Source organism: Gracilinanus agilis, chromosome 5 (genome assembly GCF_016433145.1).
Source record: "Gracilinanus agilis isolate LMUSP501 chromosome 5, AgileGrace, whole genome shotgun sequence".
Classification (NCBI taxonomy): Eukaryota; Metazoa; Chordata; class Mammalia; order Didelphimorphia; family Didelphidae; genus Gracilinanus; species Gracilinanus agilis.
Genome location: NC_058134.1, coordinates 180,659,127 through 180,722,089, shown reverse-complemented (window position 1 = coordinate 180,722,089; position 62,963 = coordinate 180,659,127). Strand labels below are relative to the sequence as shown.

The 62,963-nt window shown below is 40.0% G+C and overlaps 1 protein-coding gene across 3 annotated transcripts; it reads left to right on the top strand.

Annotated features, from left to right (window-relative positions):
* The first annotated feature begins 11,169 nt into the window (after positions 1-11,169).
* PFKFB3 (6-phosphofructo-2-kinase/fructose-2,6-biphosphatase 3) lies at positions 11,170-57,803 on the top strand. 3 transcript variants are annotated; one of them, XM_044679748.1, is made up of 16 exons: positions 11,170-12,047; positions 26,007-26,132; positions 27,499-27,592; positions 31,433-31,499; positions 32,736-32,810; positions 33,253-33,309; positions 36,123-36,247; positions 43,383-43,590; positions 43,930-44,076; positions 44,313-44,417; positions 45,998-46,127; positions 46,566-46,628; positions 46,753-46,817; positions 49,291-49,452; positions 51,513-51,535; positions 55,226-57,803. In XM_044679748.1, the coding sequence occupies exons 1-16, from the start codon at positions 11,972-11,974 to the stop codon at positions 55,230-55,232; spliced, it is 1,530 nt and encodes a 509-aa protein (XP_044535683.1). In that variant the 5' UTR covers positions 11,170-11,971; the 3' UTR covers positions 55,233-57,803. The 3 variants fall into 3 exon arrangements, with proteins under 3 accessions (XP_044535683.1, XP_044535684.1, XP_044535685.1); XM_044679749.1 differs by lacking the exon at positions 51,513-51,535; XM_044679750.1 differs by lacking the exons at positions 11,170-12,047; positions 26,007-26,132; positions 27,499-27,592 and having other exon boundaries at positions 31,495-31,580.
* Positions 57,804-62,963: the final 5,160 nt, after the last annotated feature.

Sequence of the window (62,963 nt, the reverse complement as noted above, 5' to 3'; positions counted from 1 at the left end):
GGGGGGGGGGGTGCTGGGAGAGATGATTGACATTATACTGACCAGATATAATCAAGCTTGGGAAAGGAATCATAGCTAGAGGCTAGGGTGTAAGGGAAGGGACTGCTTACACAATGGATACTAAAGGATGGTCCCTGCCTAGGTGTGTCCTCCTGGGTAAGGGTCTCAGATACAATGGAGAAGACTACCCAAGACAAAAGGGTATTTAGCATTTACCCTGGGGTCCATTATTCAGTCTGCAACTACTAGTCAGAGATTCCCTTCATGGTGGATTCTCAAGGGTACAGGGAACAAGCACAAGCTTTGGGGTCTCCAACCTACAAGCTATTTCTAAAACTTGGGGTTCATCAGATCTCACCAAGCCACAAGTTGGGGGACTCCAGATTCCATGTCGACAACATGTAATAAAAAATTTCTACACAAGTTTTCTAAAGTTACATGACTCAAATTGTATCCCTCCCTCTTCCTGGAGATGGTAAACAATTTGATCTGGGTTATACATGTATTATGTAAAACATACTTCCATTTTGTTCATTGTTGTAAAAGAATACTTCTATATAAAACCCAAATCCCAAAATAAGAACACAAATAAACTAAAGTGAAAAATTGTATGATTTGATCTGCATTCCTAATCCAGCAGCTCTTTCTCTGGAGGTGGATATCTATTCTTTGTCCTAAGACTGTCAGAATTATCCTGAACCATTGTAGCAAAGTCTGTCACATTTGATTGTACCACAATATTGCAGTTACTATGTAGAAAGATCTCCTGGTTCTGCTTACTTCACTCTGTATCAGCTCATATAGTTCTTTCCAGCTTTTTCTGAAATCATCCTGCTCACCATTTCCTACAACACAATAGTATTCTATCACCATCACATACCACAATTTGCTCCACCATTTCCCAATTGATAAACATCCCCTCCATTTCCAATTCTTTGCCACCACAAAAAGAGCTGCTATAAATGTTTTTGTGTGAGTAGGTCCTCTCCCCTTTGTGTTCCCTGTTTTAATAAGCCCATAACAGTGTAAATATTTCTGGTTTGGAGACAAATCAAAGTTAAAAATAATGTGTCCTTGGCATTACTCTTTGTTATTCATCAGGAACACCCAAACCTTCTTTATAAGCTCCTTTCTACTCTATCAGACTCACTCTCTAATTCAATTTTTGGCTTCATATCATGTTGAATAGGTTGAGTGGGAGGAAACATATTCACCAGCCATAAAATTAACTGACTACTATGATGTTTGAAATTGAAGAATAATTCCCACCAAAGGCAGCTGCTTCAGGAAAAGGATCTTCTGGTCAAAGGTACATCCTTTTCTTGAGGTACTGAACATGTGATCTCCATGCAGGCTATGGGCACTTGGCATGAGAGATAAACAAGGCCTTGATATGATATGTACTAGGTGCTACCAGACCTTCTTGAAAAAGAGATAATGGAAAGAGGAAAACTTGGGCTATTGGGTGACTTACTGGCTAGCAGACAGAAGGGACATCTGGATCCTGATCAGGTTGATTTTTATATTTACAACATTTACTAGTAGCTTAAAAAAACAACAGCAACAAAGACCAAAACCAGGTCACTGTGCAGATTTGCCTAGAAGCTCTAATTTTCTGTCCCCTGCTGTCAGTTGTTCCCATTCATAAAACCATCATTGCTTCTCCATAGGGTCTGTGAACTTTGATGTAAAAATAATTACATTTTTATTTTCACTGACCTCAAACTAAAATTTTAGCATTTTCTTCAGTTATTTCAAAACATTATTCTGAGGAACAGCTAGATATCATATGGACAGAGGGCCAGGCCAGGAGACAGGAGGACTAAGATTCAAATTTGACCTCAGATACTTCTAAGCTTCATGACCCTGGTCATTTAAAAATCATTTAACCCGGATTGCTTAGTCCATCTGTCCTCCCTCCCTCCCTCCCTTCCTCCCTCCCTCACTCCTTCCCTTCCTCCTTCCTTCCAATTGATACTAAGACAGAAAGTAAGGATTTAAACAAAACAAAACATTATTCTGAAAAGGCTTCCAGACTACTGAAGGAATCTGTGACAGAAGAGGATTAAGAACTGTGCTCTGAGTCCTTTTCTTCAGGGCACCCTGGTATATCCTTGTGAAATCCCTCATCTAGACACTGTGTTGCCCAGGTGCCTTTGCAGTAGTTGCAAACTGACTCAATTAAAAGCCCTGTAAGGCTTGCTGCTGTAGATGATGAGGCAGTTACCCAGGATAAAGGCAGTTGAGCAATTCCGTGTCTGACCCCTCCCTATTCAAGTTCGTAGCATCTTCTTTCATGTTTGTGGAACTCTTGGACAGCAAGATGCTCTTCAGATCAAAATACTCTAGTTCAGGGCAGCTGGGTAGCTCAGTGGATTGAGAGCCAGGCCTAGAGAGGGAGGTCCTAGGTTCAAATCCGGCCTCAGACACTTCCCAGCTGTGTGACCCTGGGCAAGTCACTTGACCCCCATTGCCCACCCTTACCACTCTTCCACCTATAAGTCAATACACAGAAGTTAAGGGTTTAAAAAAAATAAAAAAAAGGTAAAAAAAAATACTCTAGTTCTCAGTATTCTCTGCTTTGCAGAATTTTGGGAGAAAGATTTGAATATAGCAAATAAATAAATAAACAAACAAACAAATATATGTGTGTGTGTATGTGTGTGTGTATATATATATATATATATATATATATATATATAATCCTTACCTCCTTCCATCTTGGAGTCAATACTGTATATTGGCTCCAAGGCAGAAGAGTGGCAAGGACTAGGCGATGGGGGTTAAGTGACTTGCCCAGGGTCACACAGCTAGGAAGTATCTGAGGCCAGATTTGAACCTAGGACCTCCTGTCTATAGACTGGCTCTCAGCTGCCCCAAGCACATAAATATTTTTATTTTATAGCCAACACATATACTTTTCTTGATGCAACAGGTGACAACTGCAATAGATCCAACTCAGACCTGACATATTCTTGGGGTTTCTAGAACTCTTGTGGAAAAAGGCACTGAACTATCTTTTGTATTTTAGAAACCCTTACCTTATATCTTAGAATACTAAATATTAGTTCCAAGGTAGAAGAGTGGTAATGGTTAGGCAATTGGAGTTAAGTGACTTGCCCAAGGTCACCTAGCTAGGAAATGTCTAAGGTTAGATTTGAACCCAGGGACCTCCCATCTCCAGGCTTGATGCTTTATCCACTGGGCCACCTAGCTGTCCCACTGACTTTCAAAAGAGACTCCAAAATCCCCCCCCCTATACCTGCTGTATTCATTACCAGAGCACCTTGAAAGTTTTTTCATCTATTCCCTATCTGTACCTTGTAGAAATAACAGTTTATGTGGGTTTGCATCTTTTTTCAGGAATACCATTTTCTCTCTAAAAATGTACTCTTTTCCAGGCGTGAGTAGACCATTAGACACCCACTCACCCTCCCACAAGTGAAGTGGAACAGGTGGGTTTTGGTCCTGTCTTCTTTCCAGTGGGGCTGAGGCGACGCTTACACTGAAGGACGTGCTGAGGGTTGTCTTACATTGTGGCTCCTTCCAGGGCAGAGATTTACCATAAAGGAATGAGATGATGCTCAGATAATTGATATTACATCATGGGCTGTGGATTGGTACATCCACGGGCACTCCAAGTGCCCATTCCTTGCCCTCTAATGTCCCGTGTAATGAAGCAGAGAGGCTTCTCTCCTCCTCCTACCCAACAGGTTTGCCTTACACCTGTTACAACACAAATGCATGCCTAAGCTTTACCCCAGTAATATCTTTGCCCGAACTAAAGTGGATGTTTTGGTTTTTTTTATGTTTTTTTTTTTAATATTTATTCTTCTGAAGGGTGTATTATATACATCTGCTATCATTGCCTATTCAAAAAGTGGCACCTTTAGGTAGGGGTAACCATGCATTTGGGGTAATGTATCTCTGTGAATCGATGCCAGGCTTTAGGGAATATGACAACGGCACAATGAAATTAAATTTGGTCTTAAGAAGAAATGCATCGCTGGGAAGTATTACAAGAACATTTTCATCTGTCTGCAGATAGATTTCAGCTCTAGACATGCCAGAGGTCATAGACTCAATCCAACTGCTACCATTTTATGCTGCTCCCACCACCTTTTGATTGGGAAGTCCTCTCTTGTCCTATCCACAACTGTTGATCTGGATGGGGTTTTTTCCTAGTCTGTTGACAGGATTCTTATTTCTTCTGTACTTCTTCTAAGTAAAAAGTGCCCACACTTTCTTTCCCAGTATAGTCTTTCAGCTTAACCACAAGACTGTTTACTGTTCCCTAATCATCACTTCTGCCTCCATAAACATGTCACCCAATGGAAATTGATTCCCTCCTCTTATCAAATTTCCCTTTTATCTTAGACACCTTTCAGTGGTCCCTTTTTTGCATACTCAGGGAGGGCTGTTGGTTTTTCTTTTGGGGTTTATTGTTGACAGTTTTCCAAACCTCTAAAGAATTTGTAGGAATGACATTTATAGGTTACTTATAGTATGTCTGTGCTAGGGAGGGTTGTAAATGCCTAAATGGTCGTTAAGTACATAGATGAAATATAGGTTAAGAGCTATAAATAATGCTCTATCTTTGTTTTTAAGCTAAGGATGAATTGCACAACTGCTAATACCTTCACCTCATAATTTGTGGAAAAAGTGGTATAGGAGTTTAAAAGTTTCCCAATAGTACTCTTAAAAAATTCTTTCCTCTCGTCTGTCTGGAGCTTTTGCGACACCCTGCCTGGGTTAAATATTGACTTAAAAGCATGGGGCATCTGACCTGATTTGTCTCCCCGATCTTGTTGATAGGACTCCAAAATCCTTCCACTCTATCCTTCTGTTTTTTACATAAAATTAGAGTTCTTCTAATTGGAAAGCTGACTCACTGGACCTACCTACCAAGAAAAAGCCACAACTTTTTGTTCTTCTAGAACAGTGGTCTCCAAAGTGTGTATTTGGGGAGGAGGAAGAGGTAGGAGAATACCACAAGAGGATCCACTGGACTGAAAGAAGAAAATATTAGAATTCCTACATGGATCCATTTTTAAATCTAAAACATAAGGAAGGAATTAAACTTTACCAATATTCAATATATAGATCAACCCTGGTACCTCCTGTGGTCTGAGTGTCCCCTGGTTGATCACAGGTCACATAGAGTATACAAGGATTCTGGAGAGGAAAAAAGTGACAGTTCTACAATGCAGAAGGATTGATAGTATCCCCACTACTCAGTATTTTCTTTTCTTTTCTTTTCTTTTTTTTTTTTTTAAACCCTTACCTTCTGGCTTAGAAGTGATACTAAGTATTGGTTCCAAGGCAGAATTATAGTAAGGGCTGGGTAATTAGGGTGAGTGACTTGCCCAGGGTCACACATCTACGAAGTGTCTGAGATCCGATTCACTGAGCCACCTAGTTGCCTCTTAGTATTTACTTTCTATGTATCTGGTTAAGTGGGGATTATATTACCTCATTTTAACTAGATTAACTCTCACAAAATAGACAAGTGTCTTAAACACATTCCTGAAAATTAACCAAGGAATGAAAGGTCGGAAGATGAATATAATCAAACGGGAAAATAACAGAGCCAATACTTCTGGTATGAGCTCTTATCTTCTCTATTAAGAAGTAAAAAGCCATGATGATCTAATCAGATTTGTGAAACTATTAAGATTATTTGAAATATGGGTTTTTGCTTTCCACTGTCATTAACAAGAAACCTCATTCTAAGTGTATACTTTTACCAAGTGTGACAAGATAATGATAGTATAAAGCCATCATGATTAACAAGATGTTTAAAACTAACATTCAGTATTCATTTATCAAATTCCTAATTCATGCCAGGGACTGTGCAGGATGTTGACAGAAATCTAGAGATGAATGATAATCAGTTTATTTATAATAAATAATGAACAATAATGAATACTATATCTGGTATTTAGCTATCACTTGAAGGTTTACAGAGGACTTTGCACATGCTATTTCATTTTGTTCCCCACAAAAACTCCATGAGATTATTGCTATTCTTAATCCCATTTTACAGAGGAAACAGAGGCACAGAAGATTCTGATTTGCTCAGCATCTTGGAGCTATTAAGTATCTGAGGCGAGAATTGAACTTGTCTCTCTCACTCCTGGTATGATATTCTATCTACTGTGCTACCTGGCTGACTGCCATTCAAGAACCTACAACTTCATAAGGTAGATAAGATTTGGATCAATACCTTAAGACAGGCACAAAGGCATTGATTCTTGTCAGTTGGCTGCTTGGCTGCAGAAGACTTCCCCAAGGAATTGGAAACTCAGCTGGACTTTGAACAATGGGCAGGATTTCAATAAGGGGGATAAAAGAGGAAAGGCACTCCAAGAATCTGGAATGCATACATCGTAGGCAAATTCATAGAGGCAGAAAAAGGCATTTAGAGAATGCAGAATAAGGCTGCTGGCTAGGGCAGTGGGAGCCATATTGTGCAATAATGTAGGTACCCAATTGAATATGGATTTTCTAGTAATTACTACCGGATGGAACGTTAGAGATTGTCTCTGACAGTGACTCAAACTCTTAAAAATTATAGAAGACCCCAAAGAGCTTTTGTTTATGGGAATCATATCTATTGACATATAGTATTAAAGATTAAAACTGATAAAATTGTAAACATTCATTTAAAAAATAATAAAATAAACCTGTTATGTGTTCATATAAATATTTTATGAAAAATAACTTTTCCAAAACAAAAAAATAGTGAGTAGTGACATTGTTTTATATATTTTTGCAATTCTTTTTATTATCTGACAAAGAAGACAACTGTATTATCTTATCTGCTTTCTGTATTCAAACTATTTCAACATGATATTTTGGTCAAAATTTATGGAGAAGTTTCAGTTGCACTTAGATATATTGTTGGAAAAGGGAGGAGTATTTTAATAAACAAATACTTTTTAATGTTATTGTGAAAATAGTTTTTATTTCTTATTGTTATTATGAAAATACTTTTTACCTCAAGGATCTCCCATAAAAGGATTCAAGATTCACTCTGTTGTTCAATCATATCTGGACTCTTTGTGATCCCATTTGGGTTTTTCTTGACAAAGATACTGGTGTGATTTGCTATTTATTTTTCTAGCTCATTTTGTACTTAAGAAATAGAGGCAAACAGTGTGACTCGCCCAGGGTCACACAAGTAGGAAGTCTAGTGTCTGAGGCCAGATTTGAACTCATGAAGATGAGTCTTCATGACTCCAGGTCTTTGCTCTATCCATTTAGCCACCCAAGCTGATCTTTGGCAAATCAAAAACAGGTTCCTTTAAGGTTGCTTCCAGTTCTACAAATATGACCTTCCTTCCCTTTGTGGGCCTCAGTTTCCTCATTTGTAAAATGAGAATTGAATCAGATGATATCAGAGATTTTTTCCAGCTCGAACAATTACATTATTAGAATGTTCCTATTCTGATGGAAGTAATAAGGAGGATCACGGGCATTTTATTTTCATTGAAGAAACTCTAGGCAATATTTCCACAGATAGGGAGCACACAGGAGAATTGAGATAAATTGTCTCTCAGCCTCATAATGTTGTCTACATTCCCTTCTTCCAATTTCTTTCCATGGACAGCATTCCAGTTCAGGCCTTGATTACCATCTTCCTGGATGATTACAGAAAGGCTTCTTATAGGTTTTTCCAAATGAATCCTCACTCCTCTCTATTTCCATATTTCAGGCTACGGTTAGAATATTTTTGATTCCTAGACTTGGTCATATCACTTCTCAGCTCAGTAATCTCTACCATCCCTTCCCTACTGTGTCACCTCCTAAGGAAAATTCAATCTCCCTTGATCCATATCACATTGCCTTTGTATCTGCCTTCAGGCTGGGCATAGGATCATGGATTGAGAGCTGGAAGGGACCTCAATTCTTCCTCTCCCCTCTCTACAGCCCCTATGGAGGCTTACCTAACCTCCTTTCTGATAAGGACCTCTCCCCACAGACTATAAGTGCATTTTGTTTTGCCATTTTCTAAGGCACTTATGTTAAAAATTATAGCTAGTTGTGCCGGTGTACCCCTCTGTTAAGAACTGGCCAGTCTCCTGAGCTGGCAATGACCCTCCCCGCAACACTCAGTACAATGACCTGCATGCAGTAGATATAAGATTAAAGATGCTCCCTTGGCACCTGTTTGTATATTTGTAGCAGTGTTGCTAAATCATTAACAACAACAATACCCCTTACTCTGTCCTAGTAACAACTCTAAGACAGAAAGATTAAGGGCCAGGCCAATGGGTTAAGTGACTTGCCCAGGGCTGAACAGCTAGGAAGTGTCCCAGGACAGATTTGAACCCCCCCCCCCATTCTATCCACTGTGACACCTAGCTGCCCCCTAAATAATTTTTTAAAGAACTAAAAGACATTAATTCTGTTCAAGTTTTCAGGAAAGGAATATTTTTTATCTTGCATCTTTAAAAAAAGGAATATCATTTAATTTTCCATGAGACCCTAGTAAAGATATATATTACGTAAAGGTAACTTCAGTATGGCTAGAACTCACCCAGCTGTCCTATGAGCAGAAGCCAGACAGTGTGGTGGCAAGAGATCCTGCTTCTGATAATGATTCCCAACATGATATTGGAAGGAAGGAAGTGTGCATTAATTAAGTGCCTACTATGTGCCACTTGATAATCACCAACAACACTTCTAGGGAGGTCATAGTATTTATTATCCTCATTTTATAGTTAAGGAAATTGAGGCCCATAGGTTAAGTAATTTGTTCAGGGTCTGATAGCTAGTAGGCTGGATTTGAACTGTCCTGACTTCAGGCCCTCTAACCTTTGTAGCGCCTAATGACCTCTTTGGGAAAATCACTTAACCACCCTGAGTTTTCTTATATGAAAAATGAGGATATTAGACTTAGATGGCCTTTGAGACCCCTTCCAACTTTAGAGCTATGAGTCTAAGAACTTGGTTTGAGCCTGGTTCTGTCATGAAACTATTGAGATGATGATTTCCTCCTTGGTAAAATGGGGTTGGAGGGGAATTATGGGATAATAGAAAAATAGAATAGAAATAAAATGATGCTGGGAGTTACTCTACCTCTGTTGGTCTGTTTCCTCCTTGGTAATATGGGGGGGGGATCATAGGATAATAGAGAAATAGAATAAAAATAAAATTAGAGTGAGATGATACTGGGGAAGTTACTTCTGTTGGTCTGTTTCCTCAGTAAAATGGGGGAATCATGGAATCAATAGAGAAATAGAATAGAAATGGAAACAGAACTGATTCCTTATTTTATAACTCATTTTATATACGAAGAAACTGAGGCAGAGGAGTAAATGACTTACTCAGGGTCCCACTACTAGTAAGTGGGATTTAAACCCAGGTTTTCCTTATTCCAAGGCATCTAGTTGGTCTCTGAGCATTTGAGTCTTCAGGCTCCCGAGCATCAACAATTCTCAGACCTAAAAGAATGAAAATAAAAGCTTCCTTTTTTGTTTTACTTTGTCCTTTCAGAATCTGTATCCATTGGAGTGGAACTTTCTTGTAGGGTCCTGGGGTGTATTCCGCGGTATTTGCTTGAAATGCATTAAAAGGCAGCTCAGTGTTGGACCTAATTAGGTCTCTGAACCGCTGGGGTTACAAAGGAACTAGTGAGTCGCGGTGGGGAAAGCATGTAGAGAAGGAGAAACCTCGGGAGACGTGGGAATATGTATGTATGTATGTATGTATGTATGTATGTATGTATGTATGTATGTGTGTGTGGCGNTGTATGTATGTATGTATGTATGTATGTATGTATGTATGTATGTATGTGTGTGTGTGTGGCGGAGGGGTACAGCGAATGAAGGCGAGCTTTAATGGTTAGCTAGCCAGGTGGCTCTCGCCTTGAGGGTGGGAGCCCGGGGAGAACGGGGAAGGAGCAGACGCTAGGGAAATAGCTGGACCAAGTGATGCCTCCTGCGGCGGATGGGGCGCTCGAGAGAAGCTAGCGAGCCAAGGGAGGGAGAGTGACTTCCCAGCGGAGTCATGCGGGACGTGTCAGACGTGTGCAAGCAACAGAGGATACTTTTCCATCTGAAATTTCAGTTTCGTTAAGCAGTTGCTGTGGTTCTTTCCCTTCCCGGTTGGACTGATACAGTTAAAAAAAAAAATCAGGTTGTTTCACCTCCTGTCAATGTAGATATATTTTGAGATGTATCTACTTTTATGACCGTTCTTGATATATTTGTCATATCAATAGAATGTTGCCACTACGATCTTGCGTTGCCAGAGCGAAGGTGAATTTACTAGCTCCTTTCCAAATGGGGTGCATAGGATAATTTAGTAAAAGCGGTCGTTTGAAAATTAAATGGATCAAGTATTCATGAAAGCGCCAACTTTACCAGACTATGCTAGGTCTTCAGGACGCCAAGAAGACAACAGTCTAATCGAGGTCTTCACAGTCTATTGAGAATCTCACTGTAAAGCTCCTGAAAAGAGTACAGTTGTAAGGAATGGAGAATTACTGGTGGGAAGAAGCGCCAAACCTGTGTTTCTGATTCCATTAATAAACTTCTTCCCGTGGCCTTGTCACTTTGCTTTCTGTCAGCACACACTCCTACTACTTGGGGAGCTCTGCCCAACGTTCCAAAGTCATTGTGACCTGAACGGTAGGGGAGAGTGGTTTCCCAGCAACTTGAATCCAGGAATCGAATGGGGGGTGGGGGGAGGTAAGGAATAGAAAGCTAGAGCGTGGGGGAGGGTCATGGTGATCGAGTTTGGTATCCTCTTCAGGTTTGGGGCATAGGTAACATCCGGGATGAGAACACTTACAAGTCGAGCCCCTGAGCTTGGTAGGAAAGTGGCTAAATGGTTTCTTGGGGGAGGGGGTGTGTGGGGAGAGGAGAGATCCCCTGTACTGTTCCCTTTAAATCATTACATTTTAGTTTAATAAAGAAGCGAGACATAACCTCTCTCATTCTACATTCCCCCATCCATGACTCACCTTTCAGGGCTCAGTCTGTTCCAATGGCTAATCATAATAATCATAAGCCAATTCTCCTCCTTTAACCCTAACTAGCCTCTCCCTACCCGAGTCAGTAACTTTGGCTGCTGGAAGCCGCATTCATCTTGACAAGGGTTCGGATATCGGTTGCCATTTGGGTTAGGAAGGAGATGGGAATTTACAAGGAGGTGGCCAGATTGTGTTACCTTTCTGATAGTAAAAAGGGGAGGGCTGGACCTATGGAGGAATCTTATTTTATTTTCCAGTTCTTAAAACAGAGATAAGTGGGTGAGAACAGGCCGGGAGAGTAATTGGGCGGCCGGGAGGTGGCAGTAGCCGAACGCTCTCCTCCCTCCTCTTTTATTACCCTTTTTTTTTTTTTTTTTTCTCTCCTCCCTAGCCGGGACTGAAAGAATGTTTTCCCCGCCCAGGGGCGGCCGGTGGGCGTGGATGCCGGCCGGCGTCGTCAAGTCTTAGAAATAGCCTCAGTCGGCGGGGCATCAGAGCAGTACCACGGAGAGAAACGAAAAGGAGGTATCTGAGAAGTCGAGAGCCTCTAGCACGGAAAGCCCTTTTGCAAGCGTGCGCCTTCAGGCCAAAAGGTCGGGTGGGGACAGCCGGTTTGCTTGCAGTCATCTTAGGGCCTCACGAAGCCTTTGTAGCATCCGTCACCAGAGCCACCCGGCTGGGGATCGGGGAGCTGAGCCCGCTACCTTACGCGGGCAGCCCCACCAACGTCGCTCGTGCATCCGCTGGGAGGGTGGGGACAATTTAAACTGAAACTCACGTTTAGAATCTTTACCTACGCGTTGCAAGGCTCGTTTTTGCAAGACTTTTTTGGGGGGTTGCTTTTAAAGATCGTACAGTGACTGTATTTACTCATACGCATCCTTACCAGCTCCTGCTTTGTCTTCCGAGGTCTTTTGATTCCAAATTTAATCTGAAAATTTAGTGAGTTTGGGGAGGGAAGGGGTGGTGTCACAAGATCTCGCAGTGAAGATGCCCATGGAGCTGACTCAGAGCCGGGTACAAAAGATATGGATCCCTATCGATCACCGTCCTTCGCTGCCCAGACGTAAGTACCTAGGTGCGGGATTTTCTAGCTCCTGGGCGGATGGGAGGGACCTACCGCGAGGACTTCTCTCTTCCTCTAGCCATTGTGTCTTGGTTTGGTTGAACGTGAACTCTTTGGAGAGAGCCATTGTGTGACTCCGACGGGAGAAGCGCGCTTTTGTGTTCCTGGCGGGCTGCTCGCGTGGTCCCCGGGATCTGTTGCGGGTGGGGAGTTAAGAGTGTGGAAGACACTGGAGAGCTCAGAAGAGGGGTCCCCTCAGTTCCGGAGCTGCAGGTGGCCACGCGCCTTTCCCACTGCCAAGCTAAGGTTAGCTTTGGTCCCCGTTACGCGGCTAGGATGGAGGTGGCTTGGCCGAATGGAGCCCGGAGCTTGGGGAGGGGGGCCTCGCCTGCAGTCGAGCTGCAGGGGTTTGGTTCGCTGCCTCGGGGCCGAGCTCTGACTGCGGCGGCTGCTCCTCCCCTTTCCGCCGGGGACTAAGGAGGAGGCAGAGAGGGGTGGCGCAACCTGACACCACCCAGCCGGCGTCCCTCGGCGGGAGCCCTACCTCTCCGCTGTGACTGGGTGTGTGTCGGGGGAGGTTGGGAGGGGGGAAATTCCAGGGATGGCGGGGAGGAGGGAAAAGAGCCGGTGAGCGAGGGGGCAGGGTTATAGCTAGCTCCTCTCCACGTGCGCCTCTCGGGCGGGAAAGGGGGCGTCGCGGGCGTGTCTAAAAGCTGAGCGGCTCATTCAGGAAAGCGAGGGCGTGAGGAAAACCTGGAGAGCAGGATCTTTCGGAGGAGGCCGAGGCCGGCACTGCCTCTGCCCGGGGCTGGAGGTCGAGTGCCGAGCTGCAGGGGCACGCTCTGCATGCACGTCCGGTGCTGCCGCCGCCTCCTCCTGGCTGTTTTCCCCATCCCTGAGTCTGACTTAGATAGGCTTTCAACTTGATTGTACAGCTGGGGCCCGAGAAACGTCTCGTGACTTGCAGGGCTACGGCTCACGCCCGCCTTCCTTCCCCCCCTCCGCCCCCCCTCCGCTCAGCTGGTAGCTGATGCTAGGCGCATCACGCGAGCGCTCCGAGTTAGTAGAGGAGCGGGCCGCGGAGCTGCCTGCAGAGGGCGTGCTTGCGGGAACTGGGAAAGCCGGAAAAAAAACCGAAATTCCGAACCAAGGGGCGGGGGCGCGGGCGCGTTAGCTGCCCAGGGATTGGTCAACAACCGAGTGAGGGCCCCCGCAAAAAAAAAAAGGATTTTTTTTTAATCCTTCTATTTAGTACTCGAACATCTTCCTCGTTTGCACTGAAATTGTAAATGCTTTACTGCGGCTTGTGTCTTTAATGCAGTCCAAGGCATTTCTCTATTGCAGAGATTGATTCCTGGGGTTTCTTGGACTGTCTCCGCCCCAGATATCGTATCTTTTAAGTTGTCCCGGTGCAAGGAAAGATAGTACCTGAACCACTGTGGAGGATATCTGTCCCTCCTGGTTTCACTCCTCCCACCTCCTAGTAATTCCGTTTTTTTAGTGGGATAGAATTGTGAAATCGACCCAGTCAGTTCTTTAAACGTAGCATCGTGTCTGGTACTTAATAACTTACTAGGAGATGGAAACTTGGCCTAATCTTTATGATCACTTAAAGGGATTTAGTCCCTTGGCAATCCATTCTAGTCCTGGTGGAGTGAGGTGCTTCCCTGAGAACCCTGGAGTACAGTTCCTAGACTTAATCTCATCATCCTTCTTTGGCTTTCATAGTTAATGATCACTTGGTGGAGCCAAAATTTTGATTGCTGTAGCAGGTGATTTTTTTTTTTTTTTTAACTCGCTATTCTCTAGAGGACTAGGTTCCTGCGTGGGAGTGGCATTTATGTTCTCTCATCAGATGATAGGGTTTGGGTTATTAGTTTTTTACTTCTGCTTCCTCCCCTACCCCGTCTGCTCTTTTTTGCTTAGGTTTTAGACTGATTATCTTTCCACCCGCACCACTGGGGTAATCGCGGTCAGTGTAATTTTGGAATGCATTTTCTCTATTTCAAATAAAGCCAAATCCCAAGGTTTGTGATGGGAGTCCCCGGCAGAATTCTTAGGATCTGCTAAAGGGCTTCAGAATGGATCGAATAACTAATTGAATTATTGGACATTTTAGAGAGTGCCAGTGATCTCTTTGATTTGGGTCACCATTAAACTTCCATGATCCTGCACGTCTCACACGCAGGGAAAATATCTCTTAAAGCTCAATTGCATTCTTAGGCTTTCAGAGCACACTGGAGGGAAGCAAGTGTGCCTTGCTGCTCAATTGTCTTTCTCCCTTCCTTTGAAATCTCTGGGAGAAGTGCAGCATCATAAATTGGGATCTCTTTATTTAAGTATCTTTAGCTTAATTTCTGTAAGCATTTTGTTTGACACAGAAAAAGAGGAAGTACTATTATTGCAAAGCATCCCTCTTCCCCGTTAGGCTTTTAAGCAACCTTAAGCCTCCAGGCTGTTTTCCCACTGCAGTTCAGCTAAACTGCCCTTTTCCTCACACATGTCACTACTGTCTTTCCTGCCTGGAACTCTCTCCTTTTGCTGACTATGGATGGACCTTTAAACCAGTGGTTCCCAAAGTTTTTTGGCCTACGCCCCCTTTCCAGAAAAAATATTACTTAGCCCCCTAGAAATTTTTAAAAAATGTTAATAGCAATTAATAGGAAAGATAAATGCACCTGTGGCCATCATGTCCCCCCTCCTCCCTATCGCTGCAGCGCCCACCTGAGGGTGGTGGCACCCACTTTGGGAATCACTGCTTTAAACCCTAACTCACATCCTACCTTCCAGAAAGTCTTCCTTCACCCCTCTTCTAGCTCCTTTTATCACCTATTTCTCCTGTGTATAGCTTGCTTTATATATATTGGTCTGTCTCCCCCAGTAGATTGTATGTTCTTGGAGGGCAGGGACTGTTGCCCCTTTTGTATCCCTAGCACCTAAGAGGTCTTAATAAATTTTGATTGTCTTTTCTCTTATTTCTAAATATTTATTGATACTAGGTAGTATTGTTACCTGGTTCTGAGTTTGGGAAGATGGCATAATAAAACACTGGCCTCAGAGTTTACCAGAATTGGGGAGAGGGTTGAGAATGTCAGGGATGTGCTTGCACTCCAAAAAAATGTATGTGGGAAATTTACATCATAATAACAGCTCCCAATTACATAGAAACATGGGTTCTCAGAATTGGCCCCCAATGAATATTCCCAGAAGTAAGTGTCATTGGGAGAAAGCTAGGTTACACAGTGGATAGGATATCAGGTGTGGAGTGGAGATGTCCTGGGTTCAAATGTGGCCTCAGACTTTCTGGAAGTCACTAGATTGCTTAGCCTTTGCTGCCCTTGTGTAGAATTGATACTAGGTAAAGGTTGTTGTTTTTAACTGTAATTGAGAAATGTTTAACAAATAATACAACATAAACTTCTTAGTTTGTGATTTTAAATCAACATGCCTCCTGATTTCAGTTTGACATTGCTGATTCAGGGCATTCCAGTCATTCTTGAGCAAGAATTCCCTCTCCAACATTCCCCATCTATTACCCACACAGAGTTGGATGAAATTTTAGAAGCTAGTATCCTTCTCTAACCTGTCACCTGAATAGGAATTCTCCTTTATGATATAGGTAACAATGCTTAATAAAGATATTTTGATTGATTGAGCCATTCCTGGTTTCTGGCATAACTGCTTTTGGAGTTAGCTTGTTATAAAACTCATTTTAGTTAGTCTGGACCTTTCCTTGATGAGGGAATGCTGGCTCTCAGATGGATGCTACTTCTCTAGATGTTTTATTCATTATATTTGTAATAAGATATTTTGGAATTTGGTCAAGAATTGAAATCAACTTTAATGGCCTATTGCTTGTAGAATACATTCTTAAATTTTCTTTGTTGCTGAAAATTTGGACATTTGCAGTTTTCCTGTAGTACGTATAGTTTAGCCATCACATCCATCAATTGTTTCAGCACCAAAAATGTTTCATTTGTACTGGATGACTAGCACTGGAAGGCTAAGTACCACATCTTGGTATCAGCTCCCTATTAGCTATTTTTGTTATGCTCTATACTAGGGATGGGCAAACTACAGCCTGCAGGACAGATGCAGACCCCTGAAATGTTCCATCTGGATATCTGATGAATACAATGAATAGGATACAATATAATGAAACTTTCGAAAAAGATGCCTTATAAACAAACTGAGAGATAAACATTTCCTTTCCTTTGGCTCCATCTTTAAAAAGTTTGCCCATCACTGCTCTATACATTTAAAAAATCAGTTTCCTTGGGAGAAAAAACAAACAAGGAAAATGAGAGTCAAAAGTTTCTCCCAAGTGTCAGTTCTCTTCCTTCCTTAAGCCTCCTATTTTTTCCCTAGTAGTGTAGGATTGGACTTATATTTCATTGGTTTGAGACTCCCTCTACATATGGAAGTTGACAAGTCAACTTCTTTGCTTAATTTAAGAGTCTTAGAGAGTTGTTTGGGGCTTTGAGACTGCCTAGGAATTTACAAGGCAGCCAGGTAGTACAGTAGGTAGAGTTCTGAGCCAGAACTCATCTTCCTGAATTCAAATCTAGTCTCAGACAAATACTAGAGGTGTGACCCATTGCAAGTCACTTAACCCATTAAGCCTCAGTTTCCTTATCTGTAAAATGAACTGGAGAAGGAAATGGCAAACCACTCCAGTATCTTTGCTAGGAAAACATTAAATGGGATCACTAAACAATAAGTAGGAATTTACATCCAGTATGTGTTACAGTTGAGACTTGAATTCAGGTCTTCCTGGCTCCAAGAACATGACTATATCTCCTATGCCATGGTTCCCCTCCCCACCTTTTCCCCAATATAACACAAAACATCCAACTAACTTTTTTTTTAATTATCCCTAGTTCTCGTCACTGGCCTCAACTTATTCTGGATGTTGTACTTTTGATGCCTTTTTTATAGGAGCAGGTGCTTTTGTATCCATCCTCTGTTACTTGCGTTCAACTTTAGAAAAGAATTTAAGTAGTTTTGTTTTTTTGAAAATTCCAGATTTCTTAGTGATTTCCAGATTGTTAATGATGTGTGTACACATCAGATGCCTTTTTCCTATTTCTTCCCTTTTTGTGTATTCAGAATTTCATTGTTGAGAACTTCCTTAACCCTTTTGGAATAGCATCTTTGGAATGTGACTACTTAACTTTCCTCTGAACCCTTTGAAGTCTCTCCCCAAATCAAGGGTTCATGTTAGGCTACTCTCAGCTTTTTCTCTCCTCTAGTACAGATTCCACAGTGGGGGGGAGTAGTCATTGCCTTCCAAAAGTTCCTGTCATTTCACCTCTAGTACAGGGTATCTCCTCCTTGGTAGTATCAGTCAGATCCAGAATCAAAGGTCTTCTTATTAGTTACTGATTTACCTTTTTTTTTTTTTTTTAAAGGATGAAATCTGAATGAAAGGAAATCAAGAGATTATTAGGCCTGCTCTTGAGTAAGAGAGCTCCAACAAACATTTAGGTCATTGAATCTATATATGATTCCCCCATTTCACAGATGAGAGAATTGTGGCTCGAGAGGAAAAGTGACTCTTACTCCAAATTGCCCAACAGGTTTCAGTTTACTTGACTATAAAAATCAGCAGCTTGGGTCAGATGACCCCTAGGCTATGCCAGGCTTGTGGTCTGTTTCCTGAACACATCTGTTTTTCCCTTTCCTTTTGGGGGATCTATAAGAGTAGTCGCTGGTAATCTGGTTTTTGCCCTTCTCCCCTCTTGGTTTTCATCTAAATATGGTCATCTTCTCATGATTGTAGATTTCTTTGCATGCATATTTTATAACATACAACATTCTATATTATATTGCATGCATTATTATACATCTATAATATGCAGCATTGTCTTATTACATGCATTATAATAGATCTTTATTATATATTCTTGCATTTTTATAATATACCTCTTTATAATATACAGCATTCTATATTATATTCCATGCATTTCTATGCATGGCTCTTTCTGCAGGAGCCATAAAGTCAATTTTTTTTTCAGGCGCTGTTACAGGAGTGCGCACTGTGAGCACTGTACTATGGCTCTCACGAAATTACATTTTAAAAAATGTGGCGTTTATGGCTCTCATGGCCAAAAAGGTTGCCGACCCCTGATATAGATCTTTATTACATATCTTTATTACATATTATTTCTTACATTTTAATATTCATCTTTATAATGTACAGCATTATATTATATTGCATGCATTACTATAATATAGGTCTTCATAATATATAGCATTTTTTATGTTCTAATGCATGCATTATTAGAATATACATCATTATAATATATTGCATTGTATTGCTTGCATTATTATACAATTTTTTGTATTTTGTATACATCTTTATAATATACAGTATTTTTGTATTCCCATCTTACTGCTTTACCCATGCATATATTTTTAAGTAAAGAGGTATGGTCTAGTGGTGGGTCTCATCCCTTGAACTCTCAGTGATACCTATAATTTAGAGTGGTATGTATAGTTCAGTGGGTAGTGTTCAAGCCTTTAATTTTTTTTTTTACAGGTAAATAAATGCTTATTCACAAGGGTATGGGGTGATATGATAGGTAATTGAGTGAAGTATATCTGATAATTGCTAGCTTTTAAAAGATCCTTCTGAGAGGCATTGTGACGTAGGGGTGAATATAGTATTGTCTTGGAGTCAGGAAGGTCTAGGTTCAAATCCTGCTTTCCTAGCTGTATAATTTTAACCAAGTCACTTAATTTCTGAGCTTGGTTTCCTTATTTGTATGGTGGACATACTAATAATACTGGTAATATGCATCTAAGAGGGATGATACAGGATCTTTTGAGATTTGGTTCCTTTATTATAAAAAAGTGGCAGCTTGGTGGTGCAGTGAATAGAGTGCCTGGCCTCTGGGATCAGAAGACTTGAGTTAAAATAAGACACTTAATAGACACTGTGGGACCCTGAGCAAGTCACTTCATCCTGTTTGTATCAGTTTCCCTACATATAAAGTGAAATGGAGAAGGATATGACAAACCACTCCAATATTCTTGCCAAGAAAACCCCAAATGGGGTCACAAAGAGTCAGACAGGACTAAAAATGACTGAACAATAATAATAAATATTATAAAGAAAAGGTAAAGGGCAGCTGGGTAGCTCAGTGGATTGAGAGCCATGCCCAGGGATGGGAGGTCAGTCTTGGATTCAAATTTGGCCTCAGATACTTTAATAATTCTGTGTGACCCTGGCCAAATCACTTAACCCCAGTTGCTTAACCCCTTACCATTCTTCTGCCTTGGAACCAATCCACAATATTTATTTTTAAGATGGAAGATAAGGGTTTAAATTTAAAAGTTTAAAATTAAGTTAAATTTAAAAGAAAAGGAAAAGGACTATTAAAGCCATCTTAGCACTTAACCTTCGAGGATCCTATGGTGTCTTGAAGTAATAATAATATCATCCCATTTTAAAAAGTGCCTTTTAAGGTTTCAAGAATGCCTATGTAGATGTACATATATAAATATAAATATACACACAAACTTATTTTTCTCCTTGGTTCAGCATATCAATTCACTTAGGCAAGCAAGACAGATACTTCCCCCATTTTACAGTTGAGAAAATTGTAATTCAAGAGAGGAGACATGACTCTTGGTTCAAATTGCCCAACAGGTTTCAATTTCCTTGACTGTAAAAATTGGCAGGTTGGACCCGATGACCCCTAGGTTCCTTCCTGGGCCAGACTTTGGGTCCTTTAAATAGCTTGTATCAGTGATGGTGAACCTTATGGCACATGTGCCAAAGATGGCACACAGAGCACTCTCTGTGGGCTCGTGGCTTCCCCCTCAGAGTTCATTATTAGACAGATGGAGGGACTCAGGCAGAGCTGCTCCCCTCGCCTTCTCCACTGTGCCTGATGACATTTTTTCACATTCCCACCCCTCTGCCCAGCAGCCCAATGGGAGTGCTTCCTCCCTCCCCTGTGTGGGGTAAGAGGGGGCATGGCATGGGCCTCTTAAAAGGTTTGCCATCACTGGCCTATAAGCTAAGATGAAAACCCAGGCCTTGGGCTCCCTTACAAACCATCCCCCGGGGGCCACTCTCAGAGACTGGCCTCTGGGGTTCGCCAGACAGCTCACTGGTCCGGATCAGGATGTTTTCATGCCTGTGAGTTTGAGTCCATGAAGTCCAGGTGCCCAGCAGTAGCCCTTCTGCATAAACAGCCATCATCTGTTCAGTCAGGCCTGGCTGTTCCGGCCTGCTCTTTCCTGCATTCCATTCTGTCAAGGGCCTAAGCAGGAGACCTGAGCGGGAGAGGACAGAACTGCATGCAAGGTTAGGGCAGGTAGGTCTTTCAAGTTAGCTTTTATTTTGGCTACTGCCCAGCTTTGGACAGCTTCTCTTTGTTACTGGGATCATGGTAGGATTAAGCCACAGAAAAGATTTGTCATTTCAGTCACTCCATTTGGTGTTTTTTGTTTGTGTGGCCAAGATACTGGCATAGTTTGCCATAGTATTTCCTTCTTCAGTTTGTTTTACAGATGAGGAAACTGAGGCAAACAAGGTGAAGGGACTCATCCAGGGTCACATAGCTAAAATACTGGAGTGGTTTTAACCTTCAGTTCATGAAACAATCACCTCATGATCCACTGCCTTTCTTGTTTGCTGTGATATGGGGATCCCAGTTGCTTGGAATCTCACAGAGCTATTTACCTGGAAGGAAAAGTGTTCGGTCTGTTAGACAAATGCTCACCAGATCTGAATTCCCTGTGGCAGAAGGGAGAGGGACAGGGAAGGGATGATATGCAGAGTAGAAGAGATGGGGTGAGCACATCTTTGTTACAACCAGTCATCATTCCTGGGATCACAGGACATTGGGGGGCTCCCTAAGGAGGGAGAGGGGGGCGAGGGCCAAGATAGGTTGTCTCAGTTAGGTCCAGCTGTTGAATGATGAAAGGAGAAATTGAGGCAAGATGTTGGTACAATGGAGATGGGTCAAAGATCAGAAAACAGGAAAAGGGAGAATGAGATGAATTCATCCAAAGTTTTCCTTGTTATGCTAGAAGTCAGACCAGAGCAGTGGGATCCTGACCTTTTTGTGGGTGTCATAATTGCCTTTGGGAGTGGGTGAAGTCTATGGGCCCCTTCTCAGAATAAAACATGTCACATGTAGCCTTTGTAATCCTATGCATTTTATATGTATACATATAGGTATATGTATTTTAATATGTAATTGGTTTCCTTGGTAATCCTGTGCATTTTATTTTATACATTTCATGTTTGGATTTTTAAATGCATAGACTTACCAAGGAAACCAGTTATGTATGTGAATTATAAAATTTTAATTTAATGATAAATGTAATTTCTATTTTCTACATTGTAGTTACAGGATTATATTTTAATTCATTATAATTTCAAATGATATATTAATTATAAGAATATTAAATTGATTATAAAAATATTAAAACAAAGTTCATAAATCTGTCAAATCTGGCCTCAAATACTTCCTACCATTGTGACCCTGGACAAGTCACTTAAGCCTAGCCCTTGCCCTTCTGGCTTAGAATTCATGCTAAGACAGAAGGTAAGGATTTAATAATAAAGTCAACAAAAGAAAGAAGGAAGGAAGAGAGAGAAAAAAATCTCCTTGCCTAGGTAGTGAAGGGAGGAGTTTCTGAGGAATGCTGCTGGCTTGATAATTGGTTAATAACTCTTTGGACTGTTCCCATACAGAAGAAACCAAATTTATAAAATGCTACACAGGATCATAAATTGGGAGTTGGACAAGACCTCAGAGAGGCCATTTAGAGATTCAGTTTTACTTTTCACAACAGCCCCCCTCCCCTTGTAATTTTATAACATGAGGGAAATAAAGCTCAGGGACTTGCTCGTAGTTACACAGGGAGGATGTGATGGTTTGGTTGTTGCCCTGACCCCAGAGGCATAGCTCTTGCCACCATACAACACTGCCTTTTTCTTTTCTTTTTTTTTTTTTTTTTAAAGACCCTTAGCTTCTGTCTTGGATTTGATATGGTTCTAAAAAGAGCTTTTAAGGACTAGGCAGTTGGAGTTAAGTGACTCCCCTAGGGTCACACAGCTAGGATGTATCTGAAGCCAAATTTAAATGCAGGACCTTTTGCCTCTGGGCCTGGTGCTCCATCCACTCACCACCTAGCTGCTTCTACAACACCGCCTTAATAACATCATCTAACTCCCAGAGTTATTAGAGTATCAAATGTGATAATAATTGTAAAGCTCTTAGCACAGCTCATGGCATCTAGTAAACATTGTATAAATGTTATCTAGTATGAGTTTTATTCTGTATACTTAAAAACCTTGTAGCCATCCTAACTCCTCTCAAATGGAAAATATAGACTTGTGGTCATGGAAAATTGCTTTCAACACTGGCACAGATGAGGGGAGAAGGGGGGTTGTTTGGGTTTGAAATTCAGTATTCTTTCCTTCTCCTGGAAGGTTTAATTTTCCCTTTTAGAGTATCTGATTCCAGAGATTTGTTTTTGAGATTAGTGAATAGTAGTAGAAAGTCTACATCTCCACCTGGATCCTTTTGCCCCCAACCTCTGCCCTCCTATTGAGGAGAAAGATTATTCTTGCACGTGAACAAATGTGTGCCTTGTGGGCATACCTAGAAAGGGAAGCATTGCTTTGTGTTTGGAACCAGGGCCTGAGAAGGAATACAATAGATTTGGCCACCGAGTCCCTGTGTCATTTCGACTCACTTCATAATATTGATATCTGACATTTATGTATCCCATTTGATCATCACAATAAAATAACCCTTCAGAAGTCTGATAAAACTTGGAATCCCCTTTTTGGAATAAAAATTTTTTAAATGCATAAAATAAAATAGAATTACACAGAGTTACAAAAGAAATCGATTATTTCAGAATAGTTATTAAAAACATTTTTTTTTAAGTTCATTGCAGGTGAAGAATTCATGTTAGAGGGAGGTATTATGGGTGTTCTTTGCCTGTTTTTCAGGTGAAGAAGTGGAGGCTCAGAAAAGTTGAGTCATGAAACTAGTAAAGGATGTAGGCCTCAAACTTAGTGTCAAGACTAGTCTGCCATCTTCTAGCTCTATGTTGATGGTTCTGTGATTCTGGAATAAATTTATCTATGGTCCGATGACTGGATAAGATTTGAACCTACTTTTTAAATTACCCTTTGCATGCAGAAAATGTTTAGTTTGGGGATTTTTCTGAAAGCTCTCATTTTTCTTTGCTAGTATGAAAACTTTGGGGGCTATAAGGTAAGCTGTGGCCCAGTGGTTAAGGGCACTAGCCTGGAGTCAGGAGCTCAAATTTGTCCTCAGATATTCCCTAACTGTGTGACCCTGAGCAAGTCACTTAATCTGGTTGCCTGAAAAAAGAATCTTCTGGATCCACTAGAGAAGGAAATGACAAACCACTCTTAAGAGAGCAATGGCCCATGGAGTCATGAAGAATCAGACACGAGTGAGCAACAACACAGGAGCCATTGTTGGGCCCGAGCATCACCCAAAGTCAGGCCCACCATGCAAGTATTTTCAGTTTGTCACACCACCAAACACAGGAGAACACCCAGCAGAATGTAGCTGGTCATTGCTCAGGCTGATGGAGTCAGCAGTGGGTTGTCTTCATTCTCCCTGATTTTATAGTGGACAAGGGTAGGCCATAGTCCTTCATGTGATCTGGACTGTGGGATTCCAATAGAGGTGCTTGTTCATCAGCTGCTTTGTTCTCAAATGACCTGGCTCCTAGGCTGGCCCTTTGTCTATCCCTTTGACCTCTGAAAGAAGTAGGAAGCAAGTTCAGGAATAGCTAAGTGGGTGGTGGAGACACTTGATATCAACCTCTTAAACAGAGGACCAGTGGTGCTGTGATGGATGGAGCTGGGATGCCCTGCTTCAGTGAAAAGCTACTCCCTTCATGGATCTTCTTGGTGTGTTGGGAAGCCATTTGTCTATTCTGCTTCCTCCCTATTCTAACACTTCAGCAACTTATAACTGTATTAAAGGCTTTGTCTGAATAATTGATCCATCTGGATGAAGAGTAAAGATCTTGGTGAAGGGGGAAACTAAGCAGCTTTTTATAGCAACCTGTTTCTTGGGAGGTCTCTCAGTCTCTGTCTTTCTCCTCTCTTTCTCTCTTCCTCTCTTTGTCTGTTTCTCTCCCTCTCTGTCTCTCTCCATCTCTGTCTCTCTTCTGTCCCTCTCCCTCTGTCTGTCTCCTCTCTCTCTATAAACCTATATCTTATGTCTTGGGATCAATTCTAAGACACAGGAGTGGCAAGGATTTAAGTGATTGAATCAGGGTTTCACAGCTAAAAAGCTTCTGAGGCCAAATTCAAACTCAAGTTCTTATGACCCCCACCCCACCCCACCTGTTCTCTTATCTACTGTGCCACCTAGCTGCCCTATAGCTGTCTCTCTTTTTTTAAAAAACATGAATAGATTTTTGTGTAGTTGCCAAGGCATAGTTGATAAGGTGAGATTCTTACTGGCCGGTCTGCAAATTTGAGAATTAGGATTCTGCCTTGGTTTGGAATCTTTCTGGCTGCATGCCTCTGCTTCCATTGAGGAGAGAACTAGCTCATGAATATATGGAACATGTGGAGAATCAGCTTGAAAGGTTTACGGGTGCCAGATGACAGGCAAAGAAAATGTGGTGCCTTAGATTTGCAGATCAGCCCCTTATGTGTTCTTTCTAAATGATGATAGCTGCCATTTGTGAAATGCTTTATATTTTCTGCATAAATTAACCCATTTTGATTGACTTGTAAAGGCCTTGGAAGATGTTTCCTGCTTTGGGTTGTTGGGATTCTGGTACCTGAGGAGAAGCCCAGGAAAAACCTTTGTGTGCAGCCTGTTTTCCTTGGAACCAGTGGTTCTCATTGGGACCTTGCCTGGGAGTTAGTGAACTTAGATGGCAGTATCTGTCATCTCCTGACTTGTCATTCATTCATTAGGTTTCAGTCTTGAACCAGCACTGGATCCGAGTGGGAAGAGTTATAGGGAAACGTCTGAGGGTGTTAGAGATGGAGGAATTAGGTGTCTACCTGTCTCAGGACCAGAGGTTGGGGTTAGCATTATCCAGTTTAACATGGAATTTTTTTATTTCCTATTTGGTAGGAAAGAGATTGTAAAAAGTAACATAAGCTATAAAATTGGGTTTTAAAGAGCTGAATTTATTACCAATTTCTATAACTTGGCTGAATGTGGAACCCTCCCTCTTTCATTGTCCCATTTGGACTCTCCCTCAGTTTCTATATTAGTTTGTAAATTTCCCTGAGGGAAGGGACTGTTATCTTGCTTTTTTTTGGTTTTGTTATTCCTATTGTTTAACATAGTATCTGGCACATAGGAGATACTTATCATACAGTTGATTGAAAAGGCATTTTTTTTTTTTGGTTTATTTTCTGAGGCTGAGGTTAGTTAGGGAGGACATTAGGTCCCTTGGGCTGCTATTTATGTGTATTTGATTATAAGAATATTGAGGTGGCATCTTGTCTACTAATTGTCATAGATCTCACCAGTCAGTGAATATTTATTAAGCACCTGTTTCTTGCCAGGCATTGTGTTAAGCTCAAGATATAGAAAGAAAAATGAAGGATAGTTCCTTTTTGCAAGGAATTCACAGTCAAACGGGGAAGAAAATGTATGAACAAGTGTGTACAAGAAAGCTACATAAAAGCTTAATTTGGAGTAATCAGTAGAGGGAAGGAACCAGGATTAATACATAAGTTAAAACTGAAGAGGTTTCAGTTACTTTACAACTTGTAGCTTTCCCACTGTCTGGGTGTCCTTTGCTCTTGGGGAGCCTACTGGAGACACACACGGGAGTGGGCCATTCAAATGTGACAGGGTAAAATTCTGTCTGGAAAGGGCTTTGAGTCAAGCTGGGCACGTGGATAGTTCTGCCACTGTGTTTTGATTATGAAATATATGTGTGGATTTATTGTCTTCTTCCTCATTTCAGCTCCTGTGCCTCAACTGACCAATTCCCCTACTGTGATTGTCATGGTTGGACTTCCAGCCAGGGGAAAGACTTACATGTCCAAGAAGTTGACGCGCTACCTCAATTGGATTGGTGTCCCCACAAAAGGTAAGGCTGGGTTCTTGTGATGGTGGTGTGTCCAGGTGTTTCTGAATGCTTTATTGCCAAGTAGAGACAGTTGTGGAGTAGTCGGTAGAATTCAGAAAAGCCTGAGTCCTCCTTATTCTGCCTCTGATACTTAAAAGTTAGCTGACTAGGGGTAAATTTGCTTTACCAAAATGGGCATCATAATGCCCATATTACCTACCTCCCAGGCTTAAATAAATGAAAATATCTGTTAGTGGTTTTGAAAATAAAGCACTCTGGTGCTGATGTTGATTTGATGCTTGCATGGCATCATTACAGATTTCGGGCATTGAAAGAAAAAAAAAAAGGGAAAATATCTGTGCAAGATAGTGGTGAGGCTTTGCTCTCAAAGAACTTCCATTCCCCTTGGGAGCTCCAGCCTTTACCCAGATAAATAAATGCACGGTATATCCAAGGATTTTAAAACAAGAAAGTCCTCATAGCTAGGGGTAGGGAATGGAAAGGATCAAGTTTATGTGATAGGGAGGACCTGGGATGTATTTCAGCAGTAACCATTCTGCAACATAAAATTTTAGTTTCCTGGAACTTTGAGAGATTCAGTAACTTTTCCAGAGTCACCTAACAGCCAGTACAGTCAGAGATGTGACTTGAACCTATAGCTCCTCTTTCTTAGGCTGTTTCATATGAGTTATTTCCAGCTTCTTTGACTATGTAAAAAACATACTTCTCCGAGGGGCCTCTACGATCTATATGGGATCATGGTGCCTGTGGTCATACCTTGGTCCGTTTCACATCTTTGACTATAGGATGGACGGCCCATTGGTGAATATGCTGGGTAGTCAATCAACAGATATTCTCTATTAGGCCCTATAGTAGGGGCTGGAGTATATAAAGAGAAGAATAAAATAGTCCTTGCCCTCAGTATGTTTATATCCTATCAGAAGTGATGATATGTGTGTAAATGTGTCTATGTAGGTAGTTACAAAACAAATAATAAGCTAATTTGAGAAGGATAAGGTCCTAGCAACTGGAGGAATCAGGAAAGGCTTCATGTGTGACCCTTGTGTTGGGGTCTGCCAGAAAATAGAGATTCTGAAAGGTAACAAATTCCAAGGTAAGGAGAGTAGCTATTCCAGGCATGGGGGAAGCCATTGTGAAGGCATGTGTACCAAGCCTTCATTACCCTTATCTTCAGCTAGGACTGGCTGTTGGTTATAGCAGTCTGGTTGGAGAATGGATAGAAATTTAGTGGGGAATGGTGTTTTGATTCAGTGCCTTCACAACTTATTTAAGTGAGTGCTTTGGGTAGAAGTGGTACCCTATCTCCTGTTTGTGTTGCTACCTATCTACTTTCTTTGACAGTGTTTTCATTTTTCTTTCTTTGCAGTCTTCAATGTTGGGGACTACCGCCGGACAGCTGTGAAGGATTTTACTTTTAATTTCTTTCGTGCTGACAATGAAGAGGCTATGAGAGTTCGGAAGTAAGTTGAGAAATAAATATTTAGGCATCTTTCCTCCACTTTGAAGTGCTTTCTTCATCTGCATTTCTTCTCCTTTAGAGTATCTCCTCCAACTATCCACCTGGGTCTTGATTTTATCATTCTATTTGTTTTCGGGTTGGAGAAAACATAGTGGCTCTTTTGGTTTGAAGTCTAAAACAGTGGGAAGGGTGATGAACAGAGGAGCAGGAACCACAAAACTGGGATATTTACTTTGCATATGGCTTTGGGTGATGGTGATGTTCCTCAAATAATTCAACTTCTCTAGGTCATAACTTCTGTATCTATTTTCCACTGTTAATGCACCTTAGATGACTGATTGGGGAGAAACTCACTTCATTCATGTTTTATATTTAGAAAAATGCATGTATTTTCTTTTGCTGGGGCTTAAAACACACAAAGGAGTGATTCTCAAAACCTATTTTGAGATTTGCATAATAATAGGTCTTCTTGTTCTTTCTAGTGAAAAGTCAAAAATGGCTGTAATAGTTTGTGACAGTCATTAATAACCTAGTGACCAGAAGGAAGACACAATAGCTGGGCTCCTTAAATTGATTTAGACTTTTGACTTACTTTCTCAAATTAGTTTTATTTCCCTTTTGATCAGAATACCATCTAGGTGGTATAGTGGGTAGGACACTAGACCAGGAGTCCATAAGACCCAAGTTTAAGTCTAGCCTCAGACATTTACTAGCTGTGCAGTTCTGGAAAGATCACTTAATCTCTGTCTGCCTTAGTTTCTTCATTTGTAAAATGGGGTAATAATAATAGCACCTACCTCTTGTGGAGTAGCTAAGTGACCCATTGGGTAGAGCAGTGGGCTTGTAACCAAGAAGACTCATTTTCATGAGTTTAAATGCATATGAACAATTATAAAACACTTTTCACACAAGTAAAGTCAGACCTAAACAATTGGAAAAACAGTAATTGCTCAGAGGTGGCCAAGTCAATATGATGAAATAACAATTCTATCTAAATTAATTTACCTATTCAGTGCCATGCCAATCAAACTTCCCAAAACTTATTTCATAAACCTAGAAAAAATAACAAAAGGCAAGAACATCAAGGAATAGGTTAGTTAATCAATACATAGTAGTAAAGGACCTTAGTAACCTAGTGTTTGATCCCAAAGATCCAGCTTTTGGGGGGAAAACTCACTGTGTGACAGAAACTGCCAGGAAAACTAGAAAACAGCATAGCAGAGCCTCAGCATAGACCAACATCTCTCACCATATATCAAGATCAGGCCAAAATAGATACTTGATCTAGAAATAAAGGGTGATACCATAAAAAAAATAGGGGAACATGGAATAGTTTACCTGTCAAACTTATGGATAAGGGAAGAATTTATGACCAAACAAGACAAGAGGACATTATGAGAAGTGAAATGGATAATTTTTTTTTGAATTTAAACATTTATTAATCATTTTTAACATGGTTACATGATTCATGCTCCTACTTTCCCCTTCACCCCCTCCCCCGCCCCCCGCACTCCCCTCACCCATGGCCAACCGCACATTTCCACTGGTTTTGTCATGTGTCCTTGATCAAGACCTATTTCCAAATTGTTGGTGGTTGCATTGGTGTGGTAGTTTCGAGTCCACATGAAATGGATAATTTTGATTGCATTAAATTTTAAAAAGTTTGTACAAAGCTAATGTAACCAAGACCAAAAGGGAAACAAAAAACTAGGAAAAAAAATTTTTTTATGGCCAGTATCTCTGACAAAGGCTTCTATTCTCAAATATGTAGAGAAGTGGCTTAAATTTATAAGAATGCAAGGATGATGAAGAAATTAAAACTATCTATAGTCCTGTGAAAAAATGTTCCATATCACTTTTTTTTTTTTTTTTTTTTTAATTTTAAACCCTTAACTTCTGTGTATTGACTTATAGGTGGAAGAGTGGTAAGGGTAGGCAATGGGGGTCAAGTGACTTGCCCAGGGTCACACAGCTGGGAAGTGTCTGAGGCCAGATTTGAACCTAGGACCTCCCGTCTCTAGGCCTGGCTCTCAATCCACTGAGCTACCCAGCTGCCCCCTCCATATCACTTTTGATGAGAGAAATGAAAATTAAAATAACTCTGAGATACTACCTCTCCCCATCAGACTGGCTGACATTACCAAAAAGGAAAATGATAAATGTTGGAGTGGACGTAGGAAAATCAGGGCACTAATACACTGTTGATAGGACTGTGAATTGATCCATCCATTCTGGATAGCAATCTGGAACCAAGCCCAAAGGGCTAGAGAACTCTGCCTACTCTTTGACTCAGCAATACCACTACTAGGTCTGTATCTCAAAGAGATCCAAAAAAAGGGGAAAAGACCCCTATATGTTCAAAAGCACCTCTTTTACATAGTGGCTAAGAATTGGAAATTGAGGAGCTGGCCATCAATTGGGGAATAACTGAACAAGCTGTGGTATATTGCTTGTAAGGTGCCATAAGAAATAATGAATAGGATGAGTTCCAAAAAACTTGTAAAGACTTATATGAACTGATGCAAAATGAAGTGAGCAGAACCAGAATACTGTATATAGTCACAGAAATAGTATACATGATCAACTGTAAAGGACTAAACTATTATCTGCAGTGCAAGGTTCCAAGATAACCCTAAGGGATTCATGATGAAAAATACTATCCAGGGATATAGGAGGGACTGTTGAAGTCTTGAATACAGCTCAAAACATAACATTTTCCACTTGATTTCCTTTCATGTATGTGTGATATGTGTCTTTCATGACATGAGGAATGTAGAAATGTATTTCAGACAGCACTAATATAATCTATATCAGATTATTGTCTCTGGGAGGGGAAAAGGAGGGTGGAAGAGAATCTGGAAATTAGAATGTCAAGGGGGCAGCCCGGTAGCTCCGTGGATTGAGAACCAGGCCTAGAGATGGAGGTTCTAGGTTCAGATCTGGCCTCAGACACTTCCCAGACATGTGACCCTGGGCAAGTCACTTAAACGCCCATTGCCTACCCTTACCACTCCTTGGAGCCAATGCACAGTATTGACTCCAAGATGGAAGGTGGTGAGGGTTTAAACTAAAAAAAAAAAAAAAAAAAAAAGACTGTCAGGTAACAATTGTTAAAAATTGTTATGTGTGTGTTTTTTAAATAATTTTTATTTTTTAGAAAAGTTATCCATGGTTACATGATTCATGTTCTTACTTTCTCCTTCACCCCCTGACCTCCCCCCCCCCCCCCCCCCCCAGCTGACACACATTTCCACTGGTTTTAATGTGTCATCGATCAAGATCTATTTCCAAATTGTTCATAGTTACATTGGCGTATACATATGTTTTTTATATAATTGAGTTTAAATCCAGCCTCATACTTACAAGCTATGTGTCCCTGGGCAAGTCACTTCACCTTGGTTGCCTCAGTTTCCTCATCTGTAAAATGAGCTGGAGAAGGAAATGCCAAAACCACTCCATTTATTTTTGCCAAGAAAACCTCAAATGGGGTCACAGAGTCAGATATGACTGAAACAACTCAACAATGGTGACAACTTCCTGTGGCTTTTGTGAGGATTAGATGAGAAAATATTTGTAGAATGCAGGATTATCTGGGTGAGACCTTCCTTTTAAATTTTTTTTTTTTTTAAATCCTTACCTTCCATCTTAGAGTCAATCCTCAGTATTGGTTCCAAGGCAGAAGGGCTAGGCAATGGGTCCCTGCTCATAATTTCACTGCTAGGAAGTGTCTGAGGCCACATTTGAACCCAGCATTTATTTATTTTCTGCCTCTAAGTCCAGCACTCTGAACTGCCTAGCTGTCCCAAGACCTTCTTTTCATGTGTGTTCTTCTATGTTACAGGCAATGTGCATTATCTGCCCTGAGCGATGTCCAGTTGTATCTGAAAGATGAAGGTGGCCAGATTGCAGTAAGTTAAGACAGCAGTTGTCCTTCCATCTCTGATCCCATGTTTGGATGGTATTCTCTCAAAGGCTTGCATCCTAGACAGGTGGTTTTTGTTTGATTGTTTGTTTTTGTTTTTTGTTGGTTTTTTTTTTTTTTTTTTTTTGTCATTGCCAGAGATTTCCCTAAGGTTAAGCAGTTTGCCTCATCTTTACCCTTTGGGGGACTGTATGGAAAGAACTGTGCAGTGACTTAGGAAGAGTAAGGAGGTCAGGGATGGGGGAGTGGGGAAGGGGTGGTGTCCATGGTCAGCCAGACCAAATCCACGTTCAGAGAAAGACAGCCTCAGTGGATAGAGTGTTAGGGCTGGAGTCAGGAAGACCTTGATCTCAGATACTGTGTGACCCTGGCAAGCCACTTAACTTGTATTTGCCTTAGTTTACTCAGTTATAAAATGGGGATAATAATACACCTAATTGTAAAGGTCGAGTGATATAATGTTTGTAAAGGGCCTAGCACAGTGCTTATTCTACTACATAAGTAGATGCTGAATAAATGCTTATTCCCTTCTCCTGTCTGTCTCAATGGTGACATTTGTGCTTGCCATTTAAGGATGGGCAGAAATTGCAATATCTCAAAAGAATCCTAAGTGAAGCTATTAATTGCTCCACCTGCTTCTGGTATTTGAAACTTTAAGAACAGGGTTGGACCTCTTAACTTTTTGCTCCCCAAGCCTATTTGCTTTCAGAATTGTCTTTGTGCAAAAGAAACAAAAATTGCACTTAAGAGATTAAGTATAGGGGGCAGCAGCTAGGTGGCTTGGTGTGGAGGGAGAGCCAGACCTAGAGACAGGATGCCCTGAGTTTAAATTTGACCTCAGTCACTTCCTAGTTATGTGACCCTGGGCAAGTCACTTAACCTTAATTCCTAGCCCTTACTGCTCTTCTGCCTTGGAATCAACACACAGTATTGATTCTAAGATGGAAGGATTTCAAAACCAAAACCAGAGAATCATCGAGCATAGAGAAATAACCAGGTTGTCTTTTGGATGAAAATAAGCGAATGATGAATGAAATTCAAAGAATAAGGCTGTCTTGGGACAGGACACTTTCTGCTGGAAGTTATTATTAGCTTTTTTAGGTTTTGTCTAGAAGAATTAGTCATGAGTATGTTTAATGAAATGATGAAAAAGTCAAAATTCCAATAAATGATGAGAAAAAAGATTGTATTTTTCTTTTCTCTCCTTCAAACATACATACAGGTTTTTGATGCTACCAATACCACAAAAGAGAGAAGATCCATGGTCCTTGACTTTGCAAAAGAAAATGACTTTAAGGTGAGCCCAAACCTCTCATCCTCTGGCCTAGAAGAGTATTTTTGATCCAGAGCATTGAGGCAATAAAGCCTTGTTGATAGTCAGGTCCAGACCCAGCTCTGCCTTGGTTTTTTGTTAATCTACCCATGCCTCAGTTTCCCTATGTGGCCATTTATCAGAATCCTCCTTGAATCAATATTTCTGTGCGGTCTCTATGGAAATGTTCACCCCGTGAGTGTTGCAAGAGAGGAGAGTGGGATGGAAGAAGGTAAACCCCTTAGTCCTTGACTTTCTTCCAAGCCCCACTCAATCACCTTCCCCCACCCATTTTTATGCACTTTTCCATGTCTATGTTTCGTTACAATGTACCACAAGGACAGGGATGGCATAATCAATATTTGTTGATTGCTTGGTGGCATCCCTGATGGTTAAATCACATTCTGTTTTTCTGTCTGATCACCAGGTGTTTTTTGTTGAGTCTGTGTGTGATGACCCTTCTGTGGTTGCCTCCAACATTATGGTAAGTCCAGGATTCTTTGGCTTTCCAAGTGGGGCATGTGTAGGAAGGGCCAGCACCACACTCAGTTTCCAAAAGAAGCTTTCTGAGGAAAGCCTGTGTGCAGAAAGTGGCTCAAAGGAGCTGGATAGCACCCTGGGGCCGTGGTATGGAGGGGAAGGGTCCAAACCAGCAAGTTGACTCAGGGTTTGTAGGCAGGATTCATGTCTCAGGCAGGTGATCTGTGAACTTTAGGTGCCTGCCAGGCACTGTGATCAGTGGATCAGGCCAAAGTTAGACTTCGGTCTTTCCTAAGTTGGAAATGCAACATTTCTGTGTATTAAATCTCCCCACTTACAGCTCCGGGGTAGAATACTTACTGTCCTTAGAACACTCTACTCAGTGATTTCAAGGCCCACGTTTCTCAAAGTGTGGCCCATTCTTCTTGGAAGAGTTTGGGATTCGTTTTGAGTAGAAGAAAAGAGAGATTCCCACATATTTGGAATCGATGGCTAGAATTTAAAAGCCATCTTTGAAGATATTTGCCTTAAATCATGTAGCCTGTTTTGTAAGATAGCACATGTGTAACCTATATCAAATTGCTTACTGGCTCAAGGAAGGGAGAGAATTTGGAATCTAAAATGTTAGAAAAGCGAATGTTAAAAGTTGTTTTACGTGTAATTGGGAAAAAATAAAATATTATTGAATGTCAGATAGCAAGATTTCCCCACCAAATCCAAATTTAAAAAATCAGAATTTGATATCTATGTGTTGTTTGAGGGATTAGAATAGGATTGATAACAGAGTTTATCTGCAGATGGAGTTCCTGGCCTGGAGTCAGGGAGGCCTGAGTTCAAATTGGGCCTCAGATACTTCTTAGCTTTGTGACCCTGGGCAAGTCACTAAATGCTGCTTGCCTCAATTTCAAAGTATTTTCATAACTATAATTTCCATGCAATTTGTTTCTTTTTAAATCCAATTAAAAACATTTCTGTGAAGATAAAAACATTATTCTGAGAGTTTCCTTTATATGGTCCATTCAAAGCTTGCCATGACACAAAGATTGGAAACCCCTATCCTAGAGGAACACCTGGGGGTAGATTGTTAGAGAAAAGGAAGAGCGCAAACCATAGGAAGGGAGTCTGTGTTGCAGTAATCTATATCAAGAGTTTCACTGAATTTCTGTGTTCTTGCCCCCTGAAGTTCCATCTGGGAATATAGCCAGTTTCAGGACCAGTTTCAGTAACGAGTCCTCTTTTTGCTATTCATTGATAAATTCGGGATTTCTTCTCCACTTCACCAAATCATTCAGTTACTCAGTTTTCAACATATGTTTGCATGTAATAAAAAAGTGTTACTCTTACACACTTTGGTTTCTCTATCTTTCTGAAAGATAGAGACGAGACATACCATTCACTGAGTTAGTGAGCTCCTGGGTGAGTTAGCAGCTCCCTCTACCAAGGCAAGCGACTCCCTTTTCTGCAGTTTACTATCTTAGAGAGTTGCCTGGGTGACTCACCCAGGATCCTATAGCCAGAATGTGTCAGAGTCAAGACTTGAACCCAGGTCTTAGTACAGTGCCTGGCATATTTTAGATACTAATTAAATAAATGCCTTTTTAATTGACTTTCTGGCTCCAAGATGAGTTCCTCATCTATTATGTTAGGCTGCTAAATTTAGTATTGAAATAGCTGCATGATCCTAAAATGTCAGAAAACAGTTGTGAAAAATTGTTTCTACATTCAACTGAAAAAATTAATTAGCTAGTTAGTTTTTAAGAAGATGAAATAGCCATATAAATTAGATATATTCGTGGTGCTCTTGGGCAGGTAGGCCATCCTGAAGTCAGGAAAACTGATTTTTCTCAGTTTAAATCTGGCTACAGACACTTCTTAGCCCCGTGACCCTGAGCAAGTCACTTAACCCTGTTGCTGCAGTTTCTTCATCTGTAAAATAAACTGGGGAAGGAAATAGCAAACCACTCCAATATCTTTGCCAAGAAAATCCCAAACAGGGTAACAAAGAGCTGGACACAACCAAAATGATAGACGAGTATGGTGCTCTTAATGAAAGTACCAGCTAGCCAAGGTGTGAGACATTTGGAAAATGGAGGAATAAGAGGAAAACTGGGTCAAATTTTGAGGAGTTTCTTTTACTTTCCTTTGGCATCCTCTGAAGTTGTTTGAAGAGAAATAAATCCTTTGGTTACTCTACTCTTATTTTTGCCATTTATTGCAAAGTTACTGGTCAGGTTCCTCTCTTTTCTCCTTTATCTTGCTTCAGTGGAAAAAAAAGTCAGAAGGAAGTGGGCAGATGAGCAAGGGGGCTTGATGACCCACAAACTGGGTGTTCATTGTCAGAATAATTGAGAGTGAACACTGGGCTTTGTTTGTGGGATGGGAGGAGAGTTGGACTCAGAGGAGAGGTTGCCTCCTGCATTACCACCTCCCATTTATTAGCACTGAGCACATAGTAGGCACAGAGTACATACTTAGACCCTCTGGTGACTTAGTCATCGAGTCAGTAATCATACAGTAAGGTAACAGAGATGTGGTCCATGATCATTCCTGAATCTCTCTGGATTCCTTTTCCTCTCTTAAGTAAGAAGATGTACTCTCTAGCCATCCGTCCTTACTCACACATACCCTTGGTGCCCTCACCCTTTTTACATTCAGTTTCTGACTCTACCCAAATTTATTTCAGCATTGGGTATTAGGATAATCTTTTTTATCCCCAGGCCTTCTGCGCTTTGCCCTATTGAAAGCCCCAAATCCTGATTAATCTGAACTGAAAGCTTTTCTGTATGACTCATCAGCTGCCTTTTTGTGTTGTGGCAGGAAGTTAAACTCTCCAGCCCTGATTACAAAGATTGCAGCTCAGCAGAAGCCATGGAAGACTTCATGAAGAGAATCAACTGCTATCAAGCCACCTACCAGCCTCTTGACCCAGATAACGATGATAGGTAACCTAAGGAAATTGTCGATCTCCCTGAATAGGCTATGTTGTGATATTTATTGAGTAACAAAGTATTAACTTCTAGGTGCTTTTATACTGTTGGAAGAAAGACATTCTTTTTTTTTTTCCAGATTTAAATAGTTTATTTTTTTAGAAAAATTTTCCATGGTTACATGATTTATGTTCTTACTTTCCCCTTCACCCCGCCCCATATCCAACTCACATTTCCACTGGTTTTAACCTGTGTGATCAGTCAAGACTTATTTACATATTATTGATATTTGCATTGGTATGGTCCTTTCGAGTCTACATTCCCAACCATGCCTGCATCAACCGAAGTGTTCAAGTGGTTGTTTTTCTTTTGTGTTTCCTCTCCTGTAGTTCTTCCTCTGAATGTGGGTAGCATTCTTTTCCATAAATCCCTCAGAATTGTCCTGGGTCATTGCACTGCTGCTAGTACAGAAGTCCATTACATTCTATTGTACCACAGTGTATCAGTCTCTGTGTACAATGTTCTTCTGGCTCTGCTCCTTTCACTCTGCATCAATTCCTGGAGGTCTTTCCAGTTCGCATGGAATTCCTCCAGCTTATTATTCCTTTGAGCACAATAGTATTCCATCACTAGCATATACCAAAATTTGTTCAGCCATTCCCCAACTGAAGGGCATCCCTTCGTTTTCCAGTTTTTTGCCACCACAATAAGCGCAGATATAAATATTTTTGTGCAAGTCTGTTTATCTCTGATCTCTTTGGGGTACAAACTCAGCAATGCTATGGCTGGATCGAAGGGCAGGCAATCTTTTAGAGCTCTTTGGGCATAGTTCCAAATTGCCAGCCAGAATGGTTGGATCAGTTCACAACTCCACCAGCAATGCATTAAAGTCCCAATTTGGCCACATCCACTCCAGCATTCATTACTTTCCCCTTCTGTCATTTTAGCCAATCTGCTAGGTAGATCTTAACATGATCTGATGGCCTGTTATTATTGACTTAATTATTGGGGCAGCCACATGGTAGATAGAGGGCTAGGCTTAGAGTCAGGGAGACATGAGTTCAAATCCAGTCTCAGACATTTACTAGCTATGTGATCCTGGGCAAGTCACTTAAGCTCAGTTTATCCTCATCTGTAAACAAACTGGAGAAGGAAATGCCAAAACACTCCAGTATCTTTGCAAGAAAATCCCAAAAGGACTCACAAAGAGTTGGGCACAACTGAAATTATTATTATCATCAAAATAATTATTAATAATAATTATTAAATGATTATTGTTAATTGTAAGATTTTAGGGCACATCCTATAATTCTTTGGAAGAGTTTTGTTAATATTATCCTTTTTTATGCACAGTATTTTTGCAAGGCACGTGTAGTCTGGATAGTCTTCCATGTTAAGACAGAATCATCAAAAGACCCAAATGATAAAGCCAAAGATGCTATTTCTAAGACCATTGTTCTTGATATAAAATTCAATTTTATTTCTCAAAAAATCTATTTAAGATTCCAAAAACAGTCTGTTATAAATCTTCTGGCTTAAAGGACTTTGTAAGTACTGGCTCCTTATAACTTTTAGGATCGAATTCTATCTCTCCTTTTTGGTTTTTAAACTCTTTTGCAACCTGCCTCCTTTTCCAGGCTTTAGTGTATAATTACTCTGTTTCTGTAGCCTCATCACCCAACACAGTGGTTGGCCTTTTTGTTGTTCAATTGTTTCAGTATAACTCTGTGGCCCTTTTTTGGGGTTTTCTTAACAAAGATACTGAATAGTTTGCCATTTCCTTCTCCCGTCCATTTTACAGATGAGGAAATGTGACAACCAGAGTTAAATGACTTACTCAGGGTCACATAGCTAATAAGTGTCTGAGACCAGATTTTAACTCATGAAGAAAAATCTTCCTGATTGGTTCATATTTCTGCCAACAATGTATCTGTGTCTCCATTTTTCCACATTCCCTCCAACATTTGTTATTTTGCTTTTTTATCATTTTAGCCTGTCTCACAGGTGTGAGATTATATACCAGAGCTGTTTTGATTTGCACTTCCTTAGTCAATAGTGATTTAGAGAATTTCTTAAATATAGTTTTATATATAGCTTTGATTTCTTCATCCAAAAACTGTCCATATCTTTTGACCATTTATCAACTGGGAAATGGCTCCTATTCTTATATTTGGCAAAGTTCTATATATTTTGGATATGAGAACTATCTAAGAAACTGTCTATAATGTTTTCAGAATTATCCATTTTACATCTCACAGTGATTTCTATTCCTTTCTTATTCATTTGTAAGTTCTCCTATCATAAATCTGACAGGTAATAAGTTCCTTGTCCTAATTTGTTTATGATATCTTCCTTTATACCTAGGTCATGTATCTATTTTGATCTTGTCTTGATAGATGGTGTAAGATAGTTATCTATATCTAGTTTCTTCTAGACTGCTTTCCAACCATTTCTTACCAAATTGTGAATTCTTGTTACAGAAACTTGGATCTTTACTTTTGTCAAACATGAAGTTATACTCTTTTACAACTGTTTGGTCATAATGTATATCATGATATATTGTAGCCTCCTGGGTAATTTATTTAGGATTTTTGCATCTATGTTCATTAATGAAATTGGCTTATAATTTTCTTTATTTTTGCTGTGCCAGTTTTAGGTATCAGCACCATATTTGTTTCATAAAAGGAATTTGACAGTACTCTTTCTTTACCAAATTTTCTAAATTTATTTAATATTGGAATTACAAGATTTTTAAGTGTTTGATAAAATTCACTTGTAAGTGCAACTGTTCCTGATGCTTCTTTCTTAAGAAGTTCATTTATGGCCTGTTCAATTTCTTTTTTTCTAAAATAGGTTTATTTAGATATTCTGTTTTCTCCTCTCTAGGCAATTTTTATTTTTGTAAGTATTCTTCCATTTCACTTACATTGTTAAAATTGTTGACATAATTAGATAGATTAACTCCTAATTGCTTTGATTTCATTTTCATTAGTGGTAAATTCAGGCTTTTAATTTTTGATGCTAGTGATTTGATTTTCTTCTCTCTTCTTTAAAACCATTTTAACTAGTGGTTTATTTATTTTGTTGGTTTTTCATAAAACCAATTCTTAGTTTTACTTATTAACTCAATGGTCCCTTTCCATCCAATTTATTCTCATCTTTAATTTTTAGAATTTTCAGATTGGGATTTATTTGGTATTTAACTGAGCGTTTTAAATTTATTCTTTTTTTAGTTTTTTTTACTGTATACCTCCATTCATTGATTTGTTCTTTCTCTATTTTTTTGAAATGAGCATTTTTTTCAGGTAGTCCAAGAATTCTTATTGCCTCTTCTCAAATGATTTTCCAAGTCATTTGGAAACATTTAAGATGTTTCATCTTCTCTCATTTTAATTTTAATTAGTTTCATTATTTCCTGCTGTCATAAATTATCAGTACTCCTTTGCCCAATTTTAATTTTTAATGAATTATTCAGTAGTTTTGGGATCTCTTTCCAATTGGTTGACCTTTCTTTCATAATTTTTTTGCATTGCTTTTATTTTTTTTCTTCTAATTTTTCCTTAACTTCTCATTTGATTTTTAAAACTTTTTTTATAAAGCTCTTCCAAGAACTCTGGGCTTGTGTCAAATTTTTTGTTTTCCCTGAAGTTTTGGAAATAGATACTTTACTTTCACTGTCTTCTGAATTTGAACATCTTTCTTCATTTCCATTGAAGTTATTTGTGGTTGAGTTCTTTCTCTTTTGTTTGGGTGAAAGTGATTTTAAAAAATGAGTAACATTTAAAAATTTTTTAATATTTAGCAACCTATTTCTTAATTTTAAATTTCATACAATTGTTCTGTATGTGGTTATAGTGTCTCTCGGTTTAGTTTGTTATTTCCTCAGCTCTCTGGGGATCTTTGATCTCTTGGTTCTTTTAATTTCTATATTACAGGATCCCCCGGATTGCTACCACTTTTAACACTCTTACCCCTGTGTAGTTTCTATATAAGCTGTAAGTTTGTTCTTATCCCTCTGTCCTTCGGGGGTTCACTCACTTGTATATATTTACTCCTCCTCTTCTTCAGCCACAGCTTGAGACAGCTTACACAGCTGCCTCCAGGCCTTGTAGTCTGTTTACTTGGTCATTAGACTACCATCCAGATCCTTTCCAACTTCTTCCCAAATTGTTTGACATTGGACAGTTGTTTTTCTCTGCCCCTTTAACTATTTTTGCCACTTTAAAATTCAAAGACTATTTTTAATTATTTGTAGGGGAATTTGTAGAGTGAGGTAATTGTCCTATTCTGTCACCTTCCCATAATACATTTATAGTAAACACTTAATAAATGCTTATTGATTGATCCTTGTACTCTTAGTTCTAGCTACCTTGGTTTAATATCACATAGGACATTATCTCTTCATGCCTTTTCCCTGGTGTCCCCCATGCCTGGAAATCACTCCCTCTGCATTTTTCCTCTTAGAAGAATCCAGTTTCCTCCTGCTGGCATTCTCTCTCTCTCTCCTTCTCCTCTTTCTCCCTCTCTCTCTGTTTATCTCTCTGTCTCTCTTTCCTTTTCTCCCTCCCTGTCTCTGTCTGTCTCTGTCAAAGATAGATAGTTACATTCATAAATAGATACTTAAAAATAAGTATCTTGAATATAACAAGTTCTTAAAAGGCAGTGATTGTTTCCTTTTTGTACATAGTACCTAGAATATGGGAACCATATTTGTTGATTGTTGTACTCTTTGAAGTGAGTGGTAATAAATGTTTTGGAGACAGGGACTTCAAGACTGATTTATGCATCTCTCCATTCCTGATCCATATACTTTGTCATCTTTCCTTTCTTCTTTTTTCTTTCCCCAAGTCCTATAACTAGGAACTGGGTGAGAAGTCAGTCTGTATTCTGCCTATTTTAAGCAGTTTCTTTGTTTGGACTTGGGTGCCCTTGGATTGATGTCTCTGCAGAATGCCAGGCTTGGACCTCTTGGATTTATAGGGATTATCCTGGCTACTATTTCAGCTAAATGAGGATTGAAAGGGAAATAGCCATTATGTGGCATGTTTGGGGTCCGAAAAGGGGGGATGGGGACTTCCTTACATGATCAAAGATACAGGACGTGTACTGTGATGGATGTGTTCTCTGCGGGGGTATCTTTAGCAGTGCTTGATCTCCATGCCTTCTCATCCTGCCTCATTTTTGCATATAAATCCCCCATAGCAATGCATGGGGAAACTTCCTCTAGTGTTTCATGGTTATAGTACTCTGACTGTCCTCTGATTCAGCTATTCCTGGGTTTCATTACATCAAACTGGCTCACTGCTACTAAAAATATGTCCCTGTGATATAAAAATCATGATTGGTCCTATGCAGCCGTCTTACTTATACCCACTCTGTGAATGTATAACCATTCCCTTTTAGTAACTGGCAATTGTAATTCTTCTGAGAGAAGTTGTTTCATGGTTCATAGCTATATAGTGTTACTCTGAGAATACAAATGTCATTTTACTCCTTCTCCAAAGAAACAGGGTATGTAATGCTGTAATAAGCACCTGGAATCCATGTTTAAAATAGCATACTTGAATTCCTTGGGATGTGTTTTGCCTGATTATACATGTATAACCCAGATCAAGTTACCTGCCAGCACCAGGAGGGAAAGAGAAAGGAGGGAGAGAAGTTTGAGCATGTAACATAGGAAAACTTGGGGGAAATTTATTACATGTGATTGATAAAAAAGCTGTCAAGGAATTTATAGCTTAATTCTTGAATTTCTTTAAGGGAGAACTCTTGTGAAAAGATTAAGGAACTTTAAATTTATTTTTAGAATTTACTTTATTTTGGTCATGAATTTGACAACACCATTGTATAGGAATGTTTCCCTATACAAAGAGGAATGAAAAAGACTGAATATGGTGCCATGAATTTGTCATTCATGGGACAGGAAGGCTAGCCTAACTGAAGCAAGATTCTCTTTGAGGGAGAAGGGAAGCAATTTATCCAAGCAAGTCAAACTACTTCATCCTTTAATGGAGAAAGTCCAGAAATGTTTACTCAAGAACCTTGGGAATAACAGTGTCCTTCAGACCACTAGGACTGCTATTAGCCCATTCCCCACGGCCATCATTGAGGGAAGAAATCATTGTGGAGAAGAAGCCAACAACTGCTGGCCAGCTGCCACCAAGGTGGATAAGCATAAGAAATCTGGGAATGGCTACACCCCTGGACCACTAGCCCTGCTTTTAGGCCATCCCTTACTGTCAGCATCTTGGGAAGCAACCCCTGTAGACGCATGGAATCCGACAACTGTTCCAAGAGATTCTATAGCCACAGTTATTGAAGACCCAGAAAAGAAAATTATTGTTACCAGAAATCCTTAGCACAGTCAGGGCTCAGCAACAGAAACATCATGATTTTTTTTTTTAAATTTTTTTTAAACCCTTGTACTTCAGTGTATTGTCTCATAGGTGGAAGATTGGTAAGGGTGGGCAATGGGGGTCAAGTGACTTGCCCAGGGTCACACAGCTGGGAAGTGGCTGAGGCCGGGTTTGAACCTAGGACCTCCTTTCTCTAGGCCTGACTCTCACTCCACTGAGCTACCCAGCTGCCCCCAACATCATGATTTTTATCAGTGGAAATGATATTAAAGTAGAAGCATTTTCATCTTTTTGTACCCTTTTTTGTACCATTTTCATCTGTTGTACCCTAAGCACTATGGAACTTTCCATCTGACTTGTAGCTGAAACATCTTATACAAAATGACCGTCTTCCATTAGCATATTAGTACCTTGAGCAGAAATCATCTATTGCTTTTGGTATACTCTGAGTACTTAACAAATGCATTATTCATTCATTCACTGTGTAAAGTTTTGTTTTTCTTACATTTAAATTCTAATCTGATAGCTCTAACATTGCATTTTTGTGTTCCTTTCTGAATCCCCCCACCTTTTAAAAATGATTCACTGATACTCTTTTCTATTTTTAAAATATCTCTAACATTAGCTCTCAGCTCTTTTCCTGTCGAGGGGAAAAAACAACTAAGTATAGCCCCACTAAACAAATTCATACATTGAAAGGGCTTTTTATAGGAGATTGAAGTGCTTTGGTATATAATCTTTCTGCCAACCATATACTTTGGTTCATTCTCCTATTGGTTGGGGTTTCGATACAGGCATCTGTCCCTGATTAAGGTGCTTGATGTTGGCCAACGATTCGTGGTAAACCGAGTCCAGGATCACATCCAGAGCAGAATTGTCTACTACCTGATGAACATCCACGTTCAGCCCCGGTCCATCTACATTTGTCGACATGGAGAGAGTGAATACAACATCCAAGGAAGGATTGGTGGAGACTCTGGCCTTTCTGTCCGGGGGAAGAAGGTAAGGGCAAAGAGCAAGGTGGGGCCTGGTTCCTCTTTAATTAAAGGAGATAATCATATAGTCTGATAGGGGTTGGTGAAATGCTGAATTTTCTTTATGCTGCATCTGCATGAGTCAGGGAAGGAATGGATTTGTGAGGCCAAGAGGCATAAATATATAAAATGTGTGTGTTGGGCATGAGCCCTGACTGGGATTCTTGTCTTTTCAGTAATCATAATGGTGAGAGGCAGCACTGGGTGATAGACTATGAAAGGAGAATTCTCTGCTTCTCAGGAAGCGAGAAAATAGTGCTATGTTCCAGCATCCAAACTCTCTGTGTTGCCTCTTGACAAATTTCAGTTCTCTACTGCCCTGGGGGAATTCCTTGAAGAGCAGAACTTGAAAGATCTTAAGATATGGACCAGCCAACTTAAAAGTACCATCCAAACAGCAGAAGCCCTCAACCTACCTTATGAACAGTGGAAGGCACTCAATGAACTCGATGCTGTAAGTATATCTATTTGGCCATTGGAATAAGAGGTCCTGGGGTTTGAAGGGCGGAGAAAGATGCCTTATTAACTTAGGTAGGCTAGAAAGAGGGGAAGTGAAGGATGCATGTGCCCATACAAGTAATTTTTAGGTATTCTAACAATGCTATTCCCAGCTTTGGCCTACAAACTTCACCTTGATAGTTTTAGCAGTGGAACCTTGCTGTGTGTGTGTGACATCTGGTTTTTTCCCAGGGAGTATGTGAAGAGATGACCTATGATGAGATCAAGGCGACTTACCCTGAGGAATATGCTCTTCGTTCTCAGGACAAATATTATTACCGCTACCCTACCGGAGAGGTATATTTCTTGGGATGTGGCTTTTGCCATCAAAATAGCTGGTTCACTTTTTTTTTTTTTAAAAAGCAAACCACCTTTCTTAGTCTGCATTCATTCCCTTATACACCAAATATTTATTGAATGCTTATACTATGTATGACACTGAAACTGGAAGTGGTTGCTGAGCCTTAGATCAGGCTCAGAGCAAAGATTGTTTTGGATATCTCTATGTGCTTTGCATTTAATAAGCCAGTCATTAGGCTGATAGGAACTTGGACCAAAGTCGTCAGGCATATGAGGCTCCAAGAGGAGATATGTTTATTCCTAATTTTGTATCCTCTGGGCGGGTGGAAAGCTTCAGTGGATGATGATTCTCCTATTTTTGAGCAAAATTGATATACAAAAGTCTAGCTGATAGAAAAAAGATGGAAAGTGATTAATCACATCATAAATATAACTTTTATAATTTGCCTCAAGATTTTGATTGAAAATTTTTTTTCCACTTAGATTTTATTTTATTTATTAGCATCTTTTATTTTTATATTGCTTGCATTTCCAAACCTGTCAATGCTCTGTATCTCAGAAGGGAGCGCTGTTAGGTGTCCCCTCATTAATGAAATTATAGGTTCTATCCTTTTTCCTCCTCTGAAGCTGGGGGGAGGAGTTGGTCTAGGTTCCTTGGGAGCAAGTTCTATGTCAGATGAGTAATCCAAATTGGGAAGAAGTCTCTGGGTATTTCCCATTTGATAGTGGAACCAAGCAAGTGCTTATATGGTGTCTAGGAGAAAATCATCCACCTCATAGCAGCCCTTCCCGGGAAACCAGAATACAGCCTATGGCCTCATTGCTGGCGAATTTTCACCTTCATTCTTAATGGAGAGAACTCCTAGCTCCAACTTTTTTAAATTTCCTTGCTTGCTGACAAGCAATGAAATTATTATTTCCCTAACTGATCCAGTATATGCATATTCTGTTTAACAGAGACTAGTCCCACCAGCCCCTTTGAATGGTGCAAAGGGCCAGCTTGGATAGCAGCCTATTGTCTTTTTTTCTCCTGAAAGTGACAGGTGGGCTTCTCCAACATGGAACAAAGAACAAAGGAAAATAGTGTCTGGTACACATCTCCTTCAGAAATTAGCCACACATCTCTCCTCAGACATTTCCTAGCTATGTGACCCTGGAAAAATCACTTGACCCCCGTTGCCTAGCCTTTGCCATTCTTCTGCTTTGGAACCAATACATAGTATTGATTCTAAGACAGAAGGTAAGGGTTTAAAAGAAAAGAAAATTGCCACAAAAAATCCTTAATGATACCAAGCAACTTGCCTTTCCTAGGAAGCCATTTTTTACTTTAATCTGGAAAGGGGTTAGTTCTTTCTCCCTTTCCCCCTTACTCTCATTTATGGGAGACAGATTTATCCTAGATTTTCAGAATTGGAGCCTCAACCTGATTCAGAATCCCTTCTGCATCAACTCCTGGCAAGTGCTCATTTATAATTTCTCCTCAAAGTACATGATTTGGTCCCCCTTTTTATAGATGCCATTGTCCCAGTGTCCTTGCCTTGGGTGAAACTTCTGGAAATATCCCTTTTATCTTGCAGTCTTATCAAGACCTAGTTCAGCGCTTGGAACCAGTGATCATGGAGTTGGAGAGACAAGAGAATGTACTGGTGATTTGCCATCAAGGTGTCATGCGTTGCCTTTTGGCCTATTTTCTAGATAAGAGTGCAGGTATTTCCTTTTTTTCCCTTATGTGTGTGGGGTGGGGTGGGAAGTGTTTGTATTCTGTTAGTCAGAATCCCAGTGTTCCAACTCCCAACCCTATGGCTCTAACTTTCCTCATGATACTGTCCCCTCAGTTCTTCTCTGTAGGAAGCTTAGTGGTGCTTATAAACTTTTTATGGAGTCTATACATTTTTTCATAACTTCACAATATAGTAATCAAACTGACAAGATAGTATGGACCCCAATAGTTTAGTGATAGCATTAAGCCACCTGTAGAGTTGTTGGAGCTTGAACTGAATCTTCAACACAATCTCTTCATTGTGAAGGTTTTCTGTGACTCTTTGGCCCTTTTCTGCTAAAGGATAGTTAGTTTTTGAGATTTCTTGTTTCGGCCAGTTGTGTATGGTGCCATGATGGGACTCCTGTCTCTTTTCCTTTCCCTAGATGAAATGCCGTATTTGAAATGTCCCCTCCACACAGTATTGAAACTGACACCTGTGGCCTATGGTAAGTGGCTTTCCACTGGTCAAAGGAGCTTGTCCCCTGCACCTTAAGACTCCTGGGGTGTGGGGACCCAATTCCTAGTTAGCAGGACCTTCATTCTTTTAAATATTTTATTTCCGTCTCTTAGGTTGCCTTGTGGAATCTATTTTTTTGAATGTAGAAGCAGTAAACACACACCGGGAAAGGTCAGAGGTGAGTATGTTGCCTCCTACCTCTGACTCCAGCTCAAGCCATACTTCTTGATCTTCTGGTTTAGGAAGCAAAGGACTCTTCTAGGGGCAGCTGTGGAGGACTTTTATGGAGTGAAAAGGGACTAGTTAATATTAAATATTTCAAAATAAAGTCCTCACTCTTGGCTTGTGTATTAAATGTTAACTGTACTTGTTGACTCTTGTGATAACTTTTTGTTTGAAATAGACTCAGGTGAGTTTTTGCCTTCTCTTTCTTTTTGTGTATGTATATTAGACCTATCATCTTCTCTGTTCCCCTACCCCCTATCTGTGGCTTGTTCTCACATCTTTTCACATTTTATATTCACCTCCTGGTTGAGGTGAATCTGACCTGAGAATTCAGTGGAAGGTGAGGATAAATGTTCTTTTTTTTTTTTTTTTTTTTTAAACAGTTCCCATTATTTTCTTCTTTTCCTTCAGCTAGATCTAGAATTTCAATACCAGATTTTAGAATTCACTGATTGAATCAACATTGGCAATCACAATTTGGACTTAGAGATCAGAATAGAAAAAAAGAGGAGGAGATTAGAGAGAAATGAAAAAAATGGAGAGAAGCTTTTCCAAAAATCAATGGTCCTTATGTTGATGTGCTCTGGACCTGACTGATTTCTCCTCTGAGATTTGTAAACCAATTAGGTTGGATCTCTGACAGGAGAAATCAGATTTGAAACTGACCTGAAAGTAAGTCTGAACCCATTTTTATATAGATTTATCTGTCTAGAAGCAATGTAGTAGAGAGGAGAGAGCTGACCACAAAGTCAAGATGACCTGGGTTTACAATCTACCTCTTTAACACATATGGGCTTTGGGATCTAGGGCAAATCACCTAACTTCTTAATCTTCTAAGGCAAGTAAGTTATATAGAAGATGACCTACTCTAGAAGTTGTCCCTTTTACCTGGGAGTTTTCTGGATCAATAAAATTAAAGAGCTAGACCCTAGTTGCTGATATTTAATATCCCTTTGCCAGAGCTTTGATTCAGAGACCCCTTTGCCATCAGAGTAACCTACTGCCATCATTTCTTTTAACAGACCTAAGGAGCTTGGTCTTAGGACCTTGACTTGAGGAGTTGTTTGCTCAAAACACTTTTTGGTCTCCAGTAGGGAATTTAATTTGCCTAAAGCTGGATAAAATTAAATAGATGCTTCCAAGATTGGAGAAGCCATTTGATCATATTCTTAAATGAAATTCTTGGCCTGAGCCAATGATTTGAGCAGAAAAAAACCCCTATCTTGCACTAGTAAGTCTCTAGGAGCCATATATTCATTAGACATTTTACCACATCCCTACTGTGGCTTTTTTCTAGGTATAGCCAGGTTTGAAGGGCAATTTTCTGGTTCTGGGGGCTAAAGACTCAGGCCTGAAGACAGTTCCTGACTCCCAGCCAGAATTCAAACTATCCCAAAGAGAGTAGGATCTAGTTTTTTTAAAAATCTCATAGAAATTCTATCCTTTCAGGGTCTTTTTCTTCAAATTAGAAAATTAACATACAATTTATTACCCTGTTGGTACTGGTTAACTGACTTCTGCCTCCCTGTTGACAAAAAAATGATCAGTACCATAGTCAGTTCTTTATTGAACCTGTTTACTTCCTGCCCTAGGTTTTCAAAGACTGAATACTCTCACTGAAAGATAGTTTTATCCAGGGACCCTTGTCGGTTGCTGGGAGGCTGAAGGACAGTTGTTTTTTCCCACTTGCTGCTATATTTTATCATCTTTTACCAGTGAACACTCTAGCCTCTTGTCTTCTGTATATCTGGTTTTATTTTCCCACATCTATCTCCTTCCCTCAGTTTCTGGGAGTCTGAGGGAATAGGAGGCTTGGAACAGCTTGCCTCTGTTCTAAAACAAAAGGGAGAATTGTTATTGATATTTCCTTTCTTTCCCCTGATGCCCTTGTCCTTATTTTTCTGCAAAATTCATGTCTATGCATCTCTTCTGGGATAATCTGGGGAAGGGATGGAAAGGAGAGTAGGGGAGAAGCCCACTTGGGAGTTATTGATTGAACAGACATTTCCCCCACCAAGGTCATTTCCCAATGACCACTTGCTGTGGAAACAGCAGCCAGGTGGCACAGTGGCTACAACACTGGGTCTGGAGTCAAGAAGACTCAAGTTCAAATCCAGCTTCAGATATTTCCTAGCAGTATGATTGGGCAGGTCATTTACTTTCTGTTTGCCTGTTTCTTCAGCTATAATAATGGTGATAATAATAGCACCTACCTCCCAGAGTTGTGGTAAGGATCAAATGAGATAATAATTATGAATATATTTATGTTTATAAATATAAATAAGCATTAGCTATTATTACTATTGTTGTTGATCAAAGTCCAGAAACAAAACAAAAACTTTTTTTTCTTTTGTTTCCCACCCCTTTCTCCCTTCAATCCTCCTCCATAATTGTTGCCTTCTCTCTTTTGTCTTTGTCTTGACTAGGAAGCAAAGAAGGGACCTAACCCGCTCATGAGACGCAATAGTGTTACCCCATTAGCCAGCCCTGAACCCACCAAAAAGCCTCGCATCAACAGCTTTGAGGAACATATGGCTTCCACTTCTGCTTCCCTGCCCAGCTGTCTGCCCCGGGAGATGCCCACACAAGTTAGTCTGACTTTTTTTTTTTTTTTTCCCTTTTGTCACGTCTAACCTACTACAGAGAGAGGATCATAATCTGATTAAGGTTCAGTGATCATCTTTCTAATGTTCCTTCCTGTAACCCTGCTTTTTAAGGGGAGAACACAAAAGTCCTCTGGATAAAGGAATAGCACAGTGGCATCTACTCACTTGATGCTTGATGGGACTGCATAGACAGACACCTGCTTTCCAGGCAGGTTCCTCCCTTGGCAGAATCAGGCAGAGCCAAAGAAATCAACCAATTAGTGGCTTCTGTCCTCTTCACTCATGGAGAGGCCAGGCTCAGCTGGTGGCCCCTTCTGGAGTGGACTCTTAGCTGAAATATGGACTCCCTCCCCGGAGGGCTGTGTCTGACTAGATCCCATCAGGCAGAAAGGTATCTGGTCATCCGCTGGCTAAATCTGATTTAGTGGTGATCTTTCTCTGCCCCACACATATCTCCCTGTTGGAGGAAAGTGTTTGGAATCATTGACCAAGACCACTTTTGTGAGGTAATAGTGAGTGGTTGACTGTATTATGGTAGCAGAAGCCCCCATTCCCAGAGTATCAGAAATGACTGTGACTTACCAAGCTAACTTAGAAAATTGATTGACTATTGGGGTTAGGTAGGGTGGAGGTCGGGGCAATATGCTGAATGCAGGACGTGAAAAAGTATTTCTTTTCTTTCCCCTATGATAGCTTCCAAAAGCCATTAAAAAACCTATTATATATCCCTTTAGTAAGCAAATGTAGGTATATAATCAATCTTTTTATTAAGATATTTTATTTTACTATTGTAATAATTTATTAATAAGTTTAATGAAATTATCAGATCCAAATTCATTGACTCCCTTCTCCCCCCATCCTGGAGATGGGAAGTAATTTGACCTGGGTTATACAGATATTATTATGCAGTAGCATCACTCTTACCATCCTCTTAGCCTAGTCCTTACTTTTCCTTCCAAACCTCTTCCTGATCCTTGGCCCTTGTAAGAAATAAGCCAGTCTTTGAAAGACCGTTGTGCGGAAGATTATTGAGAACAGTGTTTGTATTTGCAAGTTTTCTATTGCTTTGTTAGCTACAGATGATCACTCCCGGCATTAGCCCTCATCAACCTCCCTGATTTTTGTCCCTGTTACAATCTGTACTTCTTAGAAAACTGTTTTTAAGCCTGTAATATCTGAGGATTTCTAGAACTTGGAGAGTAGGCAGTGTCAGGGGTGTGATGGCCATGTATTGTAAAGCACAAATGCCTTCTTCTGTTTTCCCTCCAACTTTTGGTTTGGTACTGTGGCATTTTAAGGGAATGTGGGGGAGCCTGAGTCTTCCTGCTTTGCCCCCTCCTAGTCCCAATCAGTATCATCAAAGCTACCTCATTGCCCAGGGCTGCTATTTTATCCCTCCCTTAGGCAGCCTAGTGGTCCCCTCTGCTCACAGTGCCCACCATGTCAGTCTCAGATGTAGTGCAGACAATCCATCAATCATCTTTCTCCTTCCTAGAGCTCAGAAGTCCTAAACTCAAGCCATCTACCAGCAGCCATGTCTGGCCACTATGAGTTTTTTGTTTTTATTGTTCTGTATTTATCAGTTTCTGTTGAATCATTTTTTGGGGGGTGGTTAAGTATTTGGGAGGGTTTTGCTAGCCAGCTCCCCTTCTAGTCCTCTGCACTCACCTGCCCCAGAACACATCATATGGTTTTAAAAAGGACATTGTGGGGGCAGCTGGATGGCTCAGTAAATTGAGAGCTAGACCTAGAGACAGGAGGTCCTGGGTTCAAATGTGGCCTCAGATACTTCCAGCTGTGACTCTTGTATAAGTCATTTAACCCCCATTGCCTAGGCCTTATTCCCTTCTACCTTGGAATCAATATACAGTATTGATTCTTAAGACAGAAGGTATAGATTTAAAAAAAAAATCAGCAGGGTAGACTCGAAGCCATAGTTATCCCAAAAGCGTTTGCCTTGATGAACTAATTGTGATTTCAAATGCTGTTTTTGTCTCTTCTTTTCCTACTGACTCCTCTCTCCACTTTTCTTCTCTCTGCAGCCTTTACTAGGGAAAGCCTGTTTGTAAGTATTTTTCTCTGAGCTGTTTTTAGCCCCTTCCTCCCCTCCCCTCCCCTCCTGCCCTGCCCCATTTTCCTTTCTTTTTGGTATTAGGGAGTCTGGAGTGTGTGGCTTGTGAGGTCTCCAGTATTGAGGGTGGGGGGATTTGCAGAGAGAAGAAGAGAAAACTTTTGAAAAAGTTGGAGCATTTTATGACTCAAGTTATGATTTTCTTTATCAAATTAAGGTTTTCCTTAGCATAAAGCTGCCTCTGTTACCACTATTGCTTTGCTGTCGTTATCCCTGAGCATCTTCTTTCTCTTGGGTTTCTATTTGCTATTGGTGATAATACTGAACACCACCAAGTTTTTTAGGGTCAGATTTTGGGAACTAATTTCGATAGTGTCTCCTACCAGAAACCATTAAGCCTTAATAGTCAATGTAAATCAGTTGGCTTTAGGTTTCCCATCGATGGTGTTTCGTCAAGTACATTGTGTGATGAAGACCTATTTCTCTTAGATAACAGGGAATTACTAGCTTCCATGGCCTTTTAACCTTTTCTGTTAACTTCCTCTTTCTTGGTTATCTGTCAGGGACATTCTAATAAGCAGGTCCTGGGAAATTCCCTATTTCACTAGCAACCTATGCTTCAGTCAATATTATTATCAACCTAATCACTCTTCACGGCCCACTTCCTTATTTAATGAGTCAGGTCACCTTGTTCAATATGTAAAATTAGAAAGAGTTGAAGATTTCTGTATGATAAACTTAGAACAGTAGATCATTTCTTTTAAAATGCAAGTGTTCAGTCCTTCCTTCTTGAAAGGAAAAAGGTCACTACAGTTTTTTTGCAATCTTGGCTTAGTAGATCTGTTTTGACCACAATATTTCACTTTCACTTGACTTTAAACAGTTATAACCTCTAGGAGGTTATAAGTTTTACGTTTGGTCTCAGTTATAACTAGAACTTCTGCATTGTATAATTTCCCCCACCCTCAACCATTTGCTTATTGGAGTAAAGATCAAAATTGGCATCAACCTTGGAAGGAAGAATTTAAGAATATTTAAGGATGAAACTAGACAGAAGACATCAAACAGTGGAAAAATGGAAAAGATCAGTTAAATTTCTATGACTGACTATAATATAATCTCCATTAATGATAGTGCAATCACATTTGGATTCTTAAAAAAGCAAATTCTGCAAGAGTAGCTCAACCAGTGGAGCATCTAGAGAAGAAGCAGTACAGCTTTGAAGTCCAAATACATCTAGAGCTTCTACATTGTCTGCTTTTTCTCCACCTATTCACTTGTTAGAATAAGGATAAAAAACTCCTGCAATTATGGGATTGGGTTTCATGATAATTGAAAGGAAGATAGTAAATTACTAGATGGATTGTGGATGTTTTTACTACAGAAAAGGAAGATGGTGGAGGTTCCAACTACTTACTTGAAGCTGTTAACATCTAAATATTCACCCAGGAGTTCAGCCTAACTACTTACACAGAAGAAACCAAATGGATGAAAGGATGCCTTTAGCCTAAACTAGGATATGCAGCTCTATGGGACAGCCCATTCAAGTTCATCTGCATTTATATTTTGGACAGATACTAGATAAATGCTCTCATTCTTTGGTCCCTCTAGTCTGTGGAACTTTTGGCCCTAGGTCATCCCATAGGACTGACAGCCCTGTAATGTGAATATATTCTGATTTCTCAGGGTTAGAATTATACTACCTACAAGGTCCCCTACTCCAGAGCAGACCCATTTTGTTAGCGGATGCTTTCTCTTCTATCAATAGTAGGATGGAGGCCAAGAAGTAGTGCAGTGTGAGCTCCCAATAATTCTAGTACATGAAACCAGAGAGAGCGGTCTGTGGGGTCTTTTAGATCCAAACCTACCAACAAGCATACTGAAATCCAAGGCTGGAAGGTGGTTGATAAAATGATGACAGTTGCTTTCAATTCTTTGGCCAAATCCACATTCCAAAAGGGGCGAGGCATCTCTCCGCTGGCACTCTGATGGTGTTATTTTAAAATTTCATGCATATATATATATTATAAAAGGAAACAGATGAAAAGACAATTTTCTTCCTATCCTGTCTTTCCTTACCCTACTCTACATTTAAAAGACAAACTGATCTATCCCAGTTTTTCCTTTACTAATACTTGTATAAGGAAATATGGCTCAGTGCATCCCCTTCTGTCCCCCTCACATCTTGGCCTGTGTTAGGACCAGCTCTTCCAAGGGAATATGGCATCATTGTTTGGAGTATTATTGTACAGTATCTTCTCCACCTTGATTTCCCTCCCTCTGCCTATCTCTTCCTTTTTCTCTCTGTGTGAGGAAATCATGAGTGATGTGTGTATTATTCTGTGCCTAGCAGCTCCGTTGAGTGTCATTGTATGAGTGAGTGGTGCTTGCCACAAGCCCAGGTTTGTTTAGAGACTTTTGGTTTGTGAGAGGAGCATACAGCAGTGTTGCATCTTGAGATGCCAAGCTGTAGGTGTGTACGAGAGGTATCTGGACCGTTCTCTTTGTTCTCTCTCTCCTTAGTGATACTTTGGTAATAACCTAAACTATAGGACCTTGAAAAAAATCACTTTTATCTTCTAGACCTCTCTTAGGGAGAGTAGCCTTGTGGTTTCTTTGTTTTATTTTTGAGACCCTTGGATGGAAAAGAATTCCACTGACAAGGTTGAAATGACTCATGCTAAACAGTGGAAACAAGAATCTTTTTTTAAAAAATATTTTGATAGATTTTAATATAATTGAATTTCTTACTAAGCCTATGTATTTTGTTTTCTATATTTAAAAACTTTTGAATAGAGGGTCCATAGGTTTCAGCAGAATGTGGAAAGGGTCCATGATATACAAGAGACTTAAGAATGCCTGATCTAGTGTGTTTTGGTTTTTGTTTGTGGGGTTTGTGTGTGGCAGTGGTGCTTCCTGTCAAGACCACTTTTGTCAAAATTGGTATGTGAGCCCTAGTGATTTTGGTCACTAACTGAAATGCCCCTGGCCAACTTCATCTGTATCCATCTCCCCAGAATTGTTCCTGACTTTCTGGATAGTTCCTCTATTTCTCCTTGCTCAGGTCAGAAAGCCTTCCATTCTGGATATTCATAGCTTTTGGCTCTCAATTTAATCTAAGCTTATTACAGATTCTTTATGCCCATTTTAACATTCCAGTGATCCTCTTCAGCCAATTAAATTGTCAGCATAACTTTGGGAGGGAGAATTTAGCCCTGTACAAAGTACCCACCGAACCACTAAATGATACCAGGGAAGAAGAGACAACCAGGACAAGCAAACTACACTCCCTCCAGAGAATCTTTTCTACTATATTTTCAACTATTTGGTTTTTTTCTCCCTAAGCTTCATAGCTTTTCCTACCATCTCTTCGCTCTTTTCCTATAACAGAAGTAAGATCTGTGTGAGTTTTCCTTCCTTCCTTCCTTCCTTCCTTTTTTTTTTTAAAGCATATATGCTCATGGCTAACTCTACTTTTGACTTTGTGGTTTTGATCATAAATTTACATTGGCTCCCTGGGATCCCTTGGCCTTTTTGGGCCTGATGCTGTAGGGTGCTATGTTTGCTAGCTTTTTTTCCCCTGTGTATCTGGAAGGGGGTTTCACCTGCATGATAATGACTCTTGTTTTGGGAGACCAAATGGAAATGGACTAATTCTTTTCTTTCTCTTCTCCCTCAAAACAGAACCTGAATAACTCACAGAACCAATATTGACTCTTCCTGGAACTCTGAAACAAATGAAACCAGTTGCATTCCATCGCCATTTCTGAAGCTTGGCTTGTGCTCCTCCATTTAACCTGAATGAAGCCCAGATAATCCCAGCTGCTTCTTTCATAAACTGACCAAACTACCTGGGTGAGGAGGGCACTGATCTAATGAAAATTCAGTACTCGGATCATCCAACTATGTTGTGATGACCTCAAGGCAGTGTATAGCCCTCCTAGTGTAAAGAATCCATCATTTTCCATTTTACTTCTTCCTTATTTTTCTCCATTATTCCACTCTTCATTTTTGATGAATGTCTCTTTGTGGCGACTTCTCTGGAAAGGCTTTGGAAGTATGGGGAGGGGTAAATTAGCTGAGGAGGAATGCCTCTGCTCCTTTTCTCTCCTTCTGCCTTACCAGGAGATGTTTCAGAATGACGGGTCAGAATTTCTTAAGAGAATTCAAAGTGGCCACCCTCCAGAAGAAACCATCAGCTTTTTGTCTTAGCCTCTGAAGACAGTCCTTAAGAGTGGAATCAATAGTAAATGGTGTGGAGGTGGTTTGGAGTGGATCTCTTCCTCCTCAGGAATTCCTGAGTCAGAAATCTGCCTTTCAACTAAAACAAAGACATTGCCTTCCTCCATTTGTTTTCATTCAGAGTCTCTGATCTTTCTCTAAGCAGAATGTGAGAACGGACTCCTATCACTCCTTGTCCAGAGGGTCAAGGGTTTTTCTGAGTTTGAGAAGATGACCATGCTTGTTTATGCACCTTTTGTGGAAGAAGGAGGATGAGAATCTGCACCTTTATTTCATGGAACTTGGACATTGGGTCGTGCCTCAAAGGAGCTGTGTCAGCCTGTGAAGGAAGCATCATTGTGCTTAGGGAGACCGACAGGATTAGGAAACATCTTTGGGACTTGTTTCCTGAAGAGTTTTGGATCACTGAATTGACCATGGCTTGGTATAAAACCAGTTGGCCATTGTTTTCTCATTCTAAGGTAGACCGAGCACTGTAGTCAGTAGACTCCCCTGGAAGGTTGGGGGGAGAGAAGAGAAGAGATGCTCTCTCTAGGATTCTTCTCTTTATCCTCTCTTTCAGGGTGTCAGAGGAAGAAGACTGTCCAGTTTCAGTTCAGAATTAGTGACCATTTGCAGTGTCTGTAGCATTAGGGCCAGGTGCTAAGGACAGGGGAGCTAGGGGCATGGCTACAAAAGTTGACATTATCCCTGTCGTGATAGAACCTACACTCTTTGGAGTGCAGGGAGTGAGGAAGGCTTCAGTAACACATGAATGCCCTTTAAATGCCATTTCCTCTTTGCCCAGTGTGGAGAGAGGAACCCTCATGGGGATGCATATATTATGCTTAAGAGGTGAAAATTGGTGGGTAGGAGAAGAGAGACAGACCACAGTGCCTCATATTTTAATCAATAAACATTTGTTAACTAACTATTCAGTGCTAGGCACTGTGCTAAGGGCTAGGGATAAAAAAAAGAGGCAAAAGACAAGTCTCTGTCCTCTAGGAGGTTTAGTTCCCATTTAGTGCTCATGCCTGACCCTGTTTATTGGCAGCCTATTGACAAGTAGACTCATACCAATTGTCATAAACCTAAGGTTTCCTCTTCTTTTTTTTTTTTTTAAACCACCACATCATGTCAGCTACCCACCTCTCCTTGTGGATGTACAAGCAGGAGCATGAGTGCATGTTTATATGTGAACCGTATAGTTTTGGACTCATTTTGTTCCTTATCATAGATTTGCTGGTGTCTGCTTTCTTGGACTCATTTCTGTTTTTAATTGACAGAAGGGGGCCAAGAATAGAATTTTGTTTAATGTGAAGGTCTCTAATCTCTAGTGTGTTTTTTCTCTTTATTTAAAACAGTGATCTGGCTTTACCTATTGAGGATTTTAATTTGGGAAGAGTTAAGGAGGATGAGTATACCCAGAGATCCTGGAGATGATGTTACTTTCCTTAGAAGCATGTAGTAGCCTGAGCTACACTGAACCTTTTATTAAGGAGTGTGCTTGATGTACTGGGGGAGGTCTTGCTGGGACTACTGACTTTTTATGTTTCCCATATTCCCTTGGAAACCAGTTTTTCTGAACTTTGTACATTTGTTTGGGGGATACAACTGTTTTTTGTTTTTTTTTTTTTTTATCCCTCCTATTCTATCCTGAGAGTGGCAGAACTCTTTTTAAGAATTAAGGAAGGGGAGAAACTGATTGAACCACACCTATAATACTGTTTTTATTTGTAATACTTGAAATTTATTTTTTTAATGTTATTTTGATAGCAAAAATGCTATTTATTTATTTAATGTGTATGATGGCACCAGGTGAGAGAGAGAGAGAGTGAGAGAGAGTAAGTATGAAATGTTTGGGGGGTTGGGAGGGTTGTTTTGTTTTTTTCCCTAAACTTGTGAGCTATTAGGTGTGCTTCATGTTTGTCTTAAATAATCACCTGGGATACAACTCTGCTAGCTTGTAAACAGGGTATGCCTTTCAGAAATTTGCATATTTTGCAATTGCTAGATAAATAAAATATCTTGTTAAAGTATACTGATGGGATCTAACTGGTTTTCATTTGAAAAAAACTTACTGTTCTGTTATTGTTTTTATTATAAATAGCACCAATTATGCTGTACTGGAATCCCAGATATGAAAATTCTTCTGTGTGCTAAAATTCTTCAAACCCCTCCTGGGCTTTACAGAAACTTTACAGAAAGTTCTTGAATTTGAGGAAGAATAAGACATATAATTCAATAAATATTAGGGCCTGAATTAAAGCAAGCTTTTGCTCATAAACTCACTTTTTATTCTATTGAAATTCAAAAGTCAGTTTCATCTAGACATTTAGGATTTTAAATATGATGACCTAAATTGCAAAGCAAGTGAAACTGAATTTTGAGACATGGGGGAATAGAATGGGAAATGGGTCCAAAAAGATAAGTGGAATGATCCCAGATTGCCCTGTGATTAAATGAACTTTCCCCCTTCATTTTCCAAAAGCTTTCTGTGATTCAAAATTATTTCATTCTCTCTTCTCCCTGCTGCCTTCCTTCACTAGCCTTCAGTTTTCCCAAAGATCAGGGACTAGAAATTTGGAAATCCAGTTGCACAAACTCAAGCTGGAGGATGAAGGAAATGTGGAGGGAAGGAAATCCGAAGTAAAACATGACAGAACCTCTAATCCTAAGTAACAAGCTTGAGGTGTGGGCTTGGAGTAGAAGTTGGTCCCTAGACTATAGTTTTCTGAGATTCTGAGAAATCGAGTGTCTAGAATAATATACTAACTTCTAAGGCAGAAGAGTGGCAAGGTTTAGGCCATGGGGGTTAAATGCCTTGCCTAGCTAGGAAGTGTCCAAGACTGGATTTGAACCCCCATCTCTGAGCCTGGCTCTCAATCTACCGAGCCACCTAGTTGCCCCCATATGTTCTAACTTTTTTTTTTAATCCTTACCTTCCATCTTGGAGTCAATACTGTGTATTGTCTCCAAGGCAGAAGAATGGTATAAGAGCTAGGCAATGGGGTCAAGTGACTTGCCCAAGGTCACACATCTAGGAAGCGTTTGAGGCCAAATTTGAACCCAGGACCTTCCATCTCTGGGCCTGACTCTCAATCCACTGAGCCACCAAAGCTGCCCCCTAAAAGGGAGAAAATTCTTTTTTATTTTTAAATATTTTTCCATGTTTACATGATTTATTTTCTTTCGCCCCTTCCCATTCCAGAGACAAGCAATTCTACTGAGTTGTACAAATGTTATTACTTGTGTGTAAATAGAATTAGCTCGATCCCATTAATAGTCAAAAATCTACTCAACCCAGGCGTGCTAATGATGTCACTCTCAGCTCCCTTAGGGGGAGTTACCCACACGTGACAATAAGTAACAAATCAAGAATAAGGGACTGCCCTTTGGGCAGTCCAAATCAATGTAGAAACTGCCATTTGTCCATTTCAATTAGAGGTGGACCACAGGAAGTGATGAAAGACACGATCTCTTTTAAGTAAGTGAGTGAACTTGTTGTGGGAGCAGAAGCATCTCCTGAGACCACAGAACGCTTACACTCAATATTGTCACGTGGGTAAGTTAGGCTGACTTGCTCTCAATCCACTGTAATTTATATAAATTATAATTTGTATATATAAATAAAACTTGTAATTTACCAATGTCATAAGATATCAATAAATTATAAGATAAAATATCAAATAATTATAAGAAATGACATTGAGTAACCCCAAAAGGGGAAAACCTTCAAAGAAATACAACAATGGTCCCAGGAAATAGATAAACATACCTCTCTGCTCACAACAATCAATCAATTAATGAACAAATATATATTAAGGAACTGCTTAGTGCCAGGCTCAGTACTGAGGACAAAAAACCAAAAAGTGTAACAACACCTGTCCTCAAGGATCTTACATTTAATCAAGGGAAACAGTATGTTCACAAGGGAAAAAGGTGGCACAACAGTGGATAGAGTGCTAGAGTCAGGAAGACAATTTCAAATTCTATGACGGATATTTTCTAGTTCTATGGGATCTAGTAGTTCCTATAGAGTTTGAATTCTACCACAAAAATTTCCTAGACCCTAGATTCTGGATAAGTTACTTTACCTCTCAGCCTCAATTTCCTTATCTGTTAAACGGGGATCATAGTACCTTTTCCCCAGAATTGAGGTTATTGAGGTTCAAATGAGACAACATATGCAAAGTGCTTTGTAAGCCTTAAAGTGCTATAGAGCTATTATTGAAGTAAATACAAAATATAAACATAGTGAATACAAGGCAATAGATGCTAAAAAACAATTGGTACAAATATTCAAATTAGTCTTAAAAATTGAGAAAGAGGTAGTTTTCACAGGTAGTTCAGTGGATTGAGAGCCAGGCTTGGAGATGGGAGGTCCTGGGTTCAAAAGTGACCTCAGACACTTCCTAGCTGTGTGACCCTGGGCAAGTCACTTAACCCCCATTGCCCAGCCCTTACTGCTCTTCTGCCTTGGAACCAGTACATAATATTGATTCTAGGACAGAAGATTAAGTTTGTCTTTTTTTTTTTTTAATTGAGAGAAAGCACTCTACCAAATTTCTATTATGTGATTAGTATAGTCCTAACACCTAAACCAGAGAAAGATAAGACGAGAAGGATAACTATACTCAGATATCAAATTAGTAGGGTAGAATATTTTGGCTTATGTAGTCACTACATTGAATATTTTTGCTTGTATGAAGGTTTGGTTGAGAGTAGAGAAAGAGAGCCTTCCCACTCCTAGAAGCAACCTGAAGGAGAAACAAAAGGCATCAATAAAATGTTAAAAACCATTTTTTTAAAGAGTGAGGGAGAAGACAGAAAATTATTATCAAAGCATTTTATAATTTCTAAAAGTATCTTAGATTCTTTTTGCCCCCAGGAAATAGAATAGAACCATAGCCGGCATTGTAGAAATGAGCACACTGTGTGTATCTCTAAGAAAAGCAGCTGGTTTAATCATAGATAGGTCAGAGAAAACAGCTATGTCACAAAAGAATCAATGAAGCATGAATCACAGGCAATGAAAAACAATAATTAACTCTTCTCCCTCCTCCCCGGAACCCTAAAGAATATATTTCACTTACGTGATGCAGGCCATTTCCCAATTTGGTGCCATCATTGCCTAGATTCTATAAGTGGTGAGTATCTCCGTGATTTAATCTATAAATGTATGACTTCCATAAGTGGTATCCTTGTAACTCTCTATGCAATCAGTTGAAAAATGGGGAAGAAAAAGACATTTTAAAAAGTTTTGCATTGTGTCTGTTTTTGCTTCAAATGCTAGACCAGTAACAGCAAAGGTAATGGTGATTAAAATTAAACTGGAAGCAAAAAAGATTATGTTGTGACTCTTTGTAGCCCCGTTTGGAGTTTTCTTGGCCAAGATACTGGAGTGGTTTGCTATTTCCTTCTCCAGATCATTTTATAGATGAGGAAACTAAGGCAAACAGAGTTATTTGCTCAGCTAGCAAGTGTCTGAAGCTATATCTAAACTTGGGGAAATGAGTCTTCCTGACCCCAAATCTGGTACGCTCTCCTCTGTGTCACCTCGCTGCCTAGAAAGGAGAATCCTATTTTTAAAAACTATAAAATGCATAAAATATTTGGAGAAAGGGATCAATTTACCATAAGCACATAAGGAATTTGTCTAGAATCAATTACGAAGTGGTCCTTAGAGAAATAAAGAACAATTTAAATAACTGGAGGAATATTCAGTGCTTATGGCTGGGTGATGCCGATAGAATAAGAATGAAAATGTCTTCAAAGTTAACTTACACTTTTAATGCTATGCCATTCAAACTATCAAAGAAATATTTCACGAAACCCTATAAAATTATAACAGAATTCGTTTGGAGCAGTGATTCCCAAAGTGGGCACCACCGCCCCCTGGTGGGTGCTACAGCGATCCAGGGGAGTGGTGATGGCCACAGGTGCATTTATCTTTCCTATAATTGCTATTAAAATTTTAAAAAATTAATTTCCAAGAGCGCTAAGTAATATTTTTTCTGGAAAGGGGGCAGTAGGCCAAAAAAGTTTGGGAACCACTGATTTAGAGAAACAAAAATCTAGGTCATCAAGAGAAGTAAAGAAAAAAAAGTGGCAACGAAGGGGTAAGCACTTCTGGACCTCATAATGTCATCAAAACCATTTGGTATTAGTTTAAAAATTGAGAAGGAAATCCTTATAGCAGGGAGATTCAGAAAAAACAAAACTTAATAACTTAGTATTTGATACTCAGAAAGTATAAGTTAATTAGGAAATAACTATTTTTTTAAAACTGCTAGGAAAAATGGAACATGGTCTGGCAGACAGTGTTTCTATATTCTACAACACATTCAAAATGGATATATGATCTTAATATTAAAGATCAAATCATTAAAAATTAGAAGGGAAACAGATGACATTTATCTTTTAAAGTTATGAGTAGGAAACGTATTCTTAACCAAAGGATAGAAGCAATTATAAAAGATGAAATAGATATAATTCAGGAGAATTCGGATGAAGGACAACCGAGCCACTCAGAGAGAGCAGTTAATGAAACTTTATTGTTACTCACAAAGGAGTAGGAGAACAGACACCAACAGGAAATAGTCGTATCATGTCGTCTCCATTGCCCCTGACCAAGGAAAGCGTGTAGTGGTGTAGTTTCTGAATGTGAAACTGTGAAATGGCTTTCCCACTTTAGTCTGAGGACTAGAACTCATCTGGATTACAGATTTATATAGTTTTAGACAAAGAGCTAGCTGGCACCAAGACGAGACTGCTTCATCATCCACAGAAGAAGATAATGGTATGGTTAGTATTAGTGAGATGATTTCTAAATTATCTAAATGGGAAGGAGGAAGGAGGGGCAGAGACTTAGGGGACTTAACTCCAGTGATGGCGATCCAACAAGAGTCTGGGGAGGCTGCTGGTGGTAATGTCTAGTTTCTGAGTTTATTAGCCTTGGCATATCTGCAGGCTTGGGGTCATACCAATCAAAACAGTTTTCATTATTTCATAACAGATCATCTTGATTACATGAAGCTGTAAGGCTTTTGTACTAACAAAATAAAATGTCCCTAGAATAAAAAGAGGAGTAATTGAATGGAGAAAAAAAAAATTTCTATAAAGTTTCTCAAAGTTGCGGTGTCCAAGACATTAAAATATCAAATATCCAGCCATATATATATATATATATATATATATA

What these genes read in the sequence shown, in the direction of transcription:
- PFKFB3 (XM_044679749.1), top strand. Translation starts at nt 11,972, where the DNA reads ATGCCCATGGAGCTGACTCAGAGCCGGGTACAAAAGATATGGATCCCT. An exon ending in ATGAAGGTGGCCAGATTGCA is followed by an intron (nt 31,500 to 32,735) that starts GTAAGTTAAGAC and finishes ACATACATACAG; the next exon opens with GTTTTTGATGCTACCAATAC. An exon ending in CACTCAATGAACTCGATGCT is followed by an intron (nt 44,077 to 44,312) that starts GTAAGTATATCT and finishes GTTTTTTCCCAG; the next exon opens with GGAGTATGTGAAGAGATGAC.